Genomic DNA, 72,089 nt, shown 5'->3' with positions numbered 1-72,089 from the left:
CAAGGGAAACCATCTCCGAGTTTCCCTGCTCCGCAAAACATGTGTCTGTGCACTGGTTCACAACGGAAAGCAAGACAGCCACGGAGCGACGAAACAGACGACCAACAAAAAAACATCATAATTAATAGACACAAAACGATGGACATTAAGACAAGCAATTAGATCGAGCGATACGATAGCGAGCGGGTATTTGAAAAATGATCCCGGTGTTCAGTGCGCGGATCCCCTGAAACAAAAAATACACAATCCCAGGGGTGACGCTTTGGCTCTCGTTTCGGATCGACTATGGATCAAAATTTGAGATTCAAGAAAAAAAGCAACGAATAAACTTGAATCTCCTGCCCGCGTCGATCGGGAAGATACCGTACCGAGGGGTCTTTAGAGTGAGACGGAAAAGAATGGCCAAAGTTTGGTGCGAGAACGAGAAGCAACGAGTATAAACTGGAGATAATAAAATGAAGGATGAAGGATGGTCAACTCCAGTTGATCGATGGCTACTGCTACGGCTTGGACTCTCCATGGCTCCTCAAAATCCTTAACACACACACACAGCACTTGCCACCAGACATGACCGTTTGACAAAGCACTCGATGCGAAGGAGGATCGGATCGGATCGGATCGGGGCAAGATATTTATTTACCATTCCTTCTCGAGCCCAATCCCGAAGCCAGCGGAAGATCAAGCCTTGCCTCGTTTTTGTTTTTGGTATGTTTTGGGGCTTCACCGGGCGAGTATTCGATCCGATCCGAGAAGTGGTTAACCCTTGTAAATGAAACAAAAACATGACACTTGGCTTATGTTTGCTTCCAGCGGAGCAGCGTTACGCTTCTGGAAGGGAGGCAACATACACGAACTTTAGCAGCCCAAGAAACAAACATACAGGATCTTTGCACACGAAAAAGGACACCAAGAGAGACAGAGAGCTTACCTATCGATACAGTTTTTTTTTGTTTATGCGTGTATGCACCTTCCTTTTCCGATCGATCCTTGATGATGAGTTTCTGGTACCACGCGTGGTTTTATTTTGTTTTCCAACTCAATTCAAAGAACTTCAACGCTGAGAAAACAAGGAACCTTCGCGGGGCGCGTTGCTACGGAAGGCACAATTCAATCGGATAGATGTCATGGGGTTGAAAGATATCAATCATCATTTTCGTTGTTTGACACGCTGCGCCCGATGGTTGTCAGGTGAACTAGGTTACGCTAGGAGACGTCGCGTAATACAAGAAATGCTGGTAGCGAGTGCCCGCCGCACTAAATGTATCGATAGAAAATAGAAAAGGTTGATCTTATCACTCGTGTCTATGTTTCTATGGGTACAAATAGATCGTATCGCACACGGGTTTCTTTCCTTTATGCTATGAACGCTTCCAATCGCTCTGGGAACACAAAATGTAACGTTCAATTTCCGACGCTACTTTCATTACTTCCAATTGAAACGATTAACCCCAACCTTTCGGAATGCTTGCCAACGTAAGCAAAAAGCATCACTTTCAAGGAACCGCTCACGATAATTAGCTATCGCCAATTAGGTAAGCAAACAACCGCCCATCGTTCTCGTTGAACTGAAATTAGACAACATTGTTGCAGCAGCAGCAGTAACAACAACATAAATCCAACCCACCATTAGCCATTGCCGGAACGGGGAGCACTGCTATTCAAATTCTCACGATCAAGCAGCACAAGAGTCCACCCAGCAGGCGAAAGCGAAACATTTCAGTGACATTGTGATCCAGCCCCAGAGCTGCGGGTGAAATGGAAAACGAACCCATTCGGCGCTTTGATGGCGCCCCCGAGTTGAAGAACGGTACGAGCCCTTGCTCGACTCGTAATGAACTTTAATCTTGCATAATCCATGTACAGTAACTGCGACGGGGGAAACATTTATTGTCGCTGCCCTTTACAATGCTCGAAAACATGCGCTCTAGCCTTTTGCTTCTTTGTGATTGAGCTTAGAGTGGGGCTAGAGTGTTCTTGCTGTAATGGTTTGGTGTGTTTTTCTTCGGTTGATTTCGCACATGCACTGTTGAGCCAATTTATATTAACAGAATCTACTTCGCAAATGCTCGTTTCAACATCTTCATCGCCTGGGACAGTTCGATAATTCCCTGAGCAGGCTCATGCTTTATCCAAAATTATCTTAAAATAGATTACATTTAATCAGCGTATGCATATATCACGGTCCAATTGAGATACGATCTAGCGAAAATGTTCCCTCGTTATCATGATTTTCCTACTCTAGCACTGTTTCAAAAAGGCGCTTTCGATTACGACCACCAAACCATACACAACTGAGCAACTAGATTTGATTTTTTATTGATTTCTTCGCTCCTGTCCCTCTCGTTTGCCAGTTCTATGTACCAGTGGCCAACAAACCGATTCGATCGTGTTCGATATTTACATACAATAAACGTTTCTCGCTTACCGACCGACCAAATCTCACAGACCGCAGTCTTGTGTGTGTGTGCCTTGCCGTATGTCATTGGTGACCACCGCTTGCACGACTGATGGTGATCGATTAATCTGTCGGGCTAAGCATTCGGGCCACCTTATGCTTGCCTCCAAAAACCAGTGCCGTACCATTCCTAAGCGTCCCAGCTTTGCGTGGATAATGCGCTTCCTTCTACAGCGTGCTGCACCTTATTTACATAAAACCGCTGATAAGATCAACCGGACCGAACCACATTTCGCACAAATAAAAACAAGCAAGCAAGTGTGTGTGCTGCAAGCAAACGGCAAGAAATAAGAAACATTCAACCGAAACAACATCAGGCGAACCATTTAGAACTGATTTGCATACGTGCATCGGGTCTTGCGGCAGTGGTGAAGCTCGGCCCGGACACACGTATATTAAGCTGTATTCACAAATGTCTTTTTAGCGAAATTTAGCCATTTTCGTAGGCGGTTTTGGTGCGGCATTTCGTCCAGTGCGGTGGAAAACGCTAAGTGCCAACGCAAATTATTTCGGTGCGCTACTTTTTCCCGTCGTGTGTTGTCTTCTTTTCCTCTTTTTTTGCATCGTTTTTACTGCCTTTGAATAATCGAAACAACGCGGCCTGCACCTGATTGTGCAGCATCTCTGCGGTGCTCCGATACCATCGTTAGCCGCTGCGCGATCTGTCGATCAAGCGTTTGAAGTTTTATGCTTCCTCTGTCTCTCTCGCGGCTCTGCTTAAAGTCGAAAGATCGGCGCAGAAGCGAGTGAGACAACAACAACAAAACACCCTAAAACCAGCGCGTCACTAATGGCGACTTAATGGTGGCGACTTAATATTGGATCGATTTTGATTTACCCATGCGCAAGGGGAGGCCCCTTTTTTGTCAAAGCCGCTGCAGCCGCCCCACTATCGACAATGTGTGAAATGTCGCATCAAAACGCGAAATTTACTCTTCTCGATCTTTATACAATCTACCGGCTGGTTTGAAAGGAGGAGGAAAAAAACAAATATCCTCCCTCCGAACTCGAGTTTAAGGTTACAGGCTCGCTTTACAGGCCGCACCCAAATCGCTTCGTCACAGGCCCAGCAAGCGACGAACCTCCCTCCCGAGCGCGGGAAAGAAAACACACATAAACAGCAAAGTAGCTTTCTGATAGAGATATTAGACATAAAAACGCTACAAATCACCGCAAATATTTGGAGATATTTGGTCGGCCCGGGAGATTATAACCCCCCCCCCCCCCCCCTCTCACGTGCGCTTGACTGGCTGGGGCCGCCCGTTGCGGTGCGGTGGTGCTTTGTGCTTTCGGGCGCACCGCGCACATTTCGGAGCGTTATGATTTCTGGGCGAGGTTTTCTCTCCCGATCTTTCCCCGTTTAATGGCGGCGGCCGTGAGTGCGGCCTGTTGCTTTCCCGAGCCGCTCGTTAAGCGGTTTCGTGCCACCTTCGAAGGTGCGCTTTGATCTTCGCTGTCGTTCCGCGGGTACGGTCCCGCGTCCGCCGATGAATCCCGTGTGGAGGTGTTCCGTTAATGCCAAACAAATGCCTCTTCCCACCACTCCCCCAGTGGAACACACACACACACACATGGGGTTGGGGGCTTCTTTTCCGGAACCACCACATGGCTTTGTGGGACACCTTTGAGCGTCCAACCGGCTTCCTTTCAACCGGCTGGAATCATATTTGGTCGATCGCTTTGCATAATCCGATGAGATCCGATGTGATTCCGGCTGCGCTGCGGCGAGTCAGCCGGTTTGGTCCGGTTGATGTTTACCAAACTAAACCTACCAAGCACCGCACATCGGCCACCACAAAAGAAGCGCGCTTGTCTTTCACGTAACAAACACACACACACACAGAGATGGTGCACTTCCTGTGTGCATCGCGCGCCGCCAAGGACTAATATTGGTCATCGGGTTTTGTGTGATTTGCAATTTGCTGCACCCAGCCGATGGGATTGGCATTCCTGAGCTCCGTGTTCGCAAGCGATGCCCATGCCAAATGCTCCTCCGTATGCATCCGCTGTACTTGCGGGATTGGGCGGGCTGCTATAAAAGCGTTCGATGTGGCCCGGGAGCAATAAAGAGGAAACGGATTATTGCACTGCAGTGCATTGACATGACCCGACGCGATATAAAACTTTACACCGAAGGGGAGATCGAGGAACAAGTCGGCGGTTTAATGCAATGGGAACAGCAGGGCGAGGTGGGCACTTCTTGGTCCTTCTTTTATTGGACAGTGCCAAGTCACTGCCAAGAAAGTGACCGATCAAACCGATGCAAACACAGCTGAGGTTCTTCGAAGACCATAAAACCTCAATATGAGAAATTCTAAGAAATTATTTGGTAATTAGTCGAAAAACTGCATTCCTCACTTCGATACCAGATGCAGTGCAGTTCATAAAATGTGCCAAAAATCATAAACGAACCATGGCGAGAGCATTTCACAATCATTCCTTTGCCTACTGCTCGATTTATCGCACCTCAAGCAAGCACCTGGGGGGTGCGAAAGCCCACCAAAAGGTCAACGTACCCCTAAACAACCCGAAACCGCCCAATGCACACGCAATGAAGCAATAAAAGCCGAGACAAATAGCCGATCGGTTGTGGCGGACGGGAGATTGGGCGCGTTCGGGTGACAGCGGGATGCAAGACTCTCGTCCATCCGCCCTCATACGGGAGACAGACAAACCGAAGGATTGTGTGTATGTGTGTGTGTTTGTGGAGTCGTTTAATGTCGATTGCCCAGGGAGTGCCAGGTAGCCGCAAACCGTATTTCATCGATGCCCGATGGTGGAGGATTTTTATTTAAGTGCGTAAATAAATTCTAAAATTACAATATGCGTCGCCAGGGCCACATGGCGACTACTGCCGCCATGCTGACTTTCTCCGTCGGGGTGTCTGGGGTTTCTTTACTGCTGCAAGGGATGGGGGGGGGGATGAGCGAGCATTTACAATGGCAAAAAGTGGCAAGTGGCTCGGCTTGCGAGAATTCAATTTCGAGGACCGCTCGCCAGGTTGACCGATTCCTTCCAGACGGAGAAGAACGCAACCCCCACAAAAGGCCGCTAGTCACAGCCAGGCGGGCTGCTGGGTACGCACGTATCCCCAGTGGGATCATAATTCAAGTGTAAATTTTTTCCGAACTTTCCGAACACCTTCCGTTCTCCTGCCGATGATCTCCTGCCTTCTGATCGCTCCTGGACGCATTGGGGAGGGCAGCCCATCTCACCTCCTAGTGCGATTTAATCATTGCAATACATTAGGTCACTTGAGTGGAGCCCCCGGTGGTTGGGTAGCGTCCATTCAGGACAATGAACTCTCCGTGGAGACTCGTCCCGGTAGTATTTTAATACACAATAATAATAAACAGTGACTTCCTTGGGGTTTTTTCCTCTCCCTTTCTCTCGTTTCAGGTTCAGGCCTGTTTTTTTGATTCAATTTCTTGTCTTTAATTTATCTGCCCGGCCGTCGCAATGGCAGATCTTCTTCTACGTGCTGCAGCTTTATTTGCTTGATGCGTCCTACCGTTCTACCCTGCCGCGACACTGCGCGAGCTGCGTGGGCTGAAATTGTTTAAATTCGCGTAACATTCCGAAATATTGCGAAGCAAAATATTACAAATATCCTCCGGGCATGGTCACCGTCACACCTTTTTCAGCCGAGCATCCTCGTTGCATTTCGATGTTTTTCGATTTACCGTGCAGCGCGATCGCGGGTCCATTTTCCCATACGAAGGTTCGTGCGTTCGTGCTGTGGAAAGCATTCAAATTGAATTAATGCTCGGCAAGTGAGTGTAATTCATAAATTCGATCCGAAATGGCCGACGTGGCGACCAGGACGCGTGCACGCACGCACGCTTGCCCGGGGGCTGGTTAAGTGATGAGGGTTTTTTTGACCAAACAAAAAGGGGATCGCCCCAAAACAAGGACCAAGCGTCTCCACGCGCAAGACAACACCACCGTGTGACGTGTCAATTGATTATGGTTGCGCTGAATGGGGCGCCTAATCGCCGTTAAATCAACGCTTAGCAACGGCTGCACGCCTGTGGTTTTGCGAAAAAGCAGGAACGCTGTACAGCGTAAGATGAAACAAACCGTGCAATTCAACGCGCCCCCAGTGGCCTGCAATGACGCATTCGTCCCGAATTTTACGCCGATCAGTGGACGCCCGATTTGACGCGCGATTCGAGCCATTTCAATCAAACTGCACCGTTGCCAACTGACCGCAAAAATGTGCAAGCAATCGTTCTAAATGATCATGATCAATCATACGTTGCTTTCTTTGGTTGCTTTTTTCGGCAAGTCGCGTTCCTTCCTGCTTCGTGCGCGCTTGTATGGGCTGCGCTGGTACATGGTTACTCTCTGGGGGCTTTTTTTGTTCGGTCTACTTGTGACTCCTGCTGCAGCGCTCGCAATGGGAGGCATCCCCACGCCGTTGCAGGGTGATGAAAAACGGACGGCAAAATACATTTTGCCACCTGCTGATTTGCAAAATAAAAATCCTCCCCCCTCCCTCTCCCACCAGCCCTCGAACGGCGGGGGAATCACGGGGGAAGGAAATGGCAAAGATGCAAAACAAAACAAATGCATAACGCATTCTCGTGCGGGGCATCGAAATTGCATGAAATCGTTCAGTTCCCGAAAACGGTGAGATTAATGTTCGGCCAAATAAAACGCGCGTTTGGCCACAGAAAGGAGGGGCTGGGGGCTTTAAACGCTCAACGGAAGATTTAAAAAAAAACACACAACAAAATCTTGGTCCAAACAATCAACGCTAAACCACACTCCGATGCAACCCAGATGCAAAACTCTTCCTTGTGACCGAAAGAGAGCGCAACAGTAACGCTTAAAAGGTAACCAAACATGACTTAATTTTTCTTGTTCTTTCGAGTTTTTAGAACGCTTTTTTGTGTGAGTGTGTGTGTGTGTGTGTGGATGGTATTTTATTTGCATTTTGGGGGGGTGCTTATACACTGCTGCTCATTTGCCAAAAGCAGCACCCAGCCACCATCATCGATCGTTTTGTAAGCAAAGCGTGTTTCAAATGTTGTTTGCCTACCCCCCCCCCCCCCCTCGATCGTGTGTCACTTTTGCCGTAAAATATATGATCTCATCGAATGCTTCCCCAGAACGCAAAAGCTCTTCTTTTTTTTTCGGTGTCAGCCTTTTCGGTTGCGTTCCCGTGCACCCGGTTGGTTGGCGAATAATTTGTACAACAGATGTCATTTTTTACATCGGGCGTACATCGTGCCATCGTGGTTTTGTGCATTTGTTTGAATGAGTCTTGCTTTTGGCTGCGCGCCTGCCGGGAGGTTCTGTCAATCACCGGGATTGAGCGATGATTGATTTTTCGTACGATAGGTGTCTTTTTTTGGAGGAGGGGGGGGGGAAGCTTCTTAAGCCTTAACCCTCCAACACGAGCGCTCGGGCATGATTTGGATTATTGTAAGTGGGATCTCGAGTATTGTGTAAAAAATGCATTCGTTAAAACTTCTTTGTAAGCTCTGTGACCTTTAGCCAAGGGTAGTTACCACACATTACTTGCAGCAATATTAATGTGTAAAAAATTGGCTATAAAACCACAGAAAAATAAGTATAATTCGCTCGAATGTCGCTTTTCAAGAACGCACTTGCCACTCCTTTCCCATTTCCGCACAGAATGATTATGACAAATATACTCTCGACTTTATGTGCCTTTTGTTGACCGTCCTGACCGCTGGCCGCGGCTGTAGCTTGCCTGATTTCGCTCAAATTGCCGGCCCCGCAATCGGCAATTGAAACGTCAGCGCTAAAAAACGATCACAAATTAGCTAACCGGGCGACACTTTACGATCCTACCGTGTGCCTAGCCCACCGAAATAGGACCACAGCCGCACGCGGGCCATGTGTGGGGAAACACGCATAAAACCACCAATAAACTATGTGAAACATTTCCCCGGGTGCAAGAAGGGAGCAAAGCCGAAAAAGAAACCTCCAAGCTCCATCCCGTTCCAATCGCCAGCACCTTGAATCCTTCCGACACGATGCAACAGCAGCAAACGACCAAGCGAAACGTAAAAAAAGCAATGCACCAAAAAAAGCACGATCACCATCACGGGCGACCCCTTCCGGCGACCCGGTTCCGGCACGTTACATGCAGCACGCGAATAAAACACAAAATTTATCGTTCCTTCGCCATGCACCGAGAACGCCTTCCCAGACCTTTGTTTGGTGCCCGGGGGGGGGGGGGGGGGGGGGGGGGGGTGTAGTCCGAAAGCGCGCAAGGATTAAAGGATCCCCATGGATTAACGCTAGAAGCTGCTAGCCCGCGCAGAAGCAGGAGCCTCCACCATTCAACCTCAGCCAAAACGGGCGGCGATGGTACATGGGAGACGCAAGCGAAAATATTTCTTAAACTCTTGCACGATACAAGAATAATGCAAAAAGATTCGCAAAAAAACGACGACGATGGTGAACAACAAAAAAAAACAAACCACAACAAGAAACAAACTGCACACACACACACACAAGCCTACAATAAAAATTTCCAAAATTGAATGAATGCTTGTTGAACATTTGTTATTGTTATTTCTCCCCCTGGTTTGCTTCTTACAAGCTGCTTCCTTTCTCCGGATGGAACAGTGCGTTCGGTGTTTTTTTTTCTTTTCTTCGGTTGTTGTTGATCTTCGGATGGGAATGAAACGTGGTGTGGTGTGGTGGGTGGTGTGGGTGGTGTGGTGAAAATCCTGACAGTTACGATCGGTCGGTGCATACCTGATGCCTTTTTAAAGCACCCTAGCAACGCGTTTAACGAGAAATGCCTCTGAATGCAACCGCCATCGCCAACCAAAACCGTGACACGAGTGGGCTAAGCTCGTAAAGCTCGAAATGTGTTAAAGAGTTAAGGAAGAGAAAGAGAGGGAAAGAGGAGGGATGGAACGGAGGGAATGGAATGTTTTAAGAAAATATGACATAATCATGTTCCAATTGCAGAAACATGCTAAAATGATCATTTGGGGCGAGGGTACAAAATAAATAAAGCGAAAGAGGATTGAGTTCGAGGATTACAGGATGGATTTGGAGCTTTTTAGGTTAAACGTTTTTGGATATGTGGTGTCTTCAATGTTTGAAATATGAACGTAAAAAAATATTATTGTTTTATGGATGCATATAATGGCAAAGTTTCAAGCTGTAACCCTACTTCTTCCCCCTTGCACTAAGAATCGATCTACCTTTCGGTTGTAATTGATTTCGCTTCAGTTCCAGAACCAGCATGCAAACACGCCTATCTCTTGAATAGTCTCACAAACAATTTCATTCAATCTAACAACAAAACGCATATCATCACAACAATGTGAAAAATTGCTGTTGATGTACGCGTGGCCAGAGCGTGTCGTTATTGAAATCCGTTTCTATGACAACAACATCGCATCGATTTTGCATACGATTTTAGCGCAAAATATTGCGCACGATTTGTCATCGATGATCATCTTTGTTCTAAACAATGCAATGACGCATGAGTTTTCTAACGTTAAGATGATTCCTTTCCCATTCAAACAAAACTCTTCATACCTTTTTCGCTTCTGTCCACCTGCTCGAGTCTACTAGGTATCAATGGGATGGCCGTATTATTCACCCGGATGTGTGATTCTAGCCACCCCGTTCTCTATAATCTCAAGCTAAACAATTGTCTCGTGTATGTTTTTTTATTTATTTTTTCTTATTCCTCTCTATCAATTTCTCTCCTGTTTTTGCTATTTTTCTTTTCTCTAGAATGCAATTTTGTTGAAACACAGCTTTTCCATCACAGTGTCCCCATGGACGGCTCTACGCCTGCGGGATAGGATTTATCAGAGCCCAACCCCCTACAGCAAAATGGTCTTCATTACTCATCTTAATGCCTAGCAATATGGCTTAAGTACCTTCATCCGTGCACGTCGATACGTTCGCACTCTCCTCTCCCTCTCTCTTTCTCTCAGCCTTCCCGGAACGACAATAGTCTAGCCGGGCAAGAAGATACACGGTGGACAAACAAAACCGATTTCTCGACCACAGACAGGGCCGGACACAAAAATCGGAACCTCCGCATGCATGGTCTGCAAAAACCAACACCGTCCAGTGTCATTTACATAAATTTGTCGGTAAATGGAGACATTTGCTTTCCTTTCCTATTTTTTTTTTTCACTCACAACAAACCATTTTCTGCCAGTTCCGTGGAGCTTTCCGATTGAGAAGGCGCGCTAGCCATGGGACGGCCCGAGGATGTCCCATGGCGGAAATGTAAATGCAGATATTACGCTGAAAATAGTCGTACGAAGTCTATTTGTCACATGTCTTCCCTCCAGGGAGTGCGCTTTGTGCCATGTTTGGCGATCGATTTATCCACCCATCGAGAAAGAAAGACCGAGAGAGAGAGAGAGGGAGCGTAGTACAGCCTCCCAAGAGGCTACAGGAATCGGATGGTTCGGTTTGAACACATGGACAGGTGTTTCGGACAAGGGAATGTCAAGCAAACATGAAATATTCAGGGCTTAGGCACCACCATCGGCCTCCCACCCGAACACCCACACATACGCTCCCTTTAAACACACAGCCCACAATGATCGGCCATTCGAATCAATTCAGTTGAGCTTTTTCGATCGTTAATTTTTATAAATGACCCCCGATAGTGGCAGTTAATTATGGCAATTTGTTAGGACTGATAGATTTCCCAATAGCAATTTGAGCTAATCGGATAGCACTTTGGATGAGTTATGTGTGTCCGCGCGAGTGAGTGTGTGTGTGTATTTCATCCCGCATTCGGAGGATCCCCGATGGGTGGATTCCCCCCCCCCCCCCCTCGAACCCACCGTGGGCAAGTGAGCGAGGTTTGGCGGTTTAGTCACCGTCAGCATCCCTATCCGCTTTGTCTGCGCCAGCGGGAAAAAGGTTTTACACGACTCGATCGTCCCAGGCTCCTATCTGGAACATACGTGAGAATAGTCAACCGCACGATCTCAAGGCTCAGGAAGGGAGGACAAACCGTTGGAACGGGGCAAAAACAAAAAAAAAAACAAAAACATGACCCCGGGGGCGCTTACACACGTTTCGCCGTCCGCCGCTCGGTAGTGACCACTTTATACGTATCAATTTGGTTTATTTGTTTAACCGCCCGCTTTGTTGTTGTTGTTGCTTTTTCGATTCTGGTTTTGCTAGCGAGCTGCCATTCCGGCTGGCCACCTCCGACGATGTGTGGCTGGGATGGTATTCGGGATTTGGTTTTAGCTTTTGTGGCTCGAATGCTGCTTCCCACCTGCCGGCTCTGGGGACGTGTTTGTGCGTGTTAGTTTTGTTCATTTCTTTTCCCTCTGCATAGACGTGTGCGATCAATCGCGCGATCTAGCAGAAAGGGGGGTGACATTCGAGAGCTGCTAGGATGTCTTATCTGAAACCGGCTTGACTTGGTTTGAGTCGTCAAACGTGTGTGAACTGCTGGTGAGAGGACGAAAGGGATCGATGGTTTAGGGGAGATGCCTAATCGTAGATCATTTGTTGGAATCAGGTGGATTATGTGCACACAGGTTTGGCTTTGTTTTGGAACAGAAATGACAGGTTTGGGATGTTGCTTGTGCTAGCATTTAAGTCTTTTGAGGAATTGCACATACCTTTTAGTATGAAGATCAACCTTTTGTATTAATCGTTATCTTTATTTTCAAACTTTTCACTTGTAGATGTTTTTTGAAGCATAATTCACTTCAAAAACTTTTTTTCTGAGCTCTTTCTCAGCTATTCGCAGATGCAACTGAACCTTACCTGCCATTCGATCACTGATTTATGACACTAAATCAATATCTTTCGCCGCAGCGATGGGTATAAATAGCTTGCTGGCAATATCGAAATCGCCACGCTGATCCCAATTCCCGCCCCGTAACTGCACTTGGAGTATATCAATCATCTTCCAGTGCACATCATCGCTGCGTCATCGATGCGGCCAACCACACCACAGCGGGCCTGACATCTGTGTTTTACCTTTTGCCATATCGCAAAACCCAAAAGAAGCACGAGAAAGAAACCTCGACACTGTGCACTGTTTTCTTCCCTCCTTTGCTGCTTTTTTTCGGTGCTGAGGCTGGGAGTTTTATTTCCACTGCAGCGAGAAACCTCGCAACCTCACACCAATCATAATTCTCACCGAATGCAGTCAACCCCTTGCTAACGTGCGTGGGTGCAAAGCCCTCCCTCCCAGGCGCTCTGACGGAAGGTAAGTAGGAGTTTGGTTGTACTTTTGGGCAGAGGAGTAAAGGGGTTGGGACAAGTAAAAATAAATTATGATTGCACCTCGATAGGGAAGTGCTGTGGCCGCTTTCAGCAATCAATCTCGCCGGGGCCCACGAGCCTCACGAGCCTTACCAAATCGGCTCAGTTTGCGACCGATGACGTAAATGGGTTTGATCCGGCCCCGGGGAAATCGTTGCACGATTGTGGGTGCATTTTCTGTGTCTGTGTGTGTACGTGAAAATGAAATGCATTTTGCAGCTTGTGACCAACTCGAGAAAGAAAGACAGTAAAGAGAGAAGGTGAAGTCCATGCCTATTGCTTTCATGCTCATTGCCCTACTAACGGTGAAAAGTTGTTGATGCGATCGCTAATATTTAGACGTTACGGGACGGAGCGGTTTTTTGTAGCTGTTGTTGTTGTTTTGTTCTGCATCGTTACGTACAAAACGTCAAATTTGTAACGTCTCAAAAGCTTTGCCATAAATCATAACCCCAAGATCTAAACGGAGAGGTGACACAGAGATGGGAGAGACGAACAGAGGAGCAAAGCAAAAGCAACTGCTCCAACAACCGGTCGTGTCTGGCGTACGAGACACGAGGACCCTTTTTTTTGCTCTCTTTGTGGAGTGCACAATTTGCACAACCGATGCCGTAAGGGATTGTGTCTAGCCGAGTGGTCGTGGCGCCCTAGACGCGACCCTGTTTCCCCCGGCTAAACACACGCAGCTGCACTTCCTGTCCCGCGCGACCTGCGCAACATTCTTGCAACCCGTTGATGGACAACTTTTCGCGCCGAGTGTTGATTTCGTCGCTGACCCGTGGCTGTGTGCACACCATCTGGAGCAAAGATCGCTTACGAAACCGAAACGAAACCAGCCGCACAGTACTCCTCCACCTTCGGGCCGAACAATGTTGCAATGCGTCCCACCTTTGATCGCGGCTTCAACAAACAGCAACGAAGATCTTCAGCATCACCAACAGGCAGATCATCTCCAGGTTCGAGCAAATACGCCAGCCAGCCAACCGAACACAGAACTCAACGGAGAACGGACGAAAAAAAAACTCCAACTCCAGCTGGCCAAACTTTGGTGGCTCCATGGTGCTCCCGTGGCAACATGGGTACATTATGACAGCCGGCTAAATAATGGCCGTTATTTATGTTTGCTCCTGCGCTGGAGGGTCTGGGTTGTTTTGCGGGCGCGACCAGACTGACTGACACTCGGACCACGGTTTGACGGTGACGCAACGGCCCAACAGCAAACGGGGTCGCTCGGTGCGCGTGAAGGAGCGAAATAAATTATGGCAAATGTCCAGACCGATTTCGTTTGCTGTTTTTTTTGTGTTTGTCTCTGTGCATTCAGTGAGTGTCATTTTCAATGCAGCTCTCTATGCGTCTCCGTTGGCAGGAGTTTGGTCAGCGTTTTTGGAGTTCATGAGTCATCGAGAGCGTTGGTGAGGTTAGAAGGTTGATGGGTGGCTGTCACCAATGTTTGCACCATACAGTCCCAATCTACCCAATCTGATGACTCATAATCTCTATGATGTGTTGGTATCAGTGCGGCTTATCTTAAGCGTCTAAATGAGCCAAGCGACGAACCTGCACAACATGCCTTTCCACTTTCAGCAACCGTTTTAACATCATTACTGATTTTTTCTCATTTTCTCTCCAAAATACAGCCATTCCCTTTCCGCCCAACCGTTCCCATGCTTGTCCATTTTGAAAGAAAAATAAAAACAGACATAATTTATACCCCCAACACCTTATCCGACCCAGGTCAACCGATAAGACACAACCATCAAAAGCGTGTACCGTGTGCGAGAGTGGTTTATCAAAAGCGAAGCAAAATATTTTACTTGTTTCGGCGAGCAAAGTGCACAACCACCACCACTACCGTCCTCGAGAGTCCTTTCCTCACGACTATCGGTACAGGTGGTTGGAGGTGTATGTGCATACCTGGTCAAAGATCCGATCCGAACACACAGTTCAGAGTCGGTTTCTTATCTTCTGGGAGCCCCCAGAAGTATTACCCTCCGCCGATAGGCGGGCAGCACACGTCTCTCTTTCTCTCTCCCCTCGACGCAATGGCTGGGACACACCGAGTGTTTTGCTTGCAGTGATCGTAGTGGTTGCCTTTTTTTTTGCGTGTCATTTTGGATCTTTCCTGCCTTCTGCTGCGACCCTTCTCCCTCGTTTCCTGCCCGGTATCGGTAGTGAACATTCCGACCTGTCCACACTCGCATAACTTCCAGAGTGCTCCAGTGCGGCCAGACCTTCGCCTTCGCGCTGATTGTCCGATTTGGGGTTTAGTTAAGCGTTGAGCTTTTTTGTGTGTCTCTGCGCGCGCACACTCTCTCTCTCGTTCTCTCCCTCTACCTGCAACAGTTCCCGTTTATTATCTTCCAATCCCATGTCTGGGGCGTGAGGTCTATATCTAGAAGCGGACCCAGCGACCATACACGGGTTTCCCTGTACTGTAGGCGACTCGGACCTTAAAGCGAAACATGCCGGAATGCTGACAGCGCTGACATGGGTGTACACCGGTGTACACGGGACCCCCGATAAAACTGCATTGCACCGTTCCGCAGCCCGAGCCGTTCGAGGTTGGCTGGCGGTGGCAATGTCGAGGTCAAATAATTGATTCCTCAAAATTGTTATCACATTTTTGTACCGGAAATTGCGTGCGGTTGTCCCTGGAGCGGTGGTCTGTCCGCAAATGTCTGTCGGCTGTGGGGCCGCGGGGAAGGGATGTTTACCGACGCCAGCAACGCGGTTTCGGTAGTTGGAGGGCAATTTTGCCTGGAATTCGGTAAGTTTGTCAGCTACATTGTAATATTGTCTCCGGACAAGATCAGTTTACAAATTAGCTTTCAACAGTGGAACTCGTTGGTATTGTGAGGTGGAGCCTTCATTCACAAACAAACCAGTGGGAATTATATTTCTTGTTTACCTTCCAAAGAAATGAATCATTTATAAGACAGCTTTTATTGAATATCTTAATTTCAACTTAGTATCAAACATCTTGAGATATGAAATCGTTTAATAAGTTCCAGAAAAATTGCACAACGTCTTGCTTGCACTTAACTCCACAATTAAGCCTCGCTGCACCTCTCCAAAGGTTCGCTGTCAAAACAATCCAAAAAGCTTCAAAAGACACCGACCCAACCTTTTGCTTCCCAACCGAACGCAGTACTTCTGATGAAGCAATTTACTACCCAACAACTTCAGGCTCTACTCCAATTCGCCTCGAGCTCACCGGGAAACTCACTATCCGTCAACTCTCAGGTCTTATCGGTTCAACTTCATCGTATCTTTCACTGCTGCAAAACAAACAAACACAGCATCTGTTTGAAACGGAACAATCAAAGCTGCGTCCATAGTTCACAACCGTAGAGCATTCCCGCGATCTCTCTTTCTATCTCTGACGAACCCCGAAGCTTCCAAACAACTCTGTGCAAAAGGCTTCAAAAGGCCAGTCCCGAAACTTGAGCAACTGGTTCAACAACGGATGCCGGAATAACTTCGAAGCCCCAAACGCATACTCCGGCAACTGTAGAAAAAGAGGGAGAGAAACAACAAATCAAACGATACAAGCCTTTGACTTGCATGATCAAAAACCTCTAGCGGCGGCAAATTCATAATCGATGCTATCCGTCGTCGTCGTCGTCGGTGCGGCATTTCGGGCGTTCGTTTTCCGTTTCCACGATCGCTCAGGGTCTGGGTATGGTATGTGATTTTTCAGTCAGCCTTTTGTCTCCCTCTCTCTCTCTAACGCTCTGCCACACTCTCTTCCTTCCGTGCTGCCCCTCTGCAAACGCTTATTTGCAAGTCAACCTCGCCGTCCTCGCCTTGTCACGATTTTTCCACCGTTTTGGCATTTGCCTTGCCGTGCCTATCGGATTCATCTAGCGTTCCCGTTGGAGGGAAAGGAATGAAACGAGTGGGAATAGTTGCAATTTGTAATGACACGATCATAATTTATGAGCTGATTATGCAAACAAGCGATCGATTGGTCGATTCGGTTGATTCCCGGGCTCGATAGAGAGGTCGGGCAAGCCCCCCACTACAGTGCCGACTTTAAGCCCAAAAAGCAACGAACTCCCGCTCGCAGTTTGGGGGTCCCGTGCCCCTTACTAGCCCAGGAATGTCACCGATCAAATCCGGGCGAGGGGGATGCTGGGAGAGGAAATTGAACGTGTATCACATCATAACTTTCCGCTTCAAACCTCCTAAATCTAAAGCGCGTCTCGTTCTTTCGGGTTGCGCTGTTTAGAACAGGCGGTTCGAACGTTTGATGTGTGGTATGGCGTAACAAAGGCAGAAGTTGGGTTCAGTAAATCGCATGCGATCGTACTCAGATGGACCGGAAAAGGGTGTGCCTGGCGTATAATCCATCCTAAAAAGTATGATTGAGATGTGAAAAGGCCTTTCGAACAACTTCAATCTGTATTTTTAGTATATAAATATCATAATATATGTCATTTTACAACCATAACTAGTCGCAAGCCTTGGTCTGGTTTGGAAAATGGATTCATAGCATTCTCTTTGCTTATAAATAATGCAGCACTGCAACACACACACACACACACACGACCCCTCACCATCATACCAATCGCTCCACCATGGAAAGTGTTGAAATTATAACGTTACTTTCTGCTCCATTTTTTTCTCGCTCTGCTCCTCCCAACCATCAATATCTTCCCCACACGCCTTCAAATAGCACCTGCACGGCACGTCCGGCAGCACTCTAGCTGGCATGCGCAGGCCCGGCCACAGCCAGCAGCAGGAGCTTTGATTGGCATTGCGCACGGAATGGATCGCACTGCCCAAACAGGTGCGATGTCATTTTCACTACTTACTGGAGAATGTCGTCCACCGTCCTCACACCGGCGATGGCCTTCCATACCACAGCGACCACGACCACGAACACGACGACGACGCTTATGGTGTGCCATTCCCGGGGCCTCGGAATAAATGGTTCAACCTTTTTCCTAAAATCAACACCTCGTCAGGTGTCGGCGGCCGGCCGTGGCGAGCAGCGACTGATTTAATTAGAGCGACTGCGTACGAATGTGAAAATATGCCGCATTGTTCGTCGCACCTTGAGACGTTTTTTCGTTGTTGTTGTTGTTGCCAGTGCGTCACTATTCTATGGCGTAAAAGGAAATAGAGAATGTGCCTGCATTTCGATTTGTGTAGGACTTCCCCATCCATTTGCTCATTCCATTCGTGAAGCTGTTAAAATACAGTTTTATTTTATTGAGCAGCATTACTCATATTTAAGAAGGGGTTTTGCTGATAGAGATCTATTTAATTATAATTTCTACCATTGATCTCGGGAATTACTGCTCGCTACATTGTATGGCTCTTCCATTCCTCCATACGGTACGCACATAAATATTCATCTTGCATTCATCTTCTAGCCGCACTGCTCAGCCCGCAAGAACGTTCCAACAACCAGGCAGCTCCCAACAAGAACATTAAAATATTCCCTTTTCAACCTTTCACACCATTTTCCGTCTTCCTCCCTTTCCATCCTCTCACTTGCAACTGGGGACAACGTGGAAATGACACACAAAAGCCTAACCTGTGCCGCTCGAAAACAGTTCCCGCGAATCGAATCGCAAAGAAATAATTAAAGCCACTTGCACCACTTCAACCAACGCAAGGCTAAGCACTATGCAACGGGCTGGCGGAATAAAAGCGTCCCATCAAGTGTTCCGCGCTGCACTCCATGATTTACAAACGTCTCGGTTTCGTGAGTGCGTTAATGCGCAACAATATCGCCAACCCCCTTGCGGTGCGGCGAAACCCCGACTAGTAACAGGTTTTAATCAAGCCCGAGACCGACCGGACTGTATAGGAAAATATTTTATAATTAAAGCACATATCTATATTTCATTTAATGTCCCCCTCGTACCGCACTTCAATCTGCACGAAGCGGAAACGAAGTACGTCCGTAGTGGACGTCAACGAAGCCAGCCAGCCCTGCCACTACCTAGACACGCGCGCTCAGCTTAAGTCTTTTTGCCTAGCGAAAGATTTCAACGATTGCAGGCAGGCGACGAACCGCTGGCGACAATCGGATGCGACCAGCGACCCAGTGAATTGTCGCACGTATATATATGTGTGTGTGTGTGTCTGCAAACGGAGGGAAAGACAGGCTGAACCAGCAGAATGCAGCCGGCCGGATAATGATGGCCTATGATGGGTGTGCCATCCGACTTTTAACGGAGGGAAAAACGTTTCGAAACGCTTTCATCGCTGTCAACCCGTTCACTGTCCAACCAAACACACATACACACAATGGAGACAGCTGTGAAACGCGTCCCAGGTCCTCCCAAGTAGACACTCAAGTAGAATAGAAAAGCGACAGAGCAGAAGCTGGACGGCAGCGGGAAATCCTTTCCATAGAAAGCGCTTTGCAATATCAAACATTGCTGAAGCGCAATCAACAAGTGTGAGAAGTGCCCGGTGGAAGCTGATTACAGTTACCCCCCCATCCCCTGTTGGCCCAGCCTAGAACGGAATCATGCTGCCCCTCCCCCTTTTCCCCGTCTTCGGTGTAATTACTTCTAATGAAATTTTCAACATTTTCGTCCCGGTTCAACCTGTTCAACCGTCTGTTACGGGATCAGAGGCGGCATTTTCTCAGGTGTGCTTCTGCGTATCGCGGTCCCAGTAAGGCGTTTTTCCATCGCTCGACGACGGAAAGAATCTTTCCCCTTGCTTTCCAAGCCGACCAGAGTGGAAATTGTGAAAATAGGAAAGGATTGTTTCCTCGCTCTTTTTTTCTTCCTCTCTCATTATTTTGTGTCATCTGCACATCCACTCGGGCTTCTTTTTCTCCAGCTTAGCCCTCCGTTTCCAGCCCTTCCCGCGCATCATTAAGCTCTCGGTGGCGGCATCGCGGCTTGCACGTCCGGTTCCAGTTCCAGCGATTCTGTGAAATATCTAAAATAGGTTGCGAAGTGACAATAAACGGTTTTCACAGGATTGCTTGCTTGCTGCCCTGACTGCCGGGGCTGCACCCGCGCGACAATCGTCATCGTTTAGTGCAGACAGTGGAAAAATACTGTATGCCATAAAAAGGCCGGCACGCTGTTGCTGGCTGTCGATCATTCATCATCGCGGTTTCGACGGTGACGGTCGCGATGTGTCGGTGAGCCACGCTGGCCACGCAAAACCACATGCACATGCGCGAGGGACATGGAAGCATCGGATAGCGCAAAAGTAGCGCGCGAACAAATAGGAACAAATGAAAGCGCCCGGCCGAAAGGGAGGCAAGGAAGGGCGGGACGCGGTGGCAGCAAGCAAGTTGTAATATTGATTGACTGGATTGAGTGTCAAGCACAAACAGGTTGAGTGTATTACATCAGAATTATCTTGCTGAACAGTTGTGCTTTGGTTGTTGATTGTTTTTTTTTGCTGCTCCGCTTTTTGCTTTATTTATATACTCAACCCCATGCGCGTGTGTGTGTTTGTGTTCGTGTGTTATTGATAAACTACAATAAAACCGGACAAACGCAATCGATGCAGTTGCACACCTTCCCGGTGGTGGGGTCGGTTCGGATAAATCAGTTAGCTTTGCTGATCGATACCTTCTTCCCACACTTCGGGGCCAGCTCGGTGCAGCAGCGGCACAAAGCTTGTCGATCGTGCCCGATAGCGAGATGATTAATGTGAGCTTCTTACAAATTTTGTAGTCCCCCTTCTTCTGTGTCCTGCTCCATCCAAGATGGGACACGATTTGTTTACCGTCCTCAGCCCGATTACGATCAAAATAAAATCAAAAACCCCGTACGGAAGATCCATTGCAACAATTATAAACGAATTAATTTCACCGCATATGAATGAGGAAATGCAAACGGTCCGACACAATGAACAGAAGGAATCCAGGTACCGGGCTGAGAGAGAAGCAGAGATGGAGTGAAATTATAATGTGAGCATTAAAACAACACCACTGCCACAACCATTGCCCGGTACAAAACAAAAAATGAAACATTCCTGCCGCTAAGCGCACACCCTTTAGCCAGGAGACAAATATTTTCCCAGCTTTAGTCCACGGTGCTGCTCCCCCAGGGTTGCTGTTAAGAAAGAAATGAACGAAACAACGACACAAGCGCGACACCCCAGCCGCATCCCGTTTGAGTGTATGTCTCTCTCTCTCTCTCTCTCTTTCGCTCTCATACAGACGGCACACGGACGTTCCGGACGCACAAATCTGATTACGATATGATCGAGAACCGTTCCTAAATGGGAATCACTTTATCACCGAAAGACCGCACTTTCCACCGAGCGGAGCAGGGAACGGGCAGGGACACATGCACACATACATGAGGTTGGTGTGGGAGGGGGGGGTTGCCATACACCCGAACGTGTGGAACGCTTTCGTTCCGGAGCGTAAAATCTTGATAAAACGATTACGCGCCGGTTTGTCACTTTGCCACCCGGCGATCGAATTTATCTGTCACATCGATTCGATCGTGCGCGGAACCGTTCGGACCACACCGAGGCATCGAAGAATTACACATACACACACATACATACAGGGACACAGAAGGAGAGGGCGGGGTCATGCTGTACCATACCATCTGCCACCACGATTGCGCGAAGCGACGATCATCAGTCGTTTGCGTTGGGTTCCGTTTGTTTTAATGACATCGCAAATTAAACGACAGCAACGCTGGCGAAAGCGACGAACCTTCAAGAGCGGGGTGAAAATTATAAGATAAAACCCAACGATTTACCGAAAAGCCAACATTCACACACAGACACAAATCCGTTCTTCGGAGAGTAATGGACAAGCGGATGATTAAAAGGGAAAAATCAAACACGGCCAGAGAATTGAAACGGTAACGGAAGATAAATAGCTTTTCTCCCACATTTCCCCGTGGTCGTATGTATGTGTGTGTGTGTGGGTGTGTGTATTTTCTGAATATTATATAATCATTCAGACACTTAGTGCTCGACCGCCCTCGACGACTCAAGTGCACACGATCGACGCGGGACCACGCACAAACCAGAAATATCCTACCATACCGGTCCAACGCCCAAATCCAACGCCTTTCCTTCACGCCGCTTGCCTCTTCATCTTATCTTAGGCCCGGTACGCACCAAAAAGCATACCCCAAAAAGGCTAAACTATGGGTCCGTGTGTGTGTGTGTGTGTGTGTTTCGTACGGTTTCATACATGTGTCCATTTATAAATTGCATCGATAAATCACGCAGTACGACGACGACGACGACGATTGCTGGACACTTTCGAGACACCTTCGCAGCCGACCTCGTCCTCGTCAGCGTCCTGACGTCCGTATACAAAACCCTGGTTGACCGATTCCCGATCGGCCGGGTCGGGTTTTTTGTTTTATACGGCGTTTGCTTTCACTTGCTGTGCGTTGAGGGGGTTTTGTTTGGTCGTGTTGGTTGCTTGCACGGTACTCAACAGTTGATTGAGAACGGGTACTGCGACTGCGCAAGTGATCGATTGAGATGTTGACGGTTGCGTCGGTCTGATTTGCAGTTGCTGTGTTTTTGTATAGATTTGATAATATTACAACGAATTTCCAACGCAAAATATCTGCTCTCCACATCATAGAGTTGAGGCAAATTATTCGAAAAACGGTATGAACATAATGTTTTATGATCCACTTGATTACTTTCAATGCTCTAAAAATGCGTCTCTTTGGGCTGCTTTATCATTTAAGGCAACGATCGAACGCGTACATCAAATTTTATAACCCAAAACCGCTCAAAACCATAAAACTTTTCCTAAATAATACGTTACATTTTCTTTGTCATTTATCCTTTTCACACAGACATATCCTGTTGCGACTTAAAAGAAGACTTCAAAACCGGATACACGATCGATATCGCTAGCATCAAACACGAATGATGACCATATTTGACGTACGAAAAATGGCTCCAGTGTTCCAGAAGGCACAAAAAGGGCATTGATCTCTCTGTTGCTTCTAGATCAATATGCATCGATACGGAGGGCGTATATTATGCGGCCTCTCGGGGTTGAATGGATGGGCCCGGTAGGACCCGAAATATGTCAAAAATCATTTTAAACGTAGCCGAAAGCGAACATTCAAAATATGAAACGTTATTATTGTAAGGTTTTTCGCTTTTCGGGAATAAAATTTCCTTTAAAGCGACGAACCGCACCAAGGACCTCTTCGCTGGCATGGAAAAGCTGACCGATCGATATTCATCCATAGCCCGGGGAGTACATTGCAGTTCGGGCTTTCGCCCCATGCTGACCACCCGAGCCCGAGAATCCATCCGTCAGGCTCATGGAACAGCCCGCAGCTTAATATTTATATTTCTACCCCGAAATTACTTTATACGTCACCGGGCCGGGTCTTATCACAAACTGCGCCCAAGTGCAGGCTGCTACTTGCCGGATGGTTTCAGTTTGCAAATTACAGCGCGCGGTCCCCCGGTTGGTAGTCCGGTGATCGGTAGCAACCGAACCCATCACGTACCGTGTGTGTGTGTGTGTGCGGTTCCCCGAGCGGATATCAGATATCGGAATGGTACCGCCGAGTGGTGTGCCCGTGCCGGTCCTGTGTCGATCGCGGATTGCTTCCGGCACTGATCGGGCGGCCCCGATAACCGATCGGTTTTACTCGACATTCTACACCCGCAAGACGCTCGCTCGCTCGCTCAAACTCAGCAGCCATCAATCTTCGGCCACGGGACCAGCAAATAAAACATCACATCCTGCAACGCTTGGCCTCAGCAGTTCCAGCGAAGCAACACCTCCCAGCCACCCCCGTTCGCAGGCAGCGATACCACCCCGGCGTGATGGACACGGATGGACAGTTTCGGGATGTTATGGGGCTGTAAATTATGAAACCGGTCCCGGGCACTGCCGGGGCCTCAGATAATCTACAGCCGCATTTTGCGCACGGAAAAGGGAACCTGTGCGCGCGAAACCTGTGCGATCGATTTCGGATCGATAGACCATAATTATGGGCTACACGGGTACGGCTCCGGGGTTGAAAGAATGGATCGGGTTGAGGGATGGCTGGAGAAATGGTTCGTGGCAGGCTCGATAGAACGGCCGCGGAGCCGACCAACCAGGGAGACGTCGTTCACATTACAAACGATCTGCAAGTAAAACAAAACACAAGAATAACATCACCATCGTAAAACGATCAACGGTGACATGTTACCGGGGGTTGTTCCGTTTGCTCGAATTTAGGTCTTGCGGAGTGGGAAACGCGTTTTATGGATGTGAGTGTTTGTGTGTGTGGTTTGGGATGATTTTGGCATGACATCTTTCGCATGGGTCAGGTGATCGCTCTACGTATCATGGGAATTTGCTCTTGAAGAGGCATTTGTTTTAATTTTGCAATTTTTTTGTGTGTTGGTTCTGGTAACATTAGAATGAAAATACTTTATAGCAAAAGACTATACAAGAATTATAGCAAATTAATAAGTATGGATGTACTTAGATGAGTTATTTAGTACGATAGGGTGTGGGAAACATTATGAGAACATAGAAAAGAACTAAAAGGAAATAAAAATAGAAGATACTAATAAGTTACAAAGCATGTTTAACACTAAAACTTACACCTACACTCCACTAACGATAAAAGCACACATTTGTATGCTATAAAACTCACCCGTAAGTACAACACATCACTCAGATACGAACACAACAGCCCAGGTGTGGACAAGCATGTGTATTTTTCCGGTTCTTCTCGGCTCAGCGACGAAAAACTAAGCTCCACTTCTCAACACAAGAATGCAGCAACTGTGTGTGCGCGTGTACATGGACAAACTAGACAACACAACACAGTGCCGGATCCCAAAAATAGCAAGAGAGCGCCCAGAACGGAGCAGATTAAATCTGTGAACATGCCAGATACAAAACGATAGAAACGGTTTTGCGATCGTTTGTACTTTTGCCGCTGCCGGTGGACTGTTTCACGTCACCGTACGAACAGTCGTAACAATAAAAGCAAAACAACCTCTTGGCTCGATTGAGACCCGGTTGCTGGGAGGGCTTGCGACGGTGCGGGAAGAAGATTCTGGAGCCTAGACGCGGTGGGGCAGAAGAGGGGCGGGAGGTGAACCCAGATCCGAAACACAAATCTTGATGTGTCGTATTTTTGATGGCAATCAATCTGTTTCTAGGCGTAGGATTAGTACCGGTTTCAGCCAAAAAAACCCGTCGCTTGCGCCTGCCTGTCTCCCTCCAAGATTCTTCCTCCAACCTGCTTCACCGACCGACAGCGCGCAAGTTGCCCATTAAATCATCTGATTACAATGAAACGCTTGACAGCGAAGCGTATCATCGGCCCTCCAATGGATAAGTCCGGTTTCCCGGTCTGTTCTATCCACTCTTTCCCCCTTTCTCGATCGCCCATTCCCTCTCAATAGCGGCAGTTGACCATTTTATTGTGTGCCGTTTTGCAAACCCATCACAATGCGATCGATCGTGATCGATCGCCAATCGGTCGCGCGATCGACTGCGCGCTCAATATGGGCGACGGTCCATCCGGTGCGCAATCAGCACCACACTCGTTAGCGGCGACTGAGGCGACGACGGCGACGACGACGACTGGCTCACTCTGCCCCAGAACCCGCCCGATTCGTATCTGCAAAATCAATCGTGCTTCATTTGAGAGTGATCATTACGGCCACACAATTGCATGGAAGCTGCGGAGGTTATGCGCGTGAGCGATCGAGTGATTGCTCAATGGTGAGCATTGTTTTAAACGTTTGTCTTACAGGGCACGATCGATAATTGGTGGAGGAAATGTGCAGTAAAGCGGTGCTTTAGTTTAATGTAGGGAGAAGTACAGCTTTTCCTTTGGAACGGCAAACACATTTCAAGCTAATACACGATTCGACACCGTTGAAAGCCACTTCCCGGCCTGCAATAGAACGCAAACCGCTGGCCACCCCGCAGCGCAAGATGGCAATCTCGCCCCACACAGCTGCGTAACGCGGCCGACCCCGGGGTCCAAACCGGGTAATGAACGACCGGAAAATGAGCTGCATTCTGCCATAAATCAAACAAACGCCCGCTCTTAGCGAATCAGCTCACGCGCTCACTCACCCGCCGCCAGGAGTCGCAGCAGCCGCCCTCCCCGGGTTACGGTCACGTACCGATTCCAAATGGTTGGAAAATTTATTCCACAAGCCTGCGCTTCGCCTGTAGGTCAGTCGAAGCCTTTCGGACATCGTATTTCAAAACCTGCTCAAAATGAACCAAGTGCGCTCTCATCCCGCCACCCTCCTTCCCCGGCCTTTTGTCGGCAAACACACAAATACGGTGGAGTTTGGCGCTTTTCGGAAGCCCGCTTCTGCTCCGTTTGATGTGGTGACGTAAAGGTGGCAAGGATTTGGCAACAAGAACAGTTTCCCGCAGCACACGCAGCGTACACACAGCCACGGTGGGCCACCGCAAAGTCACACACACACGCAGCAGGAAGTCCGACAGAGTGTCGAACGGCAGAGCCACATCGCCGCGGCCACCCGATTAAATATTCTACCCAAGCTCGATTCGTCTCAGAAGAACCCCAAAGGCTGGTGGACTGGGGTGGAAAAATCTCACCAGACACACACACACAGAGACGCTGCACAAAAAAAGAGAACCCGCTGATAAGCTGCTCCAGGGCCGGCGAATGTGGCACGACACGTTTAAGTCTAATTTACGATAATAACATTTAAAACATTTGATTTACGACGACGGCCCCGGTCGGTTTCGGGCCACGGAACGGTTTCGGTAGCAGGTAGCGCTGCCCGGGCCGTGTTGCCTGCCGGGTCACAAAACGGAACACGGTCGGAAAGTCTATTCGGTACGGATCATAAACCGGGATGATTGTTTTTGCTGCCCCTGTCCGCCACTGCGCCCGGGATGGGTTTTAATGTCTTTGCCGCCGTACAAACAGGAGTGAGAATGGGGAGGTCCGCGATCGATTTCTCCAATCTCGGGCTGTGCTTGCGGGAGGGGAGGGCAACATAAATGTCATAGCCAGCCGAGTGCCGCTGCGGTGCCACTTCTCTCATACGGAATGCTCCCGCGGGGTCGAGCTGAAGCTGAGCCGCTATTTGCACAACGCTTGAAACGCTTGCCGCCGGGACGCTGGGTTCCCCCCGATGGCCTGCCAATCATATTTCATTGCAAAACACGGCTGCGGCTTGTTAATCCGTTTCTTGCCGTGGGGTCGCCACCGGTGGAACTTTCACTGCACCGTGCGAAAGTGAAACGGTCAACCTTTTCCCTGCCAGCCCGGCCTGCGCGTCGAAAAGGGCTAAACGACACATTTGCCATTGCTAATGTTGCTGCGATGAACGCTTTTTATGAGTTTGATTAATGAATATTTTGAAGCCTCATTGAACGTAGCTGAAGCGATGAAAAAGGTTATGAATGTCTATTTATGTATAGGCTTTCATCAAGAGTTGCTTTAAGATAAGGAAACGATGACTCTGGGTACAGTAAGGACTAAGTAATTGAACCTAGTTTTTGAAGCTGACATCTATTTCTTAGTCTTTTGTTCATTTGATCTCATACAAATGCTCTCTTCTACTCCATTGAATGAACTTCCATCGTCTGTTCGATCAATCTGCAGTAACTTCCTCGTCCTACATCCGCAATCTCACTTACCATCGTTATCGCCACCGAGACGGCCGCTGTCATCGTCCTCATCAACGTCGTCTCCCTAACAGTGCTCTATTCCACCCTTGCTCTCACCATTCATACCGCCCTGGTGAAATATGATGACAGTTCTTGAACAGCGGACGGAACGGAAAGGAAGCAAACGGGCAACTTCGCACAACCAACAGCAGCAGTAAAGTCGATCACTTCTCCCTTGCCGCAGCTAGACCAACGCTTGTCTATTTCGGGAAAGGATTGCCCGAGTAAGATAGTAGATAGTCCGAGGCGCCTAGCTTCTATTATCTGCCATCCTATAACAAAAAGGGGGAAACGCTAGGGCGAAAGCGAAAGTACGCATTAAACGCTCCAAAGGAGAGGGTGACCGGCCAGAGAGACCTTTGCCAACCGATGACCGATGACCATGCGCGAAATTTATGACACGCGATCGGGCATCAGCCATCAGCAGAAACGGAACACTCTCCCTTTTTGGGGTGGGTAGATCTCGGTAGATCCCTCTTTGCAAGCAAACTCCGCTCCGGCGCAGAAGGTTCCGTTGATGGGTCACGCGATCAGCAGGTAAGTAAAGGATCGCTCCGTGAAATACTAATCCCACCGTCAGCCTTCGTCACCGTTCGTCTTCACAGGCTTTCAAGGCAAAGCAGACGACGACCGTATTCCGTAGTGTTGGACTTGGGCGGTTGCGAAACATACCGGCTCCGGTGCAGCCCACACGCTTCGCAAGCTCCGAAATTTGAGCCCAATTCGCGATCGTGTGGAAAGTAAAATCTCATCCCCGTTTCCCCCTGTTGCGGGAGAGGACACAATGACGGATGGCAATAGGGTATTCATTGTGGAAAGGGGTCGTCGTTGGCAACATCAGCAGCAGGGACACTGGAGTTAAAGAGCGGTTGGCGTTCGCTACTTTCAATTCCAGCCTAAATTATTTCATCCATCCGTCGGTTCGCTCCGGGCCGGGTTTTGTAGCCAGATTACGTGACCGCGGTAATAGGGTGCGAGATGGATGGAATCAATCGTTAGCCCGTTTTGTTGAGGGAGTGTACCTACCGGATCGGGTCGTTGTGTTTTAAGTTCATTCCGACTGTTGCGCCATCAATCGTCATCGAGCTAGGGATGGGATGGTTTGCATTTTGAGGTCGATTGTTTGAATTGCGATGATCGAAATGAAGATCTTAATGAACGATTGGAAGGCTGGAATGATTCATAGTTTGGATGGCGTAATAACGCTGAGATGGAATTAAATATACAAGGTATGACATTCAGTGATTGAATTATGCAACGTTTTGCTACATTTCACTATTTATATTTGTCATTTTAAAAGCTATTTTAACTAACGTATACACTAAAATCAATACTCCAATGCGAATTGCTTTCATTCCCTTAGACTTAAGCATAAATCAACCTCCAATCAACAGTTTCGTCTCTGCTATAAGCGCGATCATTTCCCGTGATGAATATACATCCTTTCTAATCACATCATCCATACAACATAAAGTAAGATATTCTTCATCAACACCGGCCTCCTCCACAACCGCACACTCTGTTCGCCGCTGTCGTTACATTACACCCATGATTCATGCGTGGCAAAGATCGTGTCCAGACCGTGTGTCCCAGGCCAAATCCTAGCAAACGCGTCTAGCGCAACGCGGCACTAACTTAATAAATACAAATTCCCTCATCACTCACCCGATTAAGCATCGTGGCGGCACCGTGGAGGGTCTTTTTTGTAGACCAAACTCACACCATCCATTCTGTGTACCCTTCAACACCACACTTTGGAGGGACGTACGGCGATACGGCAGCGCTCTCAGCACTCTGCTCCTCAGTACACCGGGAAGGAGACGGTACTTTACGGAAGCCGCCCGCGATCACCTCCGCAACGGAGCTGTGGAGCCTTGTTCTTTATCTTCCTATTTTGTAAAAAAAAGAGATAGAGAGAGAAGAGAGAAAACAGTAATTGAATTAAACCCTAACTAACGATGGGGCCGTAAAAACAGAAATTGAAATTTAGCACCCATTCAAATCATAATCAAAACGCATTTTGCATCCCCTCGGCCAATCCCGTCATAAATTTTACGCTTCACACATCACGCGTCCTTGCCAGTGTGTGTTCCCTTTCGTCCTTTCTTTTGGACACCGAGCAGCCAGCAGGATGACCCCACGAAGCTGAAGAATGAAGGCATAAATTACACCTTTATTTAGCACGTTGTTGCAGATGGTCCATTCGCTGGAAGGACCGACCGAACGGGTGTCTCCCTCGATGGTCGGGAGCGCCACACCCATCTAGAGGAAGGAAGGAAGAGATGGCATGCGTGTGGGGCATCTTATCCCGGAGACCATTGTTATTAATGTTGATTATTTGTTAATCGTCTAGGTGGCGCAAGCGAAGGCCCTGCGTTGGGGCGATAGTTCATTTTAATATGCTACATCTTACAGACCGGAATCGAAACGGTATAGATCAATTGTCCACAAGGTCTGTCTTGGAGATTTCCCGCTCACGCGTAATCCAGCCTGCCCCCTTCCCATCGCACCCCGATCACAATCGGTCACTTATTCACTTTCCATTAAGAAAAGAACAACAAGCGACGAACCCAAGGAAACGGGAACGCCACTCCATATGGGCTGTGGTGCGTTGGTAATGAGATGGAAAGGAACTCGCCATTTCGCATTGCCATATTTGCCGCCGCCACCGCTGGACCAGTACTGGTGGCCTCACATTAGCTCGCCGCGCGTATGCTACTTCGGCGTGAAACTACTTCGTTACCGGCCCTGGTGACACCTCTTCGCGCGGGCACAGCGAGTGTAGGCCGCCTTGCTCTTATCTGCCAAAGCGTTATTACCATTGCCCAGTACTCTCCCAGTACTCTCGTGCCGAGTAAATCACCCAACCAACTCGTGCTCGCTGCGTGACGTTCAACTGTTGGGGGAGAGCACGGGTCCATGGGCCGGGTGGTATAAATCGGCCGCACTTCGCTCTACCTCCGAGGTGTTATTTACATGTCCCTGAGCGGCTTATTAGGACATTTCAGACTACGCCTGCAGAATTTACCTCAACCGGAGCGAGATAGGGCGCGGAAATGGATTGTATACTCTCTCTCTCTCTCTATCGCTCGCTCGCGTATTGTTGCATTTCCATTTCGTTTCACACTTCGTGAACTATCCTGAAATATGAGCGCAATAACAATGCAAGCTCTGTGCTGGTGCGTGCGCGTACCTTAATCTCGCACCCTATACGGGGGTTAAAGTCAGGGAAGACGAAGGGATTAGTCCCGGGAAGGTTGTGTGAGGCTCTAAAAATGGTGCACATTAATGGGATATGACGATCGGTTGATCGCTGTGCGCCGTCAAAGGATCAAATGGTAGGTTTGTTTGACTGTCGCCACCCAGGGGTAGACGTCGATCGGTTTAAGTAGTGCAGGTCTGTATGTAGATGAAGGCTAGTCGTTTTAGCGGACAATATGAAAGTCGTTATTGGCAGAAACGGTATACAACTCGAGGCCGATTAGTACAACCGTCAAAACCATAGTAAAAGATCATTGGGGTTGGTTTCAAATATTTTCTGCTCCGGGGGAAACAATTAAACATCAATTAGTAGGGCTGAACCACTCAACGTTGTTGTAATATAATAGTAACGAAGAGTATACGTAGAATTTTCCTTATTAATCACTTCGTTAAAGATTTAGACAGTTGGTTAAATAGATGAAAAAGTTAGCTCGGGAACACTTTAATCCAAACTGCACACTAGCGCCTTCTCGTCATCATGTTGTTACGGACAATACTCGAACTATGAATGGTTGTTGTCTCGGATGGCTTAAATATTTTTATAACATGATCTAAAATATTTTTTATGCTAGAATCAAATGATATTAAAATTCATAAGAAGTGTATCCCAACAAACCAATGTGTTCGACATTCAACCTACAGATATCCCAAAGTCATCTGAATAAAGGCATTTTCATTGGCAAAATTTATTAAATATCACAAATTCACCTCTAGTCCCTTTTCAACACGGTCTAACTCTCTTGGTTTCTCCATTTTATAGCATGCTAATCTGCCTACTATAAAACACCCATTGTCAACAAGCATTTTGTTAGTTGGGCCAATGTTTACATTTTGGGCCCGGTTGACGTGTCAAATTGTTGCAAAACAGAAAGCAAAATCCATTAGAATATTGTTACAAACTCTTTTTTTAGTGTTTTACGCTGTTTGTTATGTTTGTGTGCCGGTTTTAAACTAAGCCAAGATTCGTTTACATCATTCGCCTTTGTAATACTCTTTTACCGGTCCGAAGAAATGAGTAAAGTGGTGCTAGTAACGGGTGGAACCGGGCTGATAGGAAAGGCCATCGAAACGGTGATAAAGGAGGAAAATCCGGCAGATGAGCGATGGATTTTTGTCGGCTCGAAAGATGCGAATCTAACGTAAGTTATGCTAACAGTTTGTCGGCAAAAGTGCAAGTTTCTCTCTAATAACAATCTTCTCCTTCTGCAGCGACTTGGCAGCAACGAGGGAAATGTTCCAGAAACATCAACCAACGCATGTGGTCCACCTGGCAGCGATGGTCGGCGGATTGTTCCACAACATGAGCAATAATTTAGATTTCTTTCGCAAAAACATGCTAATCAATGATAACATACTGCTGCTCAGCCACGAGCTGAAGGTGAAGAAGGTCGTATCGTGCCTGTCGACCTGCATCTTCCCCGATAAAACCTCTTATCCCATTGATGAAACTATGGTTAGTAAGGTTGCCAACACATGCAAGGAAGAATGGTCTCATTTTAATCTGCTTTTAGATACACAATGGACCGCCGCACGATTCGAATTTCGGCTACAGCCACGCCAAGCGTATGATCGACGTGCTGAACCGCGCCTACAACCAGCAGTACGGCGACATGTTCACTTCAGTAGTGCCTTGCAACGTATTTGGACCGCACGATAACTTTGTGCCGGGTGTAAGCCACGTGATTCCCGGCATGATCCATCGACTGCATGAACTAATGTTTGTTAAAAACCCCGACGTGAGTATGCGATGATGTCGCCTCAAATCGAAACACTTCTTCTGATTCTTTCCTCATTTGTAGGAACCGCAAGAAAGCAAATCCTTCTCCGTGTACGGAACGGGTAAGCCTCTCCGGCAGTTTATCTACTCGCTGGATCTAGCCAAACTTTTCATCTGGGTGCTGCGCGACTACAACAGCGTCGAGCCGATCATCCTTTCCGTTGACGAATCGGCCGAAGTATCGATCGCTCAACTGGCTGAATCACTTGCCAAAGCGTTCGATTTCAAAGGGAAGCTCGAGTTCGACACCACCAAAGCGGACGGTCAGTACAAGAAGACGGCCTCCAATGCGAAGCTAAGGAAGCACCTGCCCAACTTTAAGTTTACCGACTTTGACGTTGCTATCAAGGATACCGTGCAGTGGTACATTGCCAACTACGAGAAAGCGAGGAAGTGAATAAACAGAACAGAACAGAAGAGTCATCATGATACGAATTTTGCAATGAAAGACAGTTGAATTATTTCCTAAAAACGATGAAAGCTTACAATATTTATTATGTACAGGTAATTAAATAATATTACAGATGTAAAAAGATAGTAACGCCCACGTGGTGCTTCGCGCTCCAACGCCCGGTCACGGTGTGGCTGGTGCGCCATTCTGCCAGTTTAGTGTGCGTGTTTGCGAGACGTTGCTGGAGCGCACCGGAGTATGATCCTAGGTGCTCCAGAGTCCTCACTTTAGTGATGTGCTTCAATACCGCGTGTAGCCACGTGTTTGCGTGTGTCATGTGTTGCTATGGTGATGACGATTAACTTGATCTGTGGATACGAGCGCTACTAAGTTGTTTAAGAAAATCCAGCAGTTCACTACAGGCTAATGGTGAGTAGTGTTGGCCACCGAAAGACACATCGTGTGATGCTCTGGCGCACACAGCAACACACCCGACACCCGGGCTTTGAACGTGGAGCACGAGTTGGGGACGAGTTGGGGACGTGTTGGGTGAAGATGGTGAAGATTAAAGTGTTTTGTTGTGTTGTGGGAAAATTGGTTTGAACATCCATTTGGATCCCTTCTTCCTCTCTCGGGGGGGTCCGTGTGTTTTCATCTCGATGGTGTAAAATGAAGGGGGACAAGATTCACTTAACGCCTAAGTGTAGCACCACCCGGGAAAGGTGTGTGTGTATATGTGTGTGGTTGTGTACTGGTTGTTCTAGTGTAATGTGTAAATGGGCGTGTAATAATGATGCTGATTGGTGGTACGTTACGTGTGAAATGGTATGTAATGCTGAACGGATTGCTCGATGCCGAGAAAGATCCACCATAATCCTCTTGCTCTACTTTCAGGGACCTTCCACGGAGCTTCCAGTTCATGTGTGTTGTGTGTGTTTTTATATTCGTGTACTATCACTGGATGTTGATTAGTTGGTGTAGGTGCTTTGTTCTGCCGTGTCTTCGACTCTGTCCGGTGCGCCTTAAAACGGTGGCAGGTACTTATTGTTATAGGCCGGGCCCTGGGTGGACTGCAGCTGTACCCGCGACACCTGTGGACTGTTGGCCGCGGTCTGATAGTTCGGCACCGGCGTGATGAACTGGTTCGGGTTCTTCAGCGCCTGCTTGATCCACTGCACATCGATGTTCGAGAACGAAACGATCTGATCCGGCCGGTTGCAACCGTTGTCGGCCGAGTACACGCCCTTCAGGTAGTAGGTACCGCTCGTATCGGCACAGGCCAGCGCACTGCCCACATCGACCTCACAGGCGTCGCCGGACGGTCGGCCACAGATGTGCGACTCCGGTGCGAAACCGTTGCGCTGCAGCTGGCTTTGGCTTTCCGCTTCCGACAGCAGCGAGATCGACATCTGTTGCATCAGAGCGTTTTGGATGTGAACTGTGGGAGAGAGAGAGCATGTTAGTATTAGTCACGATAATCTCGCTTGATTGCCACCTTCATCAACACTTACTCTTAAGCACTTCCTTGCCCCAGCCCGTGGTAACGCAGTTCTCGTACGAAGCGCTCGGCACCACGTCGTTCTCATCCAGACAGATCGAGCCGATGTGCGTGTCGAACTTCAGGCGGTCCTCCAGCACCAGCATGGCGACGTCGTAGTTCAGCGTGGTCGGATTGTACGCTGGATGGTACACGATGTCCTTGACGCGCACGATCTGGAATGTCTTTGGTTCTGCGTCGACTCCCAGGCGCCATTCGCCTCCCTTGATCTGGATCGTTCGTGGATTCAGTCTGCAGTGGAAAGAGGCAAGCGGGTGAATGTTTGGAACATCTGCAGGAAGTTTGATGAGTGATCTTACCCATAGACACAGTTGGCCGCCGTTACGACGGTGTTATCCGAAATGATGGCTCCTCCGCACAGCAGCGACTTGTTCGTCTCCAGCAGCACCATCGCCTGCCACGGGAACTCGCCGAATCCGGTTCCAAGAGGTCCTGCCCCGCGTGGCTGTGTGTTCTGTAACGTCCAAAGCCAAAGATCATCAATAACACAGAATAATCACAATTTAAAGCACACAAATAAGACATCAAGATGGCTATTAGCTGACCTACTCCTCCGGTTCAAGACCTATCAAACAGGCGATCATATTGGATTGGCATTTAGAATCAATTTTACGACCTCTCCGATGGCTCTCTGGGTGAAAACCTAAACCAAGACGCAGTTGATATACGACCAGGTAATCCAGAGGTCTTCCATTTCGCTGCGATGCATTAGCATATTATTATGATCGGGTCGGCGGAGGATCACCGAAAGCTCACAGATTCTTTTATGACGCTCATAAATCCATTGACCTGCACCGTCACCTGCTATGTCAAACGGTGTGTCTACAAGATCCCCCTCCAAAAAAGGGCCTCATTTCGGAGTGACATTGATGTTCAGTCGCGATCGTTGGATTACCCCTTCTGATGATCATAATTCATAGGTCGCACACACACACGGAGCTCATACTTACATAGTTTCTCGGTGCACACTGCTGTGGCTTAGCGAACGTGCTCTCCGAACGCTGGTTCTGGAACGGGCGGAAGCGCGTGTTGCCACTGTTGGTAAACTGTAGCCCGGCCGGTGCCGCGTTCACCCGCTGGCCGACGGTCGACTGGAAGGAAGCGGACGCCGTTACGCCCCGATCGTACTGCGACTTCGACTGTGTGACTGAGGCCGTCTGGCTGACAAACTGGTTCGGTGCAAACGATTGTGTGGACGTTACCTGCGACGGGGACGCCTGAATCGGCTCGCCCGGACGACGTCCATTGCCGTTTCCATTGCCATTACCAACCGCGTTACCGTTGCCATTGCCATTGGTCGGTTTGTACGAACCGTCGTCGAAGCCGAGAATCTCCGGATTGTACTGACCGAGCTGACCGACCGGCCACGGGTCCACGTAGTCCGGATCGCGGCAGCAAACGCCGGTAAAGCCGCGCTCCAGGTTGCGGCACGGCGTGACCGGCACGCGGAACAGCTTCTGCTCCTCCGTCAGCACGACGGGCGTCTTGGAGATGACGCCGGTCGACGAGCAGTACTCCTCCTCGGTACAGTTCATCGCAGCGGAGCAGCCTACCGGCGGCAGTGGCGGCGGCGCCTCCGGACCCTGCGGGCGCGGCGGCTGGAACGGGCGCTGGGTCGTCGGCCGGATCACGACCGGCGTGTCGTTGGCCGGGTTCGGGATCTCGTCCTGTGGAGGTCTGATCTTGTTAGGGTCGTCATTGGACGGGGCCGGCACCTCCTCCCTGGGTGGAATGTACTCCTCGCCGCGGAACGGTGCACGCGTGGTGGTCGGTGGGGGGAAGTAGCGCGTCGTCGTCGGGGGCGGCACGTACCGGGTGGTGGTCGGTGGCGGTACGTAGCGCGTAGTGGTCGGCGGTGGGACGTAGCGTGTGGTGGTGGGTGGCGGTACATAGCGTGTTGTGGTGGGCGGTGGGCGAGGTGTGGTGGGTGGTGGTGGTGGGGGTGCAGTTTGAATGTTTGTGACGGTGTTTTGACCCTCCGGTGGGAGGTACTGATTTTCCGGTACCTTAACGACGTAACCCTCGTTGGTCAGGACGGTCGATTGGGACAGCAGCGACTGCTGCTTGCAGCATACTTCCGGTGCGTAACATTCGCCAGTCTGTTGGAGGGGAGAAGAAAAGAGCACAACAAGAATTGTGTGTGGTGAGTTGGGATGTCCATCAAGCAGGTCGATGGGTGGCAATGTTTGGTCAAAACGTTCAAGAACACCACATACACATGGGGTGCATGGGTGGGGGGCATCCCCGCTAGGAACTGTCATCGGCCGTGAGCAAATTGATTCATAAGTATAGCTCCCCGAGCGGGGACCATCTGGCACGACGGTCCGGTCACCACAGTACCCGATCAATCAATTTCGCAAACACTTTTGTCCACATTAATCATCCCCCAGTGGCCTTCGGTGAAGCGGTGGAGGACGCGCAGCCTAGAATTCGTTGTCTAAACGTGGCGCAGATTGTTTTTTTTCGCTGCCCTTCTTCTTCAGTTTCGCACCGAAGATGAATGGGGCTTGGCAATCAGTTTATGGATGGATTAACGATGGCTTTAAGCCGAAGCGTTCGTTCTTTAGCAGCATCCACAGCACAGCTGTTGATCATCATCCACTCAATCCATTGGAAGTCGCCGGAAGTCTCCTAACGTGTACGTGTCCAAAATTGGAGATGGCCAGCTAATGGCGACGGCGCGATCTTCGCCACTCGTGCCCATAAACCCCAAGCGGAGCGGCTAAGCCGAAACGTGCATAATTAATTGCTACTAGCCTTACACACTTGCCCGGTGCGCGCTCTGCTGCTGCCGATGGTGGTCATGTTGCGGTGGCCTTTGCCTCCAAGCTGAATTAAGACAACGCGGAGACGTGCTTGCGGAGTTGCAGTAGCCCGCATTCGGCATCGGCTGTAACGACCGACAATTTTTAATTCCATCTTCCACCATTTTTGCGGGGCCAGCGAAGGGGCCTGTCAGATGTCAGACTGTCATAAAGGGTTACCGTGACATACCGAAACACAGTATGGCCAGGATAGGACAAGTGTATCCAAGATGTCAGCTCCACTTTCGTCCACAACCGCCACATGCAAACTCTTATCAGCGCGAAACATTTCGTAATCCTTCGCTCTTTGCCCAACAAACCCCCTCACCCGTTCAGCGAACCGTTTTGCACCGTTTGGGTTGACCCGTCCTTTCCAGGAGGGTTCCTGATCCTGATTGGCCAGTTCACCAGGCGATGGAGAAAAAAACGGAACGAAACAAAAGCGAAGCTCAACCGAAAAACAAACCGGCCCAATCCCGGATGTAGCCCCCGTCGCGGGTGACTTGGGTGGCTTGGGTAGGTAGGTCAGAGTCAGGAGCGTGCGCATAATCGCGACGTCGACCCGATCGTTTCGGCTGGATTCTTTTGCTTTTCCCTTTCGGTCACGGTTTTGCATGAGCGGGAGTTCGGTGCGTGTGTGTGTATGGCTTACTTTTTTCTCCTCTCTCTCCCTCTCTTGGCCGAGCAGTATTGCCCACTTTTTTTACATAATCCCGATTGAGTCGATTGAGTCAGCATAGTTTCAGTGGTGCAAAATACCAGCAACAGTGGCGGGAATGGGAAGGAAAGGAAAAGGCAAGCAAAAACGCGGGCTCGCGATCACGATCAGCAAATAAATGATCGTCCACTGGAGCTGGAGAGGTTTGGGGTGAGCCGCCATACCGGTATCGAACGGTGTCATCCCATCCCCGCTCGACCAAAAGGAGCCGGGGGAAGAGGGGGTCCGGAGTCATCCGACCCGCTTTCGATGGGTCATCGATTTTGTGTAATAGAAAAATATTGACCCATTTCAAGTGCGGCCGATCACACAAAGCAGCTGCCAGGGGGATGTAAGCACACAGCCTCCAGCACATGAGGTGCGTGCCGCAGGCCAACCGGTAGCCACTGTCAATGTTTGGCGAGACAAATCGCTATACAAACGGGCCAATTCGTCAAACAAAGGGAGAGCACGTGGAACGCGGCAAAGATCAATATTTGATTGGCGCTGTGATTGGCGGGCCCAGGGAAACTGTCAAATACTTCCCCCGTTTTAAAGGCACGCTTGGGTCGAGTTGATCGATCGGTATCTGATCTATTGGGAGTCTTTTTTGTGGTTTTAAGCAGAGAAACTCAAGGGGAATTCCTAGATTCTCTACGACGAAGCGCTGCTAAAGAGCTTTTGAGATTATTGCCAAATACCAAAAAAAGACTGTTGTTAAGCTTGTGCGCTTCTACATCCTGGTTTCGGTCTGGAAGGCGCAAGATCCGTGTTATCGAAACCACCACTGAGCCACTGAGCTGATGTATGCAAATCGTATGCTAATCGCTGGCCATTTATTTGATCGCTTAGAAAGTGTGGAAGGGCTAGAAGAAGCGACCAACGCAATGGTAGAACGGTTTGTCGTAAAAAAAAATGCCCAAAGCCAGCTGAGGAGAGGAAAAAAACTACAGCACACAACAAATCATCAACATCTGCGTGAATTCTTGATCTTAAAGGGACATCGGAGAGCCGCGGCCAGATCCGGGTGCTGTCTTCCGTTCGTTCTGGCAGGGTGAAACATAAAACCCTCGGCTGCTCGGGGGGAATTTATGACAATCCGCATCCGTGTATCCACCGACGGCGACCGCGACCGCGAATCGTGTACAACATTTGCCAATATGGTTATGATGTGCTCAAATTAAGCCACACGGGGTCGATCCTGGGCAGTGCGGAGGAGATGGTGCTGGGGCTTTCGCGTAAAACCATTTGCCATTGACACAGTTGCGTGCAGACCGTAAACAAATGTCAACCGCCAGAACGGAACACACACAATCAGTTGACAGCATCGGCAGCCCTTTTTGTGCGCAAGGGCTAGGAGACGATCCGCTGCTGCTGCTTTGATTTACGGACCGGCAACCACAAGGGAGCTTGCCGTTTTTACCGCTGATTGACGGGCGTGACAGAAGAATCGCCCCCGACTCGAGTAGGAGTTGTACCATTCGAGCAACATTAAACATGAATACGGCGAACAGCTGTGTGGCAGGATGCTGGGGGACATTCTGAGCCAGCACCGCCGCCACGCGAAAGATTTATTGGACAGATTGGTTCTTGACCGTTTCGTGTGCTACGGGCGAGGGGGGGGGGGGGGGGGGGAACCGAGAAAAAAAGAGCGCATGCAGGTTCGTCGCCACATTTCGGTTGAAGTGATCTTCGAACTCGACGCGTACGACGGGTTGCTACTGCTGGAGCGTCACACGCGTGTTAGGCGTCTCATCTTCAACGATAGCGCTGAGTGTTGTTGTTTTGCTGCCATGAAACACAACACGAAGGACAATATAAAAAAAAAAAAACGAAACGAAAACAGTAAAAAAAACCCGCGCTACATAAACATGACTTTCCTCGGTAGTGGCGGTTGGAGGAAAGAAAGACAGAGAGGTTGCCAAAGAGAACATTAAAAAAACAACATTCATCAAAACATCTCGCCACAAGCGCTTCACTCTTCGGTGGGCGAACGTCACTGGCAGCGGCTGGCTGCGACAACCGTCCGCCTGCCGTACCATTAGAGGAAGCAAATTAGAGACGAGTACATCGCACGACCCAACCAGCTGGCGTTTCGAGGTGGGCTGGTGAAGAAGACGAGAAAAAAAGGGCAACCATAAATTTGACCACCGACACGCTGACACCTTCAGCACCTGACCTTGTGCATACCGTGCTCGGGTAGCAGACTTTTGTGTGTGTGAGTGTGTGGTTAATAAAGTGCATCCGAAACAACAACCCATTAGAAAAAAGGTGGGTTTCAAGGTTCGTCGCTTGCGCGCTTGCACGGGTTTTAATGAGCAGTTGCCAGACAACTGGAAGTTGCGTGATAAATCTTGCTTTAAATTCCGTACTTTCAGTGACGGGGGGAGATGCTCAAATTACACAGGAATGTTATGTAGCATTGGACGAAAAGGTTTTGCCTATCTTTTAACAGCTACACGACTCTTTCACCTCTCGCCAGTAAATCACATTCAATTAGGAGTTGTAAAGCAAGCGGCACGCTAAGCTTTCCATTTTAAAACGCACCACCTCGGTTTTCTTTCTAAGCAGCGCGTTCCTGCGATCGCGATTTGAAAACATTCAATTAACCACCCACGATGGTGGCGCCAAAGTAAACGATCGCCGCAGCCCGAAAAGTCGCACTAGACAGCTTATCGATCAATCTCTCTCCGTTTGTAAACGCCTCCTTTTTCAGGCGGAGAACAGTTTATGAGCAATAAAAAAGGAATAAAAACTAAATCTAGAGCACCACCCAGCCCGGGGAAAGGAAAGGGATCATAAAGTGGGCTGTGAAATTTGCGATCGCCATTTAAAAAAACGTTGCCAAATCACACCGAAAACGACCAATTCAGGGTCCTCTTGGTAACACAACAACATTTGAACAGGGAGCTTAACCTCTAGCAAATATGTTTCTTCTCGTCTAGAGCCTCGGACAACTAATTTGCAACCATTATGGCCCGCTCTTTCTAGTCGGCCCCTTCATTTTCTCTACTGTAATTTAATTAACGTTGTTTGTTTAGGAATCTAGCAACAAATTAAGCGTTTTACTGGCCGGCTAGGAACCCGTTTACGGTCACGGCACTGGCAGCACGCTGCCCATTGGCACCTTCGGCGGAATTGTTGGGAATGCGTTGTTGTTTGTTGATACTAGCAGCTAATCAAAGGTCGACGATCGCATTTGATGCTTACTATCAACAACGAAACCGTGTTTGTTTTCCTCCTTCAGGCCATCAGCGCACAACCTTGTGGCATTTCATTGCCACAATGGAGGCGCATGATGATTCATTCGGGCATGCAGCATTCCAACACCGTTGCAAGGAGCCGTCTGGAGTGAACCGTTTAAAGTGCGTTTCTGATTTATGTCGTCTCGTGCAAATGGGGTGCAAATAAAAACCTGCTGATAGCAACATTGTCTCCGTTTGCCAAACTGGCCCAGAGCTTTGCGAACGAGTGTGCAATTTACCAGTTGTTGCATAAGCATAGACTCCTTTTTTCGGTTGCTCCATGGGCTGGGTGGTGATAACTTATCACTATCACTTAACCCACATGCATTCAAGGTGGGGAAGGGAGCGAAAAATGCAACCATAACGACCCATAAGGAAACAGTTCCCTCTTTTCGGGCTTGTTTTTTTCTCTCCATGTTTTTTTTAAATGCTCCATCGTTAACGCATTGAAATCAGTGAAAAGGAAGTTACACGAGCTGGAATGCAACGAGCTCCAAGCTCCTCCGCACACAAACACACAAAAAAGGCAGACAAAATCGAAAGCAAACCCATGATCACCTGTTGCGGAGACACCAAAAACCGGGACGGAGCGTGAATTCTTCATGCCAACCCGCTCCCGAACTCCCGGCTCTCTCCCCCTGTGAGGGACAAACCGGTTCCCTCCACCAGCTCGGCCGGTGCCGCTGGGGAGGAAATCAAAAACTCGAAACACGGCACGGCACGAACAGAAAAAAAACCCTGGCAAAAGACAACAGCAAAGATTTGTGAGTGTGTTGTGACAGCAGCCAAGCGTCCTCCCTTGCATATATGCGGAAAGGGAAGATGAAAAGCAAAAACATCATACAAAAAAGAGAACACGAGCAGAAAGAAAAACCTGCCAAAAAACCGCATTCTTCGTGCCCGGTCATGTGTCACCCGCGGGAGGACCAATTTGTGAATTGGATAAGACCCATCCGCCCGGTTCGTTAACTGCACCACCCTCCCTTCACCCATCCAAGGACCAGCTTATCAACCGAATTGTTCCGCTTCCCCGATATAGTGCCCCAAAACGGCTTAATAACTCAGCGATGAACGCTACGTAATTGTGGTTCTTGCGGGCCCGCTCCACATTGGACCATGTTGTGTGCCCTCGAGGCGATCGCTCTTGTTTTGTACCGCGCGAGGTAATATTTTTCTGTATCAAAGCAAACTCCTTAAAAAAAAAAGTTGGGGAGACCAAAACAATTACACACCGTGTGCGTCGGGTCGCGCATTGACATAACGCGCTGGTAATTTATGTGCATTTCCCTTGTGGCAAAGGGCTGCGGTTGGATGAGGGCAGGACTTGCTGATAACTGTGCGGTAAGGTTTCGTTTTTACTTTTTTTTGTGAGGAGATCGATTCGAACGACAGTGAAATTTATAGGTTTTTTAATATGTCAATCGAATAGCATCCGTCTTGGACGAGTTGGAAAGGTCATGTCACTTGGGAGGATAACGTAAGCCAGTGACAGCAATCGTATGCTGTAAGAATGGGCCAACTGTCAGAGAACATGCTGAAGGATAATCGATGCTTTTTGGTTGATGACGCAACGAGAAGTCACCAGTTTTCGTTATTACGCGACCAATTAGATTTATGTATTCATAATGATCCTACAACAAACTCCTACCTAATGAGGTCCACGATGCATTCTTCAAACGGTTTCCCAATTCGGTCATAGTTTCCTCGCCTCGTTAACAAACATCTCGCATTCTGAAGCACGTACCAAACACGTCGATTGCATCTTCCCCAAACAGTGAGTCATTACCGTTGCCCGAATTGAGCAATCAAATCATTGACGGAAGCACCCAATTTACGTGGGATTAGCGTACTTTCTGGCATCTCCTTTCACACTTTTATTCAGATCTCTTTTTGATGCCGTCTGCTCCTCCTCCTCCTCCTGCTTCAAGCACATTGTTCGCCAATTTAACCTTGTTTAGACACGACCGAGCGCGTGCTTCGTGCGCGTAGGCGGCATACCTAATGAACCTTCTGGTCGGAGGTGTTCGACACAAGGCGCCTCTGAACACGGCAAGCCCGTCTCGTGCAGCGCTCGAGGGACGGTGGGAGCCCATCCGCTTAATGGGTTGCGTCGCACTAGCGCACTAGCCGACTGCTGCGCTTAGCTGGCTCATCTGTGAGCTGGTTCACATTTTCGGTGTGACATTCAAACCATTCGTCCCCCCCCCCTGTACGATGTACGATATTAGTTTACCCTTAATATGAGCGGTAATGGTTTTGCGCTGTCAGCGGTGAAGATTTGTCACCGGCACCGTTTTCATTTGCTTCTTCATGCTTCTCCTACCGAACCTCCTATGTAGGAATGTCAAGTCCGCTCTAATCGTACCCCAGTGGTCCGAAAAACCGGTTCCAAACGGGCAAAAGTAAAACAGTTTACAGAGAGGTCAGCCTGGTGCAGCATGAAGTGTGAAAAAGTGTGCCAAAAATATTGTCCCATTTTTTGTTTGCCTATTGCTCTAGCACCACCGTACGTTTTGCACAAAAATCGCACATTTTTATCGTAGTTTTGCTTTCGTTTACTTTACCCCGCTCGTAAACCCTCTCCTGAAGCGCGGAATAATAAATCGTTTGCACTTTGGCACAATCTTTCGAAATGATCGATAGCGACGCGCTCGTCACTTGAGCGCTCGGTCAAGTCTTCTGTTTGCTCGGCTGCTGACGGTCAATGCTATGTACCGATCGTCTGCGTGTATGATGTGAACCGTTCCGCTCTTCGGTGCACCCTGTCCCTTGAACGCACAGACTTTGCGTTTGCGGAAGCTAACAACGTAAGCCGCATGGAATAGGTGTGAATTTGATCGGCAAACAGCACACACACATACGCAGCTTCCAGCCGGGCTTGTTTTGAATGCTTTGCAAACTTCTTTTATCTGGTTTTATGTACTCTTCCTTTCTTGCTATTGTACAGTAAAGGGACAAATAACGTTAGGATGTTATCATACGAATGGTAAACGAAACCATCAGAACAAAGGATTAGTTTGTTCAAACTTGGCCGTCCGAAGCGACACAATCGTCAATCGGCATAAAATTAAATTCCTCATTAAGTGCTTAGCTATCAAATTCGTTCGACAAATAATGAACGCATTTCGGAAGGCACATTCCAATCGTGTTCGAAGGGCTTTGCAACCCTTTCGGATAGGGCTTACGGTGCGAAACCATCCCCACACACACACACACACTCACACAAGCAGCATTTTGAATGAGATGGTAAACTGATTTGCTACGAAAAAGGAAGGAAAATCAAGTATCATCTTATTTGAATATTCATTCGAAACGCTTGATTAGCGATTCAAGAACGGACCGAAAGCCCGAGCCCTTGCTTCATTATTTGCTCGTAAAACTGATCGACGATCTTTCACATGTTTTGGGCGAGCAAATTCGGACTGGGGGACGACGCGGATCGTGAAAGGTTTTTTTTTTAATGTACGAATCGAATCAAGAGGAAGTCCTTCGGATTGGATCACCATCGACTAATTATCGACCTAACAAGACATTCCATCAAATATTGTGTTTGGATGTGTTGGTGAGAATGATCCCAAACTAAAAACGTTTTCTAGATGGATCGTTGAGAACAAGCTTTTTGAAAGAGAAACTTGTTGATGAAAAAGCCACAAGAGTATGTGTAACCCTTTAACGGAATGCGATAAAAGGTACATTTTCCCATCGAAATAACCGACCAAAGGAAATCGTGCCCGTGAGAAACTACACTCACACATTGACTGCAAACTGCAAAGATGCACAAAAGGGTGGCTCTCTGACCATCCCCCGTACGTCATTAATTCGACATGCGCATTGTCTTGTACGGTGTGTACTTAATTAACTGATTAGAATCTGCACTCCATCAGCACCGAGCGTGTCGTTTCGCGCGGGTTCCGTGGGCAATCAAGGGTGATGCCGCGTGGTGCTATGAAGCGGGCAACCCTTCGCCGCCCACCGACACAATAGCTACCATTCGCCGTCAAGCGAATCTCCCATCGATTATGGTGAAGCTTTGCGGTGGCCGGTAGAAAAAACGACTTCCAAGCGCTTCCAACGAATTCGCGATACGATCGTATAGAGAATCGATTGCAAACGGCCGATAGCGATCGATACGGAAGGCTTCGGGAGGCGGAATGTAGCATCCTAGTGCAACAAAGTCATCGAGCCACGCGTTCAGGTGTCGATCAAAGGTGCTGGACGTGGCAGGCTCCTAATTACATCCTTTAGGGATGGCTTAGTAGGCATTAATTTGCAGGCTGCGGGGTTAATGGGTTTGGTGTGATCATTGATGATGTTTTAGAAACAATTGAAGGAAGGAAAAACACGTAAGCTTTCGTGTAAACCTTACAAAGAAACAATTTGTATGAATGCTCAATTTCTATAAAAAAAACCTTAGATTTCAATGCCGGAAAAGATACAAAAGTGCATTATTTATCCAAATAACTATTTTTATGTTTGCTTGGTCGAGAACAAAGTGCGTGGAGCAATTGATTTATAATTGCATTCTATTTGCATGCGTTTGCGCAGTGCGTAAGGCTCATTACTTATCAATCAATGAAGAATGATGCATTTACAGACGCACATGCAGCTTCATTGCAGCGTTTCACTACCCTTCCCGCCTGTCGATTGTGTATGATGGGAAGCTTGATTAATGGCACCGTCGATCGCTGGTTTCATTATGCAACGCGATCATGACCTGTGAAACGAACGCCACCCGCCAACGAACATCGAACAATAAGCTCGCAAAAAAAACAACAACATTTCGAGCAATTTGAACCCGTGCGTACGTTTGTCGTTCAAAAATGGTTCCTATTGCTCCTAGAGAAAAGCAACACAAAAACCTACCTTAACAGGAGGAGAGCAATAAAGTCGTAATCAGTTTTGGAATTCGGTCAGCAAGCCGTAAATGACACACAAACGCAGGATGGTGTGAACGGAGCACAAAACAACAACAAAAGGTGCAGCTTATTTCACCAATCTCCGATCGATCGCGAAACCAACCCGGCAATCGGTTATAATTAGTCCCTGGTCATCATTTGCATAATTTGATCACGCGTTCGCTTTCCCGATTCGCGTCCCCGACCGGCAGCCGGCTAGCAAATGCGATGTGGCTAATCCGAGGATAAAGCGTCGAACCTTATAGCACAACAGGGGAGGATAAAGCGTTACAGCGCATGGGAAACGGTTTCGAGTATGCAATATAATACACCTTTTTATACTGATTTTTAAAGCGACACGTTACGTAACAGTTCAAAGATTTGTCAACGTTCGGCATCGTCGCGCCAGAAACAAAGAGCCATAAACAAGTGTATCGGTGCGAAAGATTTCAATTCCATTGCAAGCGACGAACCCGGATCCGAGAACGTCCATTGTATACGGTCAAGTAGCTACCGAGTGGGCAGCGGGTCCGCTTCTTTGCTTTGGCAAGATCATAAACCCACAACAAGAGTTTGGCTAACCCGATTGTCAAGTGACTAATTGCTGACTTCACTGCCGCTCTCTAACGGGCACAATTAACAATCCAGAACGCGCGACCGTTTTCGGTGGCTATTTATGACAGGAAGATCATCATAATCGCATTGCTCCGGGGCAAGCAGCGAATGACGTCTGTCAGTTCCGTTCTCACTCCCCTTGGCTTTGGTCTAATGATTTGAGCAACGGCATCGTGCCGTGTTCAGTGGCCGTGCGAGCTTCCAGCAGTGATTGCAATCGAGTTTCCTGCCTCCGCGGATTCTCAACAATTTCGCGTAATTCCATCGCTCATCACCCCCTGCTGGGTGCATCCCGGTTGAACCCCGCCCGATCGAACAGTCGGATCCGGGTTCAAATTATTCTACTCGTGTGTCGAGATTCATTCGCGATGCACATTCGAATGAGGTGTGAGGTTCACGCTTGGCGGGAGAAGTGTGCATCGTGCTGTACAGTCATTAGCGTGATTCGGAGCAATTGTTGAAAAATGCAATCGAAATGCGGACATAGCAGGCTGCCTCCCTTCGGGCTAGATCGGTCTTTTTGATCGTTAATCTCGTTGCTGGAAACAATTTTCCAGTCGGCTGGCACTCTGAGCCTCTTGAAAGCAATTGTTGATAACGCCTTAGAAAGGCCGACAAAGTCACACATCAAGCGAAATGTGACGTCCAATGACGGTTGCACCAACTACACCTACACATACCAGCGAGGCCTGTCAAAGAAATTAACTCTGACATTTAGACAAATGAATTGCGCAACCATTTCAACCGCACGGCCGTAAACCTAATTTTGCGCCCATCTTAGCGGTCCACCCGCGCATCGACCAGTCCGGGGCGGCCGTCGATCGCTGGGAAGATGCAAATCATTTACCCTACGACTGTCCTGACCTCTGCCACCGGTACGTACGCGCGCACTCTCGCGCACTCTCCAGTAATCCTAATAAAAGAAGAAAAGCAACCGAAGCAACCGATCGAAGTTGCTGCAATCGCAACATGCAGCGGGATTAACAGACGGCGACAGCACTTGGGTTGCACTGTCACCGCACCGGTACGAGCACCTCGGCCCTGAGTACGTGTTTACGCGCTCGTGGTCGTTCCTTCGCCTTTTGCGCTTATTGTGCAATATGATGCCGCCGTGCACCGTGGCGATCATTCCGTCTGCAAAACTGCATCATCGCCGGTTCGATCGATTCTCTTCAGACCGACCGATCATCATCAGACCGCGGGCTCGTCTTCACCCGAGGGACTGTTGACCTGGCTTCTTTTCCCCCCAGAGTGTTGGGCCACCTGAACCCGAGGGCATGTGGCGTAGCCAGGGAGAGAGTATAAAGCAACACATTTACACACTCACACAGGGAGAGACAGAGAGCGAGGTGCATAATGAAATGCCAATCCAAACATGCAAAACGAGTCAACCGTTTCTTGGTCAGTGTGACTTTTCGCTTCGTTTTTATTGCGCTCGCACTGGGTTTCTAAGTTGAAATCGAACGTGCACCGTGTGTGCGAAAGAAGCGGAGAAAGAAGAAGCGTTGCGTTCCGTTTTCATCTTTCTCTTTGGCGTGCTGGAGAGACCCTCCCCCCGGGGTCGGATTGGGCAGCCCGCAGGCTGCAACCGATGCTGCAAATCACAATCCACACCCTTTCAGCGGGTCATCCTGGTCACGGCACCGGCATCAAAAGGCCCGGCGGTGACTTTCCGCGGGCCACTGCGGGGCATTCCACGATGAAATCATCACCAATCGAACTACTGAATCTGCATGATGATTGGATGTACGGTTACTTTCTGCTGATGGAATCGACAACCCGGTCACCGCAAGTGTCCTTCGGTTGCAAAATTGCAACTAACAAAAAAGCTGCCGAACAAATCTAACCTTTTGCAGAAAGGGGTCACACTGTTGGCGTAACAGGAGAAACGGACGAGGCACATACACACACACATACGAGCGAAACCTTGGAATTGCTTGCTTCGCCGCCACGAAAGTAGCGAAAGTGTTGAAACTGAAAGTGATTCGCAACGATCTTGAACTTGAGCCTCTTCACAATGTTGCTTGATTGCGGCGCGCAAGCTCTACTATCCGTAACGAAAATCTACAAACAATTACTTAGCCAGTACAAAAAAGCAAAAGCATCAATTTTTCGACCGAAAAGAAATCGCACTTAACCTTATTGCAGGAAATAAATCAAATTAATCTCGCTACCACCTCGAGTGCACCCGTGCATCGAATCGTTCAATCAACTTCATCCTCCCGCCAGCGGCAACCAAATAACGCTTAATAGTTGTCATTAAGCCCACATCATCTCCGGCACGGTAAAAGCAAAACGAGCGAAACATGCACTCATTGCACCATTTCCTCGCCACCGAAATGCGCGCCATTGCCTGCCCGAACTTTATTTCACTGTTCTTCATGGGTGCTGCGTTGCATTGCGTTGCGAGACGCTTTTTGCTTAATTTTCATCAATTACAACTTAATGAAGTGGAATAATATGCTGGGCGGACTGGCGTACACTCTCTCCCCACCCCTTTACAGCAACTTCCAAAAGCCAATCGATCCGTTTCGAAAGCGCTACGATCGATAAAGTAAAACACCACGGTTCCTCCCCCGTGAGCGAGAAACTTGCACCGGAGGAGCATAAACAGCAAAAACAAGATCTCGATCGAAGGAAGGATATGAATTGACGATTTAATTTCTGCGAATAACTGGGCTGGGTGCCTTTTCGTTGTTTTGCGGTTTTGATCGACCCCGCGCTTTTGTATGTTCTTCTTTTATTGGTGGGCTTTCCTTGCTCCCGTTGCGCTTGATTTGCGGACTACATGCGGCTGTGTGTGGTTAAAGTTTCTCATTTTCGGTGAATATATTGAATGCTTACGCTTCGAGGCTGACCGCAGCGTGTTGGGTAGTAGTAGCTTTTGCAGTTGCATAATTCTACATGGCATCGATACAACGTTTCTCATATTTCATGCCATAAAAGTGGTAGTAAATGAAGTCCACTTCACAAACGGTGCCACTCACTTGCTTGTGTAGGTTTCGTGTACAAACGCACGAGCCAATAATCACCTATTAAGAGACCATAATCACCTTCAACAGGCTAAACAGCGCCGGCTAAACAAGCTGTGGCGGCAAAAGCAAAAAGTCAATCTAACCTTCAAATCTAACCGTCTTCGAAAAATAAAAATAAAACACCACCAAAACACAACACTTTCCTCACCACAGTTGTCACCTTTGACACTGAAACGCGGGAACGTTAACACGCGCACTCGCGTATCGATCGATCGTCAGCTTTATCGATCGGTCATTATCGAACCCGGGGGTTGTTTGCTGGATGGGGAAAACCACCACAAGTCTTTAACCACTAATGATGTTGGTGTAAATGTCTCCTCCAAGATTTGAGTAGCTTGTTGTGTTTGTTTGGACCAAAAAATAATCTCAACCGTAACCTCCGAATTCTCGGGCAAACAGCGACAACCTTGCTATTTTCGCAATAGAGATTATGATGCCCAAAAAAAGGCACCGTTACTGTAGTACCAGCCTGGAGCTCGGTGCTTGCTGTTTTCCATGCCTCCAGCAAGCTCGACAAACTCGACACAGCGCGTACCTTGGCATTTTTGAAAGTCAACAAAGCAGTTGCACACCTTCCCTATGATTGCTTCCAGCAATTAACGCCTAGAGGAAGTTCACTCGATTTGCACTCAGATTGCTCTTCCCACCACACCACGCATCACGCAATGTGGGAGTAGGAAGTACACCTGCACAATCTATGTACTAACAATCCCTTCAGTTCGCCTACAGAAACGAAACCTTACTCCCCCTTGAGGGATGCGGGAGCTCCGGCGGGCCGCGGGACGACACTCTTCTACACACTAACGCACCACGCCGAAAGTCAAGGTTAAGACAACATTACCATCGGAACGGCGGCATCATCGTCAGCCGACATCTCATCATCGTCTTGTCGCTCTCCGCACGTTCGGGGTTTGCGATTTGGCGTTAGGTTTGGTGTGCGTTTCGCAGCCTCCTTCCCTTGTCTTCTTCATTCACCAACCCCAAATGGGTGTGATGGTATTCGCGTGCTACTTCCCTCCCCAAAAAACAACAACAACAACCACGCGAAAGCGCACGCGTGCTCAGCTCGATTACGCCATCGCTCAGGAATACCTTTGACGTCATCGGCGGCAGCGGTGTTGGTGGTGCGGTTAGGCTGGTTGGAGCCGATGCTCGCTGGCTCGCTGGAAGTGGCCGATGACGCCGATCCACAGCTACCGGTTACCCCGCACATAGGGAAAACTATCCGGACGCTCTTGTTTGTTGGGTGAGTGGGTGAGTGACCGAAGCGAAGTCGTCGTCCCGCTCGAAGGCAAATAAAAAAAAAAACAACGAAAAACAAAAAGCGACCACAAACGTGTCAGGACTTTACGTAACTCCGGGAGGACCTCCGTCGTCAGCGTCTCATCGTGGCTCCATCCTTGGGGAGGGGTAAATTAACGTTACGCCAGTGGCATAAACAAGACAAACGCTGCCGTACGGCCGGGCGAATCCTTGCCGCTTGCGGTGCGGTTTGCGCTGTCTTTTCGCTTCCTTTTCGGCCGACTCCTTTCCGGCTTCATGCTTCTTCGTTTATTAGTTCCCTATCAACGCGTCGATATCTCCGCGCGACTTGACACTGGCGAACCCCCCGGTTAATGTTGGCTACGAGTCCTGCGCGCTCACGCTCGTAGGTCACCTCGTTGCAGGAACGTCGAATAAAAGGATGCAGACTGGCAGTGTGGAAAGGAAAGGTCTCAAGCGAGACCGCCTATTACGCAATCGACCAATGGGTCGATCGCAATTATATCGTAGGCGTCGCCAACGTCCTCGTGTTCTCCGCTCCTGCAGGCCGGCGGACTTTTTTTTGTTTTGTTTTCGGCTCCTCACTTTCTCTCGATCACGTTCGCACAGGATGTCGAGTGATATGCTACTTGATCGCCAATCGTCAAGTGAGCGAGTGAGAGAGAGAGAGAGGGAGCCGAAGAAAAAAAATGAAAGCAAATATACATAAAACATTTCACACCACTCACACTCCCCTTTCGTGCCGTTGCCCGTGGCAACCAGGCAAGAGTGATGATAGAGGGATCGAAACATACCAAAAAACGGGCTCCCACTCCTCTAGCGATCGATTGGAAGTGACCTACAGGAGAGGACACACTTTACCAGGTTTTCGTTTCATACCCCCCAGAGAAAAGTGTAACAAGACTCCGGCGCCAGAAAGAAAACAGCTAAAGTTTCGTAAAAAAAAAAAACCCCAGCGCAAAAAGGAAGGAGAGCGATTGTTTGACTCTTTGGTTGCTTTTTCGGGCGAGACCCCTGAGATCCCTCCATTTAGGCTTCACTTTTGTTGGGCTCCACCGGCGGAAGCCCTTGTGGCGGGAGGTAAAAAGTCACCCGGCGAACGGCAAGGCCGTCTGGGGACGTTCGAAGGCAATCCTCGCCAAAAAAAAAAAACGACAGCCAACCATTAAATAAGACAGGAAGACATGCTGGCAGGCTATTGGATAACATGAGGTATATCTGTTGCCGAATGCTCGTTCCCCCATTGGAATGGGGGCTCGGGCTCGGGAAAGTGAACCTTTCCTTGCACCAGACGGCGAACGGCATTTGTTTGCGGTGGAGAACGGTGTGCCCCGGCGTCGACTTACCGGTTGTCTCGTGGAGATGGCATTCTGTGCATCGAAGTTCAGCAGGCCGTTGTTGCATAAGCTGGGCGATACGCAGACGTAGCTGTCGTCCGGGCAGCGCGTGGCTGGCGTCGGCCGAATCTTACAGCACTGTTCCGTGGCCGAGTTGCAGTTCTGTGGAAGATGGGACAACAAAAAACGATATGAGTTATTTCAGAAAGAAGTTGACAGAAAGTGTAAAGTCTACGTCAAAAGATTCCTTTCAGCTATTGAACACATTCTAGCCTGGCAACTGTGGTGTGTGATGTGCGCGTGCTACTCACGCATTCCCCCCAGTATGATGTAAATAATAGTGTTTGACTAATGCCGTGTCGCTTAACGCGAACAGCCGAGCGCAAAAAAACACACCACAAATCAATGAATATTTATGCATGGGAGAATTCTTTTGAGCAGACGCTCGTGCAAACAAACAGGTGTGCACGGACACACACACAGACACCTGGCAGCTGCGTGTGGTTTGAGATTTGCCAAACGTTCTCAAGACGCACCCCTCGTGGAAGGATGACTAATCGAACGGTACCGATCGTCGTATCAATGCCAAGCGAGCCGTAATTTGTTGACATCGATCAACAGATGAAGGTTGTGTGTGTATGTGTTTTTTAATCCACCGTTTTCGAGAGCAGGAAGTGAGCAGTATTTATTGAGGTGACATCAGTTTCAGACATCCCCAAGATTGCCTTCCAAAAATCCATCACAACCCGTGATGGCGAAATATTCGGAACATGGAATGGTTTTCCCAAGGCTTCGAACCTTCCCTGACATTAATTTTCTTCCCCGTTTTCGTGACTGCGAAGTGGAAACATTTCCTGCACCACACCCAACATCTCCCTCCCAAGCATTCGCCAGCCCTCAGCCGACTGGGTGATAAATCGCAACATAAAGAAACACGAAGATAATCTACTCATTATCTCGTTAAAATGTTAATCTACTTCCTCACCTTACACGTGCACGCTTGTCTGTATATCTGTGTGTGTGCGTTTGGATTTGCGTTTCAGCACCACCCAGCACCACACAAACATTTGATGCAACGGGGCAAGCATGCGAAAACATCATTAATATCCATTGCCAACGCCGGCGTAGAAGGTCACACCGAATCGGAGCCCAAAAATTCTACACCAGCGTACCTTTCCGCCAGCTCCGTACCATTCGGGCGCCAAACCATTCGAACGATGCGAATAACATTTCTCCCACAGCACCCAACCCAACAAGCCAACACTTCACACGATCGTGTTGCGGTGGTTTGTTTACGCTTGCGTCTTTTGCTGCCATCGCTATCGCGGCCCTTATGCATCGCATCGTGTTGCAAACAGCATGCAAAAATGCATGTCTACGATACAATCGGTCGTTTTTAACGAATACACCATCTGATAAAGCACCGTTTGGCCCACGACGCACAGCGGTGACTGGTGGGCCAAAGACGACGAACCCGCAATTGAATGGTTCGTTAGCAGGCGGCGCGCACGCTTCTTCGGAAGCTTCTCGGTCGTGGCTGCCAGCAGCGATTGCAGTGGTTGGTAAAATTATCCAAAACATGCTACAGTCAACCGGTGCTACAGGTGTACCAGAAGCGAAAAAAAAAGAAGCTTTCAATCTCGGCGTGCGACAGGTGCAATGTCCTGCGTGTGCAATTGCAGCGCCTGTCAGCGTGGGGACGATCCGCTTTAATCAGCCCGCTGAGCGATGGATGATTTAAAAGCGATTTAAATGGCACCCATGTTTAACCTTTGCGCGTTCTAGCGGTGTTTGTTGCGCTTTGGCGCCATTAACGCTTCCTCTACCGTCACACACACACACAGTGACTGACCTGGCACGCAGTGAAGGTGGTGTGTTGCACCGTTGTTAGATTAATTCCCAGCAGGCTCCTCCGGCAGGCACTTCCCCCTCATCGCGACGATGGCACGCACGCGTAAACTATCCTTCAATGACAGCGCAAACGACAGGGGCCTGTTCGAAGATGTTCGAAGCCGTGTGCCGTGCTTGAGCCCCCGCTTGCCTCTTCCCCTTTCCAGTGGAATGTGCATCTTTCGCAAATTTATCGCTCGATGATTCCATTTTAATTACCGTTCCGTTGCGCATTGGCAGCGCTTGCTGCGCCCGGGGTGCCATCGAGGAGTCCCAGTCGGTTCTCGGCCCTGGTGGCTACTGTTTCGCCAGCAATAATTCACCTCGCAACCCGCTCCTGGTGGGATGCACCCGTGGACACGAAATGGCAAGGTTGCTTCATTTGAATGACAAATTGTACGGCGGACGCCGGTTGCGCATTATGCAATAAGGATGCAAATTGTGATCGCAATGTAGCGGTGTGCTGACACGACGATCGCTTGATTGGAGGTACAAGATATGTGAGATCGAAGCTACTTTCGTATGGATTCCGCAATGAGTGTGGCGTCTCGAGTTTTATTGCCACCAACATTTGTTAGCTCTTGCAGTTTTCCTCTATTTTGGGAGCGTCCTGAGCCTCGGAACCGTTTGCATCCGCAAGCAGTACTCCTCGTGTGCCGGACATGTGCCACGAAATTGGTAACAAATTACCATCGCGCAACAGTCGCTCGATAAAAGAGGCCGAAAACGGGAAACGTGACCAACAACTGTACCCATAAACACAGGTACACGAAAACTCCAATTGCACACATTCATCTGTCACATTCAATGGCCATTTTCTTTTCAGCGAACGAAATAACAAAACCCAACGCTCGCTCGGAGCACGTGCGCACGTCGTGCGAAAACCAATTTATCTGACAGAAACGACGCCGTCCCGGATTGCGTGAACTACTTTGGCGTTGCTTCCACCGTGCGGCTGTTTGTATCGGCTGTTTTGCTCCTCTTAACTTGGTAGACGCATCAGCTGGACAAACCTCACGCGGGTTCGGTAACACGAGGTGAAACCAAGCGAAAAAAAAGCTCAGAAGACAACATTCCAAAACCACAACAACCCGACAACAGGAGCAGCCGCCAAAAAAAACGAAGCACCAACGCACCGGTACAGGGAGCTTCACCAAAAAGGCAACACCGACTGCGGACTACGCAGGCATGCGCGGATTGGGCCGTTAATTTTAGATGCGACAGACAGCGGAAAACGGGCAGACAGAGGCCCCCAAAAACGCGTCCGCTGACGGCGTGTCACATTTCGCGCATTCCGCGCTTTATTGATATGTCACTTGATTCGGTGCTTTGTTGTAGTGGGATGAGACATTCGATGTTGTGTGTGTGTGTCTGTGTCCCGCACTGTGTCTTCTATGATCCCCCAGATGTAACGCACGAGGCGTTATATGTTATATCATGCCGGCAACGACAATTTAGATGATATCCTATCAATAATGGTCGCCTGTTTCGGTGTGTGCCGACTGGTAGATTCCGAAGTTTCGGAACGTTGCCCCAAAAAAGTAGGTCATCCGCCACCCTGGCCCGAGCAGATCAATCGCCGATCGACTCAATTATGTCAATTGTCAATTGAATGTCAATGTCAATTATGAAATTATTAATCATTCACCGCCCAGGCTTTGCCGATAAGCGAAACCGCAACGCGTCTTTTGAAGTTTCGTTTCGTAGATTAAAATGTTGCGCATTGAGCTACAAAGTGCCGGCATGTGGTACAAATGTCACGCCCTCACGCCGTTCTAGGCAAGATGGCGTGCGGTGGTGACATTTCAATGAGCAGCTGGGTAACGAAAAAAAAGGCAAAGAAGCAGGCTAATGATCACAATTCAATGAGTGACGGTGAATAGCTTTACAGCGCATTAACAGCGACACAAACTGCTCAATTTGTGTCACTTGGTACTACATTGCTTGTCGAACAGCTCCAAGATGAAGCATCCCTCGAGCAGTGCATTAAAAGTGAAAGTTTAATCGACGATTCATCACCCGGAAGGGGCGCCAGTGAACGGACGAGTATAGTGACCAATCATGGTCATCATGGCACGACGACACCAACGTAATCCATTGGCCTACTAACACACAAGTCGGGGAGTTATGGTGGGTTTATTAGTACACCCAACGGAACCCCCAGGTGACATCTTCTCCGTCCGATCAGTCACTCTGACGATGGCACAACCCCACACCACCCCGTCAAATGTCAATACCACTCAAAACAGTAATACGAGTGCAGAGTGGAATTCCACACGCACGGCCAAGCGATTAAGCGTACTTCATCAATCATTTACAGCAACTGACACTATCGCGCGGTGTGTAACCTATTCTTCGTGCGCCTTTCTCAAGGTGTGCGTGTCGTGAGCACGTCGGTTGAATAATTCCCTCCAATTACCATTTCGATTGGAGTGTGCCGAATGCCACGCTCGAGCTTCTTCAGCCCTCAGCTCGAGTTCTGATTCCAATCACCTCACAGTCACTGCTTTGATACCTTGTTATTAATGACATCCTTCCACATTCTTACAACCTACAAGGATGTCTTCGCTTTGGAGTTTAGGTAAACTATTGTTCCTACCTGATTGTTCGTGTTGAACAGGTTCAGCTGCGACTCGTCGACGAATCCATCGTTACAGTACTGGTTCGGGGCGCAGATCTTGCTCGGCTCGTAGCACGGAATCGTTTCCGGCACTGGGTAGTTGTAGCCGTCGGACGTGAGCGTCGTTTGCTTGAAGTACGGGCGCGTAATCGTGCCGGTAGTGATAACCTTGCTCGTGATGCCACCGTCGGTACGCTCCTGCGTCTTCGTCACCGTCGTGCCGCCGTAGTTATCTGCGACGTGCGACAAATTGGGAGCATTAGTTTACGCGTGTTTACACGGGCTGTTGTTGTCCGCATTTTGCTATCTCCAGTATTACTACCAAGCTTGAAATCTTTACAAAACTTGTTACCAAACGCATGCTACAAACAAACTCACAACAACTACTAATAAAACAGAAGCGGATAGAGACGAAATGAAACGGAGAAATTGAGACATCAAACAGTTGTCTAATCTACAGGCATGCAAAACTACTTCCTTATCGATTAATCCTGCCCAAAACGCTACTGACTTGCTTTGGGAGAGGGGGTCTCTTTCGAGAGGGTTCTGCCATCCCCAACTCCCCACCCGCTTGTTATGGCTGAAAACTGAAATCGGAGTTAGCGGAAAGATAGTAAAGGGAAAGCAAAGAGGGTTACTTGGTGTTAATCCGGTCGTCCTGGTAGCGGTCCCGACGACCGACGAGGTGGAAGTACTGCCCGGCTGCCCCGGCTGCCCCGGATAGAGGTTAGTTTGGATAGTATTGGTACGCTGCGTATCTACGTTAGTCTGTTTAGTAATGCCGACGGTGGTGGGAGGCACCGGCCGGTTAACGTTCGAGGTGATGGTGTCCGTCCGCACGCCAGTCGTCGTGCTCTGGATGGAGGTTGTGGGTGGTGGCGGCGGAACGGGCGCAACACCGGTCGTGGTTTGCGTTTTCGACTGGCGGATGATCGTGGACGTGCGCAGACCGCCGGCACCAACGCCCGGCTGTACCGTGCCCGTGTTGACCTGAGTGTTCGAGGTGGTCGAACTGGTTCGCGAAGAGCCGGCAATGACGGCGGGCTGGGCCACGGCTCCCTGCGTGCCGAACGTGCGGCTGGACGAGCTCTGGCTGATGCTCGTCCGCGTGCCACCGATCGTACCGGCCGCCCCGCCCGCTGCCACACCGGCCCCCTGGAACCCTTGCGTCTGTGTGCCGATCGTGCGGGAAGCCGTCGCCGACTGGATGGAAGTGGTGGTTCCGCCCGCTCCGAACGCTTGCCCAGCCTGGCCGGACGCGGTGCGCGCGGCCGAAGCTTGGAAAGCGCTCTGGGACACGGTCTGCCCACCGGCAACACCTGCCGCACCCGCTCCCGCCGCCCCAGCAGCAGCACCACCAGCCGCACCACCATCGTCACCATCGGCACTGGGCGGCTCCTGGACACCACCACCGATTTTAGTAGCCTTGAACGGGGTGTCCGGTGCCACCCACCAGAAGGTGGTTTGCTTCTTCTGGTCATGCGGGATGACATCGGCACCCCCCGGACCGCCACCGCCTGGAGCCTGTCGCTTAAACTGCTGAACATTACTGCTTGAGATCTGCGCCGACACCGACTGGAAGCCTTGACCGGGCGAGAAGAACTCCGGACGGTAGCTTTGGTTCAGCTGGCCCGTCGCCAGCCCCGCTATGCACAGCAGCCCCACCAGGGCCCTCGTTCGATGGTTCATCTAGGGTGAGAAAGAGAGAGAGATAGAAAATATGACGATTAAACGCTGCACGACACGAGTCACCCAAACAAAGACATCTTGCTGAAGATGCAGAAAAACGGCACGAAACTCCCTCATTAACACACGCCAAGCCAACGACATTCTTCTACTGCCGCTACATTGGTAGTTCTATTCGAAAGACTCGTGAGAAGCAAGCGACGAACCCTTTACCAATTCCGCATCGAACTTTGAACGGGTGAGCGGCTTCGTTTACGCAACGAGCGTGTGTGTGTATGTGACTTTGTGTATGTGCGCATCTCATAATGTCGTGCACACAATAGCACACAGTGTTGCTAGAGCATCGCCCACATCTCCCTTCCAGCTTGCACAAGAAGAAGAAGAAAGAATAACAAAAAACGTTCTCACCAAAAACGCTTTAATGCACGCGCCCGACCGAGCCGTGGGGAACGGAAAATGTAAAGTTGTTTTGGTGTTTTTGATTAGCTGTGACCACCAGAAGACAACGGCAATGGAGTTCTTGCAGCAGCCAGCGCTCCACACGCCCGAGAGGCCAGCGAGACCTGTTCCATCTTTACCAGCAAATCGGCGCTAATCGATTTTTAACCCAACCACTTGGTCCACGTTTAGCGGCAGCCTGCCCCTTTCCTCGAGGGCCGAAGGCCTTTGTCTCGACGAGATTATCTCACGGATAATCTTCACGCTCGCTTGGCCCTTTCGGGTGAATGGTTGTGAATGTGTCAAAAGCCTTTTGTTTGCAGCACCGGTAGCAGCAGCCCTCATGCAAAGGAATGGTTGCAACAGTTGCGGTCCTAATCGCTCGATATGCTAATAATTCGTGCATCGTGCCGAGATCGCGAGCGACAGCTTCATTAGACCACCGTTGTTTGTACGCACGGGTTAGTAGGTGTTGCGAAAGTCGCATCCGGAGACGGGAAATTTCCCAACAGCCTCCCAACAGCGGATCTGCGCTCCTCTTTGTTTAATTTACCATTTTCTAGCTGCTTAGATCTTAGATGATCGTTTTCACCTTTATCAAAACGGGCTGTAGGTCCATGTGCGAGGAGGGTTTGGAGCAGAGGAGAAAACCAAAAATTCCACTATATTAACTTGCCAACCTTGAACTTCGTCAGCGGCCTCTTTCCCCCGGCACCTCGGCGGTAGGTGATGGGGTAGATGCGTGAAGATGATCATCTTCTCAACTTGTTTCTTGATCGCCACGATCGGAGTGCTGTTTTGTTGTGCTGTTGTTCTTCGCTTGTTATTTTATGCTTCTACTACAACCTCTACGCTTTTTAAATTCACATTATTTACGTGCGTGCGCGCGCTCACTCAAGCCTGCGGAGCATGTTTTGTTGCCCGCCTAGCTTCTTTTTAACGTGCGTTTTTTCACCTTCTTTCCCGATCGCGAAGGATCGAAAAAACATTTACTGTTGCCACCAGGGTGCACGAATAAAATTAAGTTAACATTAAGCAGCAAAATCACACACACACGTTCGTGCTGCTGCGACCTTATGGATGCGGCGCGATCACATGATCACATGGCACGCTGGCTGGCTCATCTCATCTCCGGAAGGGAGCGCGCGTGTGGATGAGCAGCTTCGTGTACGCACCGCTCCGCTTGACCTTAAGCCACGGAAACGGCCGACAACCGATTGCCCTACAGGGACCGGTATCGTCACCGAAAGGGTTTTTCGTTTCAACACGGCGGAAGTAAAGACCTTGTGCACGCCTCCAAAGCGTCCGCTGTGCGCCTGTCAATCCGCCTGCCATAGGTGCTATATTATGCTGCCCATGCTATTTCGGTGGGTAATTTGAAACCGTGGAACATTAAAAAATATATTCCCGCTTTTGTTCGGCAAAGGCTATCAAATAATTATGCGCTCTAAAAGGAGGGTTTTTTTTAACGTGCGATCGTTTGTCGCCTCCACAGTTCGGTGCATCGCAGCCGTACGGAGTATCGTTTTTATCGCGGTGCGCATCTGCCACTTGAAAGAATAAAAAGCTTTGTCCCCAAAGATGGAGTTGTGGCCAAACAGTAAACCCTTTTGAGCAAACAAATCACCCTCGGCCGTATAAATCAAAGTCGGGAGTCTCGAGATTGCTGGCGGCTTCCTCGATGCTCGATGATGATAAACTGTACGGCACAGCGCATTGCTAGATTGAGCCCGTCCTGGAGGGGGAGATCTCTCTACGCGCCCACCGCCGATGGTTATCTGGTAGCCGTAAACTACCTTGCCTATCGCCACAATTGCCAAGGCTAGAGTGCTTCAAGCATCTCACAGCTGCTAACGGGCAACGGATGATTAGCTCGATGAGAATGCGCTGATCAGCTGTTTGGTTGAGAACAACGGGGGGCGGTTCAAAGAGCAAAACGTTTTATTCGTTCTGCGGATGTGGATCTATTATTTTTTGGTTACAATGTCTCTGCTGGGTTGGGAATTAAAATGGTCGAAGAATCAGAATCGTGAGGTCAGCACCGAAATTGACATCACCCAGGGAAGTGCGCCCAGCTTTGCTCAATAGCTTCAAATTACCTCAATTCAAGGAGACGTTCTGGTGCCTAAAACACGCACGATTAGCCTGAAAGCTTGATGAGAATCCATTTATTTTATTTTATTGGCTTCATCATACAGTTTCCGTGTTTTATTTCTTCCTTCTTTTGTCTTGAAACGGTTGGCTTATTCCCTTTGCAACGCTCTAGTGCCATGTGCTAAATGCAATTTAACACCATCAATCAACCCATCGCAACTCTCTCTTTTGAGATTTATTGTGTCACCGACCAATTAGTAAAGGCGCGATAATTTTCAATCACACACCACCAGTGCGCCACAAACATCCTCTAAACCCCACTGTCTGTGGCATCGTGATCCGCGAGAGCGGCAGAAAGGAAAGCATCACCGCCAGAGTTGTTGATCTGTCCCCAAACCAGTAATCTTCTAGTCAAATTTAGACCTACATCGATTTCGGAATGGTGTGAATTGGTTAGTAAGAAACAAAGATTAACGATTGTTGTTACATTGTCAACGTGCTTGCCCGAGCAATGCGCTTATGCAACCCGGCTCGAAGAAGAGCTGTAGACAAAGGCGATTGCCCCATCCCCATTCCTGACCTAGGGCACGGGAAAAGTGTGAACCGCTACGAATCGAAACGGGTCACATCGGTAGGCGAAGCATCCAAGCCAAAATCGGGATAAAGAGGAGTCTTCGAGCGTACTGAAGGCAGCGAGCCTCAGCTCCAACCGGGACGCGAGGATGTGGATTGAAAATGCTCAGTAGAAAGAAATGGCCTAGTGCTAAAACCAGTTCCACGGTGTTGCATAAGCGAAAGCGTTTTACTAGCCGTGGGTCTGTTTTTTAATCGTAAGTTCCTTTCCTTTTCCCCGAAACAAATTGTAGCTGGACCAAGCTCTGCAACTAAAGGCACGCCAGCAAGCGTCCATTCTAAATGCCACCCAATCGCTGTCTTTGTGGCACAACCCCTTTTGTAATGAAGAAAAATAGAGTTCGCGTAGGATATACGACGTTTAGCAATCTCACACGCGGACCCTTCCCGGGGCTGAATTAATTTAGATGTTATAAAATGAAAATAAAAGCCACCCCTCGTGCGCTCAATAGAGCCAAGCAAAAAGGGGAGGACACCAAGCAACGCATCGCACGAACAAAACAACAAAAAAATGCTCATATTTTTCCCTCAAAACGAACCTGTTGTCCGTCCGCTGCGTCCTCGAGAGAGGATGCGTCGATGGATTGGGTAATGTGCGGCGTCGGTTCCGACACGATAGAGCCTTTCCTCCAAAAATAGCGATTGATTAAGCGCTATCGAGATGCCGGCAAGGCTTGCGCATTTGCCTGCCGTTTCGGCTTCAACTTGACCTTACCGCACCGGGCCCGGGCTCGGGCTGGCTGCGCATACGCATAAGTTGGCCGTCCAGTTTTTGGGCCCGATCGGTACGATGTACGTTTTCATAATTTTTCGTCTATTTCTTTGACACACGGAGAAGATTGCACACCATCAACAGCGATTGATCAATAGAGGGAAAAGCAGAGGGTTGGCTGTGGCCGATTTTTTTTTTCAAGCTGTTGTTGCTTCTCTGGGCTTCACCCCATCTGTTGTGTTCAATGTGAATTGACAATGCATAAGCGTTGCGTGCGGCTTGTAGCGCAAGAGGCGGCTTTGTCGCGCTGGGCGCTTGAGTGAAAAATAGTAATTCCGGCTGGCATTGAGCTTCTGACTGTGCCACCGGGCAGGTAAATCACTCATCGTCGAGCGGGCTTGACCTTTCCTGTTGCCTTCAGCGATAAAAGATGAACAGAAATACGTGTACGGACACAAAAACTGTGAATTGAACATGGTTCGATTGGGCCACTCTTGCCTGCCAAATTCTTCTAGCCAAAGCAGCGTCCAAAATTTAACCGAGAACAATTAAATAATACTCTCACCCGATACCATTTAACCGTTTACACAACAGGCGGTTCCAATTTCTTCGCGATCCTGTTTCAACCATCCTACTCGAATACGTCGAATCAAGTGAACTGGAGCTGGATATTAGAAAACTAATAGCCAGCTAATGATGGTCGTTAAAAACACGGTTCGAACTTTTGCCACCCGTTCGTGGTGTGATACCGCCACCCGCCCGAGGGGAAACAGGAATAAAGTGTCAATTACAGTTGCATTATTTAATGCTAACACGACCGGGCGGCACAAAAAACCCGCGCCGAGCGCTTTGAAAGAGGATAACAACATCAGCTCGATCTAAAACGATCCCGACACGATTACAGACCCTGACCATGCCCTCGGGGCGCATGTCTTTTTCGCCTTCTTGCCGTATTCCTTCGTCCGTTTGCTCTGTGGCATTTTAAGCCGCAGCAAGCGCGGAGACTTGAATTTTTCGACCAAAGGCGAGCGACGAACAAAAGAAGGAAAAAATCAAAATAATATTCATCGTGGCGTAATTAATGATACTCTAATATTATGTGTCCAACCCCCCTCCACTGCTGCACTCGAACTCGTTCGGGATGGGAAGCAGCCAGGCTACCAGGCTACTCATAACCCGAACGGAGACACACGTAAGGAAATGGATACTTTCACAAACTTTGCGGGAAGGTTGCAATTCCCAACCGACAAGCGGCCCGGGAGCAAGCAAGGGGATGGTGAAAGAAAGAGATCAAAGTCAACGATAATTGAAAGTGTTTAATCAATTTCGGATTAACTCGCAATCCGTTGACACGCTTGCCCGCGGGCTGTCGCGATTTGTCCCTGCCGCGTGGTAAGGTGAGATGGCTGAGTGTTACAGATACGGTCCGATGGGATCGTTTTATCGGCACGGAGGGAGAACGGGGCGGGCCGTACACTTTGGTCCCGGTCGTCGGTACATGCAAAGATTATGGAGCACACACACACACACAAATTAGTCCGATCTTTTGGCGGACACAAACGGATGTGTCATGTATCTCGAATGCGTTAGCGATCAATCGAAGGTGATTGTGTAGGAGTTGAGCAATCTTGAAAGGGTGTCGGAGTGTTTGAACGGTGTTGGGCATACAAAGAGCTGCATTCACAAGCTCGTAATACATTCCAAATCAAATGTGTAATTTTAGAAATCAATAAATATTGAATTAAAAAATATGATATTAATTTTTTTCAACACCATGCTTGCTAAAGGTTTCAAATTTATGTACAGCGATTGAAAGAAAAAATGCAAAACTGATCTAAACAAAATCAGAATACACCAAAATCTCAGCAAAAGTTACTAAAAGCATCGATTGATATCGCTCACATTCATGGATAACACGATAAGTGCTATTATTTGCTATTGAAAATAAACACAATGCAGTTCCCAAATCGCACCCATTACATGGTTCACTATTGAATGCCAACATCATGCCTAAGGATCGTATCACTTGATCAAATTTCACTTCTTGCTAAATAATCGCAAATTGTTGTCAAATTCCAGACGCAACAAACACGATATAGTGATAGCCAACGTTCGTCGCTTGACGCCAGTTTAAGTTTTTCCATTGATTCCCGATGTCCTGCTGCGTGTAACCGAAATTTCTGGATACTTTTTAAATAGATGTCGAAAACGAGCGGTAAGTGAGGCATAAATCGTTCCGCTTTAAAACCACTTCAAGCGTGTTTCGTCCAATAATGTCACAATTGATGAAATGTTCACTGTTTCACTGTTGAATTATCCCAGCTTGTCCTTAATATATAGCATTCACCATTTAATCAACAACTTGATGCTTACTTTGAAATATTCTCACAGCGCTCCAACTAGACCGAGAATCTTGTCACGAAACTCCAAACTGCACTGCACACTACTGTTCGCCGCCGTTCAGCTGCAACGCACAGAACGTATCAACACTTTCGCTTTCGTTTCACTCTCCGAAGCTCTCGGCACGGAACACGAGCCGTTTTCTGTTTTCACACTTGTGTTGTTCTTGGTCGATTCAATTCGTCTGTGCTTTTTTCAATTTTTTCGCATACAAAAAAAACTCCCAAAATCACTGTGCACTGCTGCGGTCCATGCAAGGGTGGTCCGGGTTACAGGTACGGTACGCTTCTTGTCACTTCGACCCGGGCTTCGACGAAACCAGGCGAGTCGCTAAAACGAACGATTTTGGTGAACGACCACCTAAACTATGAGTGCGGGTCGCCAAGATCAACACTTTATATATAGCCCGTGTGCCCGTGTGTGCCGGCGGCGGGGATTTCCTTAGCGTCCGGGGTGCCCGGTCGCCTCCGATTTGTGCGATCTTTCTCTCACTCGGGACGGTTTGGCTCGCGGGGAGGAAGCAGATGAATCCGGGTGGAATTTGGCGCGTGAGTGCCCGCCAAACGTGGCCCAAGCGCTCAGCCACTCAGACTCGATCACGGACCTAGAAGTTACGATCGTCATCAGCATCGCGATCTTTGCTTACAACTCACCCTTTCCGTTTGGCACGCACGCGGGATAAAAACACGCGTAGTACTCTCGCGAGACGGTACCCAAACACTCTGGGCGCTCACTCTCAGACTCACCAATAGCGCCAGAAAAGACTTGCCGAGCGCTGGCAGGCGACGAACCTGCCGCAGCTTCTCGTGAGTTACACGAACCGGGGGTCACTCTCAAACGAGCGAAAGATGCAAATTTCTTGTTCACCTCATCGCTGACGATTGTTCGCAAGCTGGCATCGCATCGCACTGCCTGCTGCTGTTGTCGCTGCAGCACGTACGATGGGCACGCTTGATCAAAAGCCTCCGTAAGCAAAGGGTTGATTTTTTGGAGTTTGTTTCATTTTAAAGTCAAATACTATTGATGTATCGCATATCGTTCAGTGACTGTGATCTTAGGGCGGCGCGCAATAAGAGCATTCCAAAGTGAATTCCCGCTCTACACCAGACTGTGACCAAATAACATATGTCAACGTGTGAATTGGTGAAGAAAAATTGATCACTTAACACAAAGCCATTATCGCGCTTGTCATTGTCCATTTTTTCTCGGTTCATTCGATTTAATGACAACCCAATCAACAAACCAATTAAAAGCGCAGCGCTCTGCATCTCCTCACGCGGCCCGAAGCTCCCGAAGCTCCGGACAATGAGTTTGATTGATGCGCTTGCGCTCGTTTAAACGAGAATGCAAGAGTGGTAATCAATTTCCGATTCTTACGACCGGTATCAAGTCGGTGGCTGCGAAACCATGCGATCGATGTCACCGGCATCCGACCCGGTAAGCGAGTGACCTCTTCTTCTTCTTGTTTTCTTGTCCAGCATCGTTGCCTCGATCTTGACAGCATCCTTCGGTGGTGATTTTTCATTCCATCGCCACCAGAACCAGGAGTAGCGCGCAGGCGCTACAAGGTGGCCTTTTTCGCAGAGGGTGGCACTGCTTGGGTCTACGAGCGAACTGTTTAATTGATTCCAACCGGGGTATCGTTTGTGCCATGGTGCCAACATACCGGCCGGCAGACGAGCAGTAGGTGAAGGTGATTATCACGATTATCGAGCCGGATACAGTTCACATACCGATCGAGTGTCCTCAAAACCGCACGGAGACCTCCAAGAGATTTTCTTCGGCTTAATCTAGCGTCTGGCATTGGGGCGCCTTAAGACAGGGTCATAAATTGATCGGTCTTATTATGCCAACAGTAACTGAAACGGTGACTAAGCGACTATGCCGTACCTGCTACAGTGCTATTGGATGATGTCTATCCGCCGGTTTGACCGAAACACTTGTTCGAATCGTGTTAGTCAACCTGTACGAGCGGGTCGAAGGCACAAGCACGTCGTTGCGCCTCCATATGAGCAGGTAATGTTTGAGTTTTATTTCCCAGGGTAATGAGTACTTTGGCCGCTCAACGAAATCGTTTGCGAGGAGTCTGTTAGTGCGTAAGAAGTCTGCTAGCCCTACAAAGAAAATGACTTCAGACATTGTGTACGATCTGCATTATCGTTCTCAGAATTGCATTTGACAGAGTGTCTTCGATGGTCGAAGCGCATTATAAAGATAAGAAAGAGCCATTCCTTTCCTAGGTTCGTGTTTATCTGGCTTGAGGCATGCTAGCCTAATGATCGTACCATAAGCACAGTAATATAGAGAAGATTCATTCCTTTTGCAATGTAGCTGAGATAGTCTTTTAATGCATCATTTTTACACTGACCGCGAAGACAAAGAACGTACGATATCGTACCTTATGAACGGCAACGCGTGTTTTCTTAATGCATTTTATTTGTTTTGATGCTTCATTTCGATTGATGCATCAATCAGAGGATTCAGTCATCGATCGATAATATTTTTATAGTATTTTTATTCCAAAGAGTCAGTAGTAATTCCTTCAATTACTTTATTATGACACTTCTTAGACATGAAGCTGTAACTGCTTACTCTATAACCAGGATTAAAAGTACATAAAAATAGCATAAAACATGCAAACTGTTTACTATTCTCATTACGCGAACAAAAATCTAAAATTTAAAATCTAGAATGTGTTTATTGAATGATTTATTATTATTTTTCCAATTACTTTCCGCTCGGAATTTTACAATGTCTTACCTTTTGTGTATACCGCACATTTTACAAAGGTTAACAGAAAACAACAACATCTTCCCAATAATTAATTATAACGCCCCCAGCCTGCTCGCTAGTACTTCCGCCAGTGCTCCCCAAGATGCTCTTCTACGATAGCTCCCCCGCTAGAAGATTGTTTGCAGTTTCGATTTCCGTTAGGCCGCGTCGAACGCTCGCAGCTATATTTAGAATTGAGCGATGTTTTACAGAAACGCGATGCATATTGTCTATGACGTTGTGTTGTGAGCATTCTTCTCAGGGGTGTTTGTTGCCAGCATTGTAGCTTGAGGGCGATGAGTAAACACATTCCAGCCGATTTGTCTTCGGCTCGGGTAGCGCTTGTTAGAGTCGCGAGCAGGTTTTTTTTTTGCAGTCATCTTCGCATCGTTTTGCTTCGATATGCTCTTCAGATCACAATCAATTAATGCTTGATAAGCATTACCAGTTTTTTCTCCTCTCAATCTCTTTTAATCGCTTCCAACCTAAATGGAACACTTTAATGTGTCGGACAAAATGAGCAGAACCACTTAGGAATATTATTTTTGCATACAATTTATTCAACCCGGAACCCAGCGTCCTCTCCTTCGGGGCTTTTAGCACAAAACATGTTTTCGCTGTTTATTCCTGCATTCTGCGAAGATTCTAGGGGTTTCCCGGATACACTGTCGCTGGTCTTGCGTTCAGTTCTTCTTTGTGTGGATTTCCCGGTTCTTTGTTTTTGCGAAAGATTGCGTTCGAAATTTCCTCCCCATTTTCGAACCTATGCTACACGCCCTTTCATTTGCAATTCCACTTCCGGCAGCCGAAACCGAGTGGGAAAAAGTTACGAATGAATAAGTCCCATACCGATCGTTTCTTTCAACGTGCCACAAAGCCAAATCATCCAACCAACGGACGCTCAAAACAAGATTGCAAACGAAAATGGCACCTGACAATAATAAAAGAACGCACAAAATCCACTCCTCATCCGCCCCAGGGCACTTTAGATCACGATCGCTAGCCCTGAACACAGCAATTCAGAAATCTTCACGGGAAGCGCTGGTTAGCTGGAAGTCTCTGCTTAGCGCCGATGAGTCTCGCGGGCGAGAACTGATTTCCATCACACCCGGATGTACCGAAATGGAACCATCCCTCTTTGTGGAGCTTCTTTGTGGACAGCTCATCTGCCTCCGAATGAAGAATGGGCCGGCCAGTGCAAAGCTTCAGAATCCTGTCCCTATCCCGGAACTGCACGACGACGTTCCCTGTGGCATTTTGTTAGAATTTGAGCTTGCGTGGATCACAATCAACAAAAAAACAGTGCCCGTTGCGTTCCTATGGTGAGGAAATTATAAATGTTAAATTGCTACAACCTCTCCACGGTCAGGGCGCCACCGATATCGCCATGGACCGAACGAGGGATTGCCCATAAAACATTCTCATTTGCAATTTTTCACGCTCAGTTGGTGTCATCCTCTTCGACTTATTTCGGTTTAGCGTGTGTACCCTCCAAATTCACCGCACGATACCATTCTTGTTCAGACAATCATACAGCGCATTAGGAATGGTTCCACACCGCGCTCAATTGGCGGGAATTATGTTAGCCCTAAATTGTATTTATTCTCTCTTATTTCATAATTAGGTTTTGCGGTTAAGCCTACGCACCTACAGCGGTCAATTAAAAAGTACATCCGGAAGCCCTTTCCGAGCCGGCTCTATGTCGTGCTTCTCGACCAAATACACTAGAACTTCCATCCGATTTAAGCCCTCCCAGCAGCAGCAACAGCAATTACCCAACTGGAACTGGTTCCGGGAAATTGGCAACCCGCTAGTCGATGCGGTGGGTGTGAGTAAATATCGCGAGGAAAATATTATTCAGTCAATTTTCCATTGTTCCAGCTCGGGCGTCTACGTCCGTGCGATGAAAAACATTCCCACGGAGCGCTTTTCGTAACAAAACTCCAGCTCTAAATCTAGCACCAGAACATGGCCACGTAAGGTCAAGCACGGTGCTGAGCCTTGGCTGAAAAGGTTTCGAACGAGCGTTAGGAAAATAAATCGACAGCGATTACAAACGATAAAGCAAACAAATGTTACGACGATCGGGCTAATCTCAATGAAAATCGGATCGTCTACAAATGAGACTCCAGAGTGGGGGCTGGGAAGATGTTTGCTGTATCATACGTGGTAGCGTGGAATTTGAGTTTTTTGTCGACAAGGGTGAGAAAGTTGAACCTGTATCGTATTCTGTCTGGGCTTTCTATAATACATTACTTTTTGGCGCCATGCTCACACCTTTCTGCAGCAAATCAATAATATATAATGCCTTTATATTGTCGAATTTCCTTTCCCAGCGAAAGTCTACAGGAAGCACAAGCTTTCTCCCCAAAATTTATCACTAAAAGGGGATTAAGTTTCGGCTTACTGCTCGCAAAAAAACACCCTCCGAGTGCATTTCCCTTGAACTTGACCATCAGCGGACACAAATAAGCCGATGCCCGCAAAGCCGTACGGCTCATCCATTCTCCTGCGTTCGTTCAACTTCCACCGGCTACACAGATACAACGCCGCGCGTCTGCCGAAAACCTCTGCCTTTAATGAACAATCTGCGAAATGTCAATTACTCCCTCCGGTGCTATTCAAACACCCAAACAGCCTCCGCGGAATTAATCCGCACTTCCTTTTCCTGCTTCTTTGTGAGAGCGCCCGGGCACTGTTATTTTGGCAAGCTTGTTTGTATGCTCGGGCACGGGGGCCGTTTTGTTTGCGCCCGGCGCTTACAGCTTGGGCTTGAGGACATCATCACGCCCCGGGGGCAGTTGATCTTCACCTGACGGGTACAGGTAGACGCAAATCACCCCGTCGATGCAAATTGGGCCCCCCGGATGAGTGGGCTATAAAATTTCACCATAGCCCGTTTTTTTTTTGCTTCTCTGCCCCATAGGCTCTTATTTTTGGACCGAAGACAATTTTTAGTGACACTTCCGGATTGCATCCATTGTTTCGAGAGGACGTTGGCACCCGTCAATGTGCCATTTAATTAGTGACCCGTTAGTGGTGGTGTCAGGTTTGTTTTTTCGTCAGAATCATAAACCAACTGTATGTTTTTTGTGTGGTTGTTTCTTATTATGCGTAAGATTTCCGCGAAAAAACACACTCACACACGAACGCCATACAAATAAAGCGACTTCTTTCTTTCAGCGACTTATTTCACACGCCAATAAATCATTTCTAACCGACGGGCCCGAACAGAAAACGGGCACGGGCGCCTGTGTCGCGCAACATAATCTCCACCTTTCCATAACGGGGCAGGCACGCAAAACATAAAAACCACAGCGTCAAAAAATATGATCTTGCAGAATTAGCGAAAATAGTTTTATAACGCCCCGAACGGAGACACCGGGACGTTACGGAACGGTCCTCGGCGTCTGTGCTGCGTTTTTTTTTCTCTTTCGGAGGGACCCGCGCGTAAGCTTCCTAACCTTGGTTACGCACATTAGCCCATTAGACGGCGGCTTAGTGATGCCACCGGTGCCGACCCAACGTTGGTGGCCTCGTGCGCCTTTGGTGAAACTTCCTCCATTCCCGAACGTCAGCACATCTTCAATCACCTTGCCACTTAGCTGCGGGCGAATAGGTGTGTTTGGCGTTTATTCTGCGATGTTTCGATGTCTTGAGGGGGAGAGAGAGCACGTGCCTATTAGCGTACTTCATCCGAAAGCGCGTTGGCATTGTTTGTGTTGCCTTGGGGAAAGACGCAGTGATGTCAATACAGGGTTTTCAATGATATTATTAACATGTTCAGCGAGTTGTTGATTCGTTCGGGCATATAATTGACTCTTTCAGCGAAATATTGAATTGTTCGGAAGCAGGCGTTGACATGTTCGACGATACTATTGAGCTCTCGTTTGTTTTGTTTACACCCTGTGCCGAAGCGTGTAATTTTTCATTCTTAGATGTCCTTTTATTAGCAAATAGCCATTCCCCAAGCTTTTTATTACATACATTAGTTAAAACCAGCATATTTTTTCGAAAACTGTTTGCTTACCTTCTGATGGGAAAGATCCAAGCTGCAGTCCAAGGGGTACGAAAGTGACAGCTCTATAGTATCGCCGAACTTGTCAACGCCTGCTTCCGAACAATTCAACATCTCGCTGAAAGAGTCAATTATATGCTCGAACAAATCAACAACTCGCTGAAAACGTCAATAATATCATTGAAAACCCTGTAAAGCTATGCCCCAATGGATTAGTCATGGATCACCATCCATTGGTTCAAGCGAATTATCTTCTTTTTTTTGTAAAATACTAATCAACATGTTTTACTACCAATGATGTTAAAGCTAATCTTGAGAACACAATTTGCCACAAAACCTCAATCTTAATTTGTACACAATTAGCGCTGGCTTGTCTCCCTTTCACACAGACTTCAAGACGACAAACTGTTCCATTTAGCGCACACAAAATTGAATAACGAACGTGACACCATCAAATGCCAATCCGTCCATCATCGAATAATCGTCTCATTGGAACGTCCAGCCAGAACGATGGACCTCAATTGGACCGTGGATGAATTATCGCTTCAAAAACATTCCATCTGCATACCAGCTATTGTTGGCGCTCACATTGACGCTTGTCATGTGTCCTCTTCCT

The 72,089-nt window shown here is 48.5% G+C and overlaps 2 protein-coding genes across 3 annotated transcripts; one reads left to right on the top strand and one right to left on the bottom strand.

The window, feature by feature from the left end:
- The first annotated feature begins 31,426 nt into the window (after positions 1-31,426).
- Positions 31,427-32,801, top strand: LOC120955744 (probable GDP-L-fucose synthase). The gene is made up of 4 exons (XM_040376861.2): positions 31,427-31,732; positions 31,803-32,046; positions 32,105-32,329; positions 32,393-32,801. Exons 1-4 carry the CDS (start codon positions 31,605-31,607, stop codon positions 32,765-32,767), a joined length of 972 nt encoding a protein of 323 aa, XP_040232795.2. The 5' UTR covers positions 31,427-31,604; the 3' UTR covers positions 32,768-32,801.
- Positions 32,802-32,828: 27 nt separating this feature from the next.
- Positions 32,829-65,074, bottom strand: LOC120955743 (inactive serine protease scarface). 2 transcript variants are annotated; one of them, XM_040376860.2, is made up of 9 exons: positions 64,657-65,074; positions 57,359-58,409; positions 56,700-56,953; positions 52,220-52,372; positions 36,326-36,418; positions 35,270-35,986; positions 34,619-34,773; positions 34,273-34,550; positions 32,829-34,199 (listed from the first exon to the last, which is right to left on the bottom strand). In XM_040376860.2, the coding sequence occupies exons 2-9, from the start codon at positions 58,407-58,409 to the stop codon at positions 33,784-33,786; spliced, it is 3,117 nt and encodes a 1,038-aa protein (XP_040232794.2). In that variant the 5' UTR covers positions 64,657-65,074; the 3' UTR covers positions 32,829-33,783. The 2 variants fall into 2 exon arrangements, with proteins under 2 accessions (XP_040232794.2, XP_040232793.2); XM_040376859.2 differs by having other exon boundaries at positions 35,270-36,418.
- Between the last annotated feature and the right edge of the window lie 7,015 nt (positions 65,075-72,089).

Source organism: Anopheles coluzzii, chromosome 3 (genome assembly GCF_943734685.1).
Source record: "Anopheles coluzzii chromosome 3, AcolN3, whole genome shotgun sequence".
NCBI lineage: Eukaryota > Metazoa > Arthropoda > Insecta > Diptera > Culicidae > Anopheles > Anopheles coluzzii.
Note: the sequence above shows the minus strand (reverse complement) of the source record. Positions and strands in the feature narration are given on the sequence as shown.

Bases quoted from the DNA above. Each gene is read 5' to 3' on its own strand.
- LOC120955743 (XM_040376859.2), bottom strand. From the start codon at position 58,409: ATGAACCATCGAACGAGGGCCCTGGTGGGGCTGCTGTGCATAGCGGGG. The intron at 52,373-56,699 runs GTAGGAACAATA...CATCTTCCACAG, and splicing joins TGTTCAACACGAACAATCAG to AACTGCAACTCGGCCACGGA. The intron at 34,200-34,272 runs GTAAGTGTTGAT...TCTCTCCCACAG, and splicing joins GGGCAAGGAAGTGCTTAAGA to TTCACATCCAAAACGCTCTG.
- LOC120955744 (XM_040376861.2), top strand. From the start codon at position 31,605: ATGAGTAAAGTGGTGCTAGTAACGGGTGGAACCGGGCTGATAGGAAAG. The intron at 31,733-31,802 runs GTAAGTTATGCT...CTCCTTCTGCAG, and splicing joins TCGAAAGATGCGAATCTAAC to CGACTTGGCAGCAACGAGGG. The intron at 32,330-32,392 runs GTGAGTATGCGA...CCTCATTTGTAG, and splicing joins TGTTTGTTAAAAACCCCGAC to GAACCGCAAGAAAGCAAATC.